At 32.6% G+C, this 72,089-nt stretch overlaps 7 protein-coding genes across 7 annotated transcripts; 4 read left to right on the forward strand and 3 right to left on the reverse strand.

The window, feature by feature from the left end:
• The first annotated feature begins 1,641 nt into the window (after positions 1 to 1,641).
• LOC128160043 (coatomer subunit gamma-2-like) lies at positions 1,642 to 14,909 on the forward strand. Its single transcript, XM_052823298.1, has 24 exons — positions 1,642 to 1,751; positions 2,714 to 2,763; positions 2,934 to 3,014; positions 4,520 to 4,591; positions 4,735 to 4,814; positions 4,941 to 5,016; positions 5,332 to 5,424; positions 5,653 to 5,739; positions 5,997 to 6,113; positions 8,348 to 8,388; positions 8,675 to 8,876; positions 9,350 to 9,460; positions 9,742 to 9,842; positions 10,222 to 10,294; positions 10,412 to 10,490; positions 10,604 to 10,768; positions 10,983 to 11,058; positions 11,475 to 11,578; positions 12,008 to 12,133; positions 12,364 to 12,438; positions 12,795 to 12,937; positions 13,210 to 13,378; positions 13,858 to 14,094; positions 14,484 to 14,909. The coding sequence occupies exons 1-24, from the start codon at positions 1,712 to 1,714 to the stop codon at positions 14,714 to 14,716; spliced, it is 2,631 nt and encodes an 876-aa protein (XP_052679258.1). The 5' UTR covers positions 1,642 to 1,711; the 3' UTR covers positions 14,717 to 14,909.
• Positions 14,910 to 15,237: 328 nt separating this feature from the next.
• Positions 15,238 to 18,950, reverse strand: LOC128160044 (uncharacterized). The gene is made up of 3 exons (XM_052823299.1): positions 18,452 to 18,950; positions 16,174 to 16,404; positions 15,238 to 15,648 (listed from the first exon to the last, which is right to left on the reverse strand). Exons 1-3 carry the CDS (start codon positions 18,678 to 18,680, stop codon positions 15,398 to 15,400), a joined length of 711 nt encoding a protein of 236 aa, XP_052679259.1. The 5' UTR covers positions 18,681 to 18,950; the 3' UTR covers positions 15,238 to 15,397.
• An 8,778-nt stretch (positions 18,951 to 27,728) lies between these two features.
• On the forward strand, positions 27,729 to 29,229 carry LOC128160700 (uncharacterized). Its single transcript, XM_052824056.1, has 3 exons — positions 27,729 to 28,312; positions 28,429 to 28,653; positions 28,958 to 29,229. The coding sequence occupies exons 1-3, from the start codon at positions 28,057 to 28,059 to the stop codon at positions 29,227 to 29,229; spliced, it is 753 nt and encodes a 250-aa protein (XP_052680016.1). The 5' UTR covers positions 27,729 to 28,056.
• Positions 29,230 to 34,363: 5,134 nt separating this feature from the next.
• On the reverse strand, positions 34,364 to 35,541 carry LOC128161357 (uncharacterized). Its single transcript, XM_052824632.1, has 3 exons — positions 35,244 to 35,541; positions 34,875 to 35,099; positions 34,364 to 34,701 (listed from the first exon to the last, which is right to left on the reverse strand). The coding sequence occupies exons 1-3, from the start codon at positions 35,464 to 35,466 to the stop codon at positions 34,457 to 34,459; spliced, it is 693 nt and encodes a 230-aa protein (XP_052680592.1). The 5' UTR covers positions 35,467 to 35,541; the 3' UTR covers positions 34,364 to 34,456.
• Positions 35,542 to 37,959: 2,418 nt separating this feature from the next.
• LOC128160510 (uncharacterized) lies at positions 37,960 to 39,511 on the forward strand. Its single transcript, XM_052823841.1, has 3 exons — positions 37,960 to 38,343; positions 38,495 to 38,722; positions 39,070 to 39,511. Exons 1-3 carry the CDS (start codon positions 38,115 to 38,117, stop codon positions 39,312 to 39,314), a joined length of 702 nt encoding a protein of 233 aa, XP_052679801.1. The 5' UTR covers positions 37,960 to 38,114; the 3' UTR covers positions 39,315 to 39,511.
• Positions 39,512 to 43,856: 4,345 nt separating this feature from the next.
• On the reverse strand, positions 43,857 to 45,264 carry LOC128161314 (uncharacterized). Its single transcript, XM_052824566.1, has 3 exons — positions 44,907 to 45,264; positions 44,526 to 44,756; positions 43,857 to 44,230 (listed from the first exon to the last, which is right to left on the reverse strand). The coding sequence occupies exons 1-3, from the start codon at positions 45,133 to 45,135 to the stop codon at positions 43,986 to 43,988; spliced, it is 705 nt and encodes a 234-aa protein (XP_052680526.1). The 5' UTR covers positions 45,136 to 45,264; the 3' UTR covers positions 43,857 to 43,985.
• A 13,889-nt stretch (positions 45,265 to 59,153) lies between these two features.
• Positions 59,154 to 63,346, forward strand: LOC128161610 (uncharacterized). Its single transcript, XM_052824923.1, has 3 exons — positions 59,154 to 59,447; positions 59,853 to 60,089; positions 62,571 to 63,346. Exons 1-3 carry the CDS (start codon positions 59,225 to 59,227, stop codon positions 62,813 to 62,815), a joined length of 705 nt encoding a protein of 234 aa, XP_052680883.1. The 5' UTR covers positions 59,154 to 59,224; the 3' UTR covers positions 62,816 to 63,346.
• The last annotated feature ends 8,743 nt before the right edge of the window (positions 63,347 to 72,089 follow it).

A 72,089-nucleotide genomic window follows, 5' to 3' on the forward strand; every position in this document is an offset into this window, starting at 1 on the left:
CCAAAAGTTAAATAAATAAGCATAGTAAATAAAGACACCCAATCTTCATTTTCTAATTTGCACTGTATTACTTAAAATAATTTTTTTGTCTACATGTTCATATTTCATTTTCTATATATATTCACGAAAATAGATACGTCACTGCACTCTCGTTTCTTGAATTTGAATTTAGTAATAAATCAAATTTAAGTCACGATTTTACATACTTATATATTTGATAATATAAAATTCAGTGAACGACAGCACTATAAAGCATTTATCATTTGAAAAAAGTTGATTTTCTTATAAGTAGAGAAATTAAGATATAAAGAAACAAAGATATGAATATGAAAACAGAATTTACCCCAGACTGTAAGCGCGTTCTCCTCTTGTTCTCTCAAAAGTGTGTACACGTTATGTTGTTTTACATAAAATGAAAATTTCCCCCAGTTTTACGTTAGGCCAGACAAAGGTATTTTCTGCTCCATTTTTTTTGGGGGGGGGGGGGGCAGATATGAAAATTTTCCTTTCATTTAAAACCATTGTCAGGATGGTATATATTATCATTTATCAATACTTTTGATTCTTACACTTATATACTTTCTTGTATGTTTATTGAGAAGTTATTACAGATCTGTAAGTTCATAAAAATTTACCTACTAAGTACATATATGTATAGAGTTGTATCCATTGATAAAAAGTAGATCAAATCAACGTTTATCTATGTTTGCCTGGCCTATGGAGGATGATTCAAAGTTATAGGTACATCTGTAGTTCAGGAATTTGTATAATTACCTCAACAGCCCTGCCCTGTCCCGCGTAAACGGGGCCATGATTAGCTGTATCAGCACTTAAGTAGACAAGGTGAATTCACTGATCAATGGTAATTTTACCTAATAAAATATAAGGTCAAATTAATATGTGATACTAGTACTTTAAATTTAATATTTATATTGATTTTGATGAAATTGTGTGGGTGTCATCTCGTATGTATTTTCCTTTTTATCTTTGCTTTCACTTTTTCATTAATTTGTTTTACAGATTAAAGGTATATGAGTTGACTTACAAATAAATGTATACCTGCTTTGCTACAAACAGCGTGTATACACATAGTCACATATATCTTGAAACATCAGCATTTCATACAAAATTTTTACAAGCAACTGAGTAAGTTGCATATTCTTCCCTTCTGCTTTTAATACATCTTATATTCTATAAAATTAATAATCATATATATTTCACATACATGTATATAAAATCTTGCCAGATAAGTATGCCATTGCCAAGGTGGCATTTCCCAACCCGTCTGAAGGGCATGTATCGAAAAATTCAATTAAAAATTCAATGCCTCATGATAGACCTTATTATACTTTTGATATTCATGAATCTCACCTGTCAAGTATCATATTTACCCTTATACATCAAAGTAAATACGAGACAATTATTTTCCCAAAGGGAAAGAATTTTCCTATAGGATATTTTGAATTTCCTACCGGAATAAAAGAACTTTTTATAGAGATTTAGATTCCGATAGCATTTGAACAGAATCCCTAACGAGTGTGGATGAGGTAAACATGCGAGTATAAGTTGCGCACTTTGTACGCAATTTTCGTTTTGCTGTTATTGCGGTGGTGCAATTTTGCTAAAAATCTTCGCGCATGCGCTGTACTTAATTTCCTGTTAATGTCGCCGGTTCCACATCATCAGTAAATTACCTGACATATTTACAGAAATGCATATTATGAGACGAGACAAGAAGGAGGAAGAAGAGGGTAACGATTTTTCTGTTTTACTTGATTGTGTGCTGTGATATGAATGCAACCAAAATGACTCCAACTAAAAATTATCGATAGAAAATTGAAGACGAAACAGTGTATTGTTTTCATAAAGTTTATGATATGATAAACATGCAAGTAATGTAAAGGCTTTCTTATGATATGGAAGTTGATGATATATACATTTTTACACTTTAAGGGTATTTTTCCAGTGGTGTTTCCATTGTTTTCTTTCTGTACTTGAAAATTTGGACAACACATCTCCATTATAACAGTTGTAAATTGTTGTACATGTAATATTGTACCAAGACCATCTGTTTCTCTGAGATTGTGTATTAAAGGATCAGTACTTCCACGCTCCTTCTAGTTCTAGCACTTGCTACAGTAGTTGGTTGACCCTCTATCCCATTTGTTGAATGCTTTTTTTAACAAAATGATCGTGAGTTTGAGCCTACACTGGCGTTCGACTATAGTTCTCGCCAAGGACTATTTCTCACCATTGCATTGTTAAATCATTTTTTGTAAAAATTAAATTTGTTGATATATGCAATGGCAAGAAATGGTACTTGACAAGAACTGGCCACAGGCCAGTTGCTGCTGTGTTAATTTCCTATGATCAAAGACTTTTTGGCCTAAACAAGAACCATTGATAAAAGTTTATTTATAGTATGAAGCTGGCTTTAACCAGCATTAGTATTCTGTCTTTTGCAGAAAAAAAAACCCTTTTTTTATTTCAGAAATTTTCAATAAGTAACTCTTTTTATATTGGGAATTTTTAGGCATAATTTTGGGAAAAACATGCACATTTTAGCATCAGGGATAGGACCGAATTTCGGCCCCTGAGAGACCCTAAAAAAATCCCGCATGTATTATCTTGGATCAACCATATGCTTAGATATTATGATAACATTTTCAATGAATGGTTTTTTTTAATTTTACTTTATTTATGCTTATAACAGGTGGGGGAAATCCTTTCCACAATTTGGAGAAGACCTCAGTTCTTCAAGAGGTAAGTTTGATCATCCCACATCCAAGTATAGGAAACAAATGAAAATTCTACACTATATATTTAGCTATATTTACTTCTATTTAATAGTCATGGAAAGATCAAAATGTTTTAATTCCAATAACAATTCACTGTATTTAAATTATAAACTAACACACGTAATTTTTTTTAAGGCTAGAACATTTAATGAGACACCGATCAATGCGAGGAAATGCAGTCATATTCTGACCAAGGTTCTCTACCTTATAAACCAGGTGAGGATTACTATTCATTTGATCCATTAAGCAGTATTTGCAAAGCAAATATTATTTAATTACCGTATTTTTCGGGGCATATGTCGATGTGGGGCATAGGCCAAATTGCTAATTTTTAGACAAAATTCAAGAAAAATCCTTAGACTAGCCGAATTGGGGGATAAGCCAATTTTCAATCGATGATTACTATAGTGAAAGTATGACCGCTGATTCAGGAAGTCATCGTATTAAGTATATACTTTCAGAATATCGATGTAGAAAGTCAAAAGAGTAATTAAAGTTATTAAATTTGCTTAACATATATATTTTAAGCAATTTTAAAAATCAATCTGTGTTTTGTGCCTGTTTGGTCTCTTCCGTTTTCGTCGGTGTATCGTAATGTATCGTAATTTTACATAGTGTAAATTTAATTGCAACACCAACCTCCGTGGTTTTGTCTGGTAGATCTAAGTATAATATTTTACCAAACCATTTATATTTTATTAATACCTTATTGCTAAATCTCATTTAATCAAGTTATACTTTGAAAGCTACATGTAAATAAGGGGTATGGCGTCCATTAGCTCAACACGTGGTTTCATACTCAAATAGAGTTATCCCCCGTAATCGCTATGAATGAGAAAACGAAATACCAAACATAAAATATTTAATTTGTGTTCTTTCCATTAATCAATTAATAGTGACTGCTGTTATGCAGAGAAGTTGTAATGTTAAAAACACAGTTAATGCAATGAAGTGTAACGGTGTACACTAGGCTATGTGCCCCCAGGCTGTGTTTTAGTCACGGGTTTCACACCTTTGTATATACACTCGACACCAGAATACCGTTATTTCATCCAACAGAAAATTAATTGTAAAAACACAAAGCATTTGATTTATTCTCCACCCAAGACCAGTGATTCCTACGAACGCAGACATGAAGAATTCACAAAAATTCTGTCATATTACATTCTACCCGGTTTCGTTTTCTTTTTTACTATGCAATAATAGTTTCCAGGGTTCATACACGAACGTGGGAAAAAATTCTTTTGATTGGGGTTGTAAAGAAATACCTCGTACAGTACTGTACATTTTATTACTCATGATGTCATTACAAAAAATTATCAACGGGACAACTATCGAACAATAGTTCAAACGGATGAAAAAAAACCCAACCCTCATAATAAACTGCTACAACCGTACAACGGATAAAAACAGTGGATTTTATTTTTAACTGGTAAATTTTTTTAACTTTGAGTCTAAGAATAGGCAATCCCAGGGGATAGGCTGGGGCTCGCTCATCGGAGAAAAAAAATACCGGCCTATGCCCCGAAAAATACGGTAATATATAATTATTTAATTAATATATTTACATATCCAATTTGTATGTCTTTCTTTACAACAGCATCATATTATTTTTCGAAAAATTGGTTTTGTAAAGATACATATTAATTCTGAGCTTTAGAGACATTTTGTAGTCTACATCCATTTAAGCATCAAGTCTATTTTTTATTGTAATCTTGTAGGGAGAGCAGATTGGATCTACAGAGGCAACAGAAACTTTCTTTGCCATGACAAAGTTGTTCCAAGCCAAAGATGTGAGCAATGCATTTACAATTTGCTTGTAATTGTTGTAAATTGTTGTTGTTTTACCATACTTTGAATATGGCTTTTGATTAATCAGTAAAAGTGATGAAATATTAAGGCACTTCAAGTTTAATTTAATTACCTTTTTTTTCAGCCTATTTTGCGAAGATTGATGTACTTGGGTATAAAAGAGATGTCCAAGATTGCCCAGGATGTGATCATTGTGACCAGCAGGTAAGTTACAAAATTGGTGTAGAAAAAAAACCCCTGCATTTATTTTGAGTACAGAGGTAAATTTTCCAAATGGATGAAGGGTGCTTAAAATATTGCTATTTGATTGTCTTATATTTTCAATTATAGTTTGATGAAAGATATGACAGGAAAGGATGACCAGTTTAGGGGACCAGCTATCCGGGCTCTCTGTTCAATCACAGATGTAAGTACACAAGTACCAGCAGTAGGATTTCTATGTATTGTGAATTCATTAATACTCATGGGCATCATTGTGTAAATTTGTGGCCAGTGGTCTTGTCTATAGAATAATGTTGTCACATATTTTAGTTTGATGAACATTTTGTGGAACGACTCTGCAATAAATTCTGTAATAATTGGCATGCCATGAATGTTTCTGAAACCACTGTATTGTTTTTGCAATGTATTTCTGTAGAACTTGCATATGTTAGTAATTTGATTCAAAGCTGACTTGTAAAATCTTTTGGTTATATATTTTATTCATTTTTTTTTTTTGCAGAATACCATGTTACAGAGCATTGAGCGTTACATGAAGCAGGCCATTGTGGACAAGAACCACGCTGTATCCAGTGCTGCACTGGTCTCATCTCTGGTAATGCTACAAGAAATGCATTGATTCATTTTGCTAACAATAAATGACCTGCTGTTCTTAAGTATACGATATGAATAAGGAAATACTTTTAAAATGAAGTAAATCTTTCCATTCTCTAAATGCTGTAACATTTGTTCTTTGCATAGATATCTCTAACTGTTAGAACCTAGAATTTAATTGTTAGAAAGTTGCAAATTTAAAGTAACTTATGTTCAATTGTTTTTGTAGCATTTGAGTAAAGGGAGTTCTGAAGTGGTCAAGCGGTGGGTGAACGAGGCCCAGGAGGCAGTGTCCAGCGACAATGTGATGGTCCAGGTAACTTGTCTTCTCTCATGAAAATTGTCATGACCATACATGTACTCTTTAATTGTGCAAGTAATGATCATTGCTAATTTGTCTTTTTAAATCTAATTATGCAAGATTGTAAAGAAGGCAGATTGCTTCTCTGATAAATTATTTTTATGCTACAATTTGCATTAGTATCTAACATGTCTATTGTACATACAAATCGGTAATGTGAAGGACACAAATCCTAGATTTAATTTGTAATAGTGAAGCTGTGTTTATTTCAGTACCATGCCCTGGGTCTGCTCTATCACATCAGGAAGTACGACCGTCTGGCCGTCACCAAACTGGTCAGCAAGTTCAGTAAACACTCCCTCAAGTCACCATTTGCTTACTGCTTGCTGGTATGTATCCTCTAGAACTGATTGTTAAAACAGACAAACTTTTCATTCACAATGAAATATTCTATTTTAAGAATTCCATTTTCTGACTAAAAATATCTTTAATTAATTAAGGTCTTCCGTTTCCAACGGAAGACCTTATAGTGATTGTAATGTTTCTTATTATTATTATTATTATTTTTTTTTGTCCGTTTTTTGTCCACAAGATTTCTCAGAGATGGCTGGATGGATTTTCTTGAAATTTTCAGGACTGACAGAAAATTATAATATCTCCAGGCGTTTTTTTCATTTTTTCAAAATTCACTTCCTGTCGTCCGTTTCCTGTCCCGCGACAAAAAGCTATGGACAATGAGATCTCAGAAACGATAAAGACTTGAACATCCAAACTTTGAGGGATGATAGACCTATAGTTGTAGATGTGTTTAAACTATTTTGTTTTGTTCGTCGTAACTTCCGGTCGTCACCGGAAGCTCTTCAAAAATTATGCTTTTACGCATTTAAGATATTTCTCGGAGAATTTAAATATAAGTATAAATGCTTACATATGTCATCTATCCGATGATTAATAAACATAAAAATTCTACTTCCGGTGAGATATCTCAAATATCTCATGAAGCCTTTTTTAAAGTAAATGTTTGAACCCCGAGATCTCAGAAACTGTAAGTGATTAAAACACGAAACTTACAGGGATGATAGACATTTGATAGAAGATGTGTTTAACCGTTTTTATTTGGTCGACCGTCACTTCCGGTCCACACAGGAAGAGTTCAAACAAATCAATTTTTTTAAAAGTTTAACTCGATTTTTCAGAGATGCATGGATGGATTTTCTTGAAATTTATAGGACTGATAGAGAACGAAAATATCTCTAGGCGTTTTTTTCATTTTTTCAAAATTCCCTTCCTGTCGTCCGTTTCCTGTCCCGCGATAAAAAGCTATGGACAATGAGATCTCAGAAACGATAAAAACTTGAACATCCAAACTTTGTGGGATGATAGACCTATAGTTGTAGATGTGTTTAAACTATTTTGTTTTGTTCGTCGTAACTTCCGGTCGTCACCGGAAGCTCTTCAAAAATTATGCTTTTACGCATTTAATATATTTCTCGGAGAATTGAAATATAAGTATAAATGCTTACATATGTCATCTATCCGATGATTAATAAACATAAAAATTCTACTTCCGCTGAGATATCTCAAATATCTCATGAAACCTTATTTAAAGTAAATGTTTGAACCCCGAGATCTCAGAAGCTGTAAGTGATCAAGACACGAAACTTACAGGGATGATAGACATTTGATAGAAAATGTGTTTAACCGTTTTTATTTGGTCGACCGTCACTTCCAGTCCACACAGGAAGAGTTCAAACAAATCAATTTTTTTAAAAGTTTAACTCGATTTTTCAGAGATGCATGGATGGATTTTCTTGAAATTTATAGGACTGATAGAGAACGAAAATATCTCTAGGCGTTTTTTTCATTTTTTCAAAATTCCCTTCCTGTCGTCCGTTTCCTGTCCCGCGATAAAAAGCTATGGACAATGAGATCTCAGAAACGATAAAGACTTGAACATCCAAACTTTGAGGGATGATAGACCTATAGCTGTAGATGTGTTTAAACTATTTTGTTTTGTTCTTCGTAACTTCCGGTCGTCACCGGAAGCACTTAAAAAATTATGTTTTTACGCATTTTATTTGTTTAACACTGAAATGATATAAAGGTATAAACGCTTTCATATGTCATCTATCCGATGATTAATAAACAAAAAAAATTACTTCTGGTGAGATATCTCAAATATCTCAGGTAGTCTTTTTAAAACAAATATTATGACAGCGAAGTATCATAAACTGTAAGTGACCAAGACACAAAACTTACACGGATGATAGACATTTGATAGAAGATGTGTTTAACCGTTTTTATTTTGTCAACCGTCACTTCCGGTCCACACCGGAAGAGTTCAAACAATTCATGTTGTTTAAGAGATTTACTGCTTCTGTTTGACAAAGTAAGACAAATTGATAGTCAATTAAGTCCTGTTGTCTAATGGTTATGAAATACTGAGAGAAGCAATGTCTTACAGTTAAATTGATACATGTATATCAAAACGGAAGACCTTTTTGTTGCTTTTGCAACAAGAGTCTAGTTCTATTATATGTTTGGTTTAACAGTTTTAACAGTTTCATTGATAAATTTCCAAGCTGTATTGTAATACATCCTTGTTATTGACATGTTTCTACAGATTCGTATTGCCAGCAAGTTAATGGAAGAAGAAGGAGCTGGGTAAGATGTTTATTTGTGTACATAAATATGAAGATGTGTATCATATAATATACCTGTATTTCAAGAAATTTTATTTTTTTCATAAAAAGGGAAACCAATTCAATATGTTTGTAATGTTATAATGAATATTAAAATATGTGTAGAAGTCTTGAATAAGAACATATACTGACCAAGAAAATATGATTTTGATAGAAGTAATGATTTAGATAATTATATGTTTTTAAAATCATGTAGAAAATATTGATAAATGAAAAGAAGTTAATTTTTATTCCAACGTATTTCACAGAACGGACAGCCCAATGTTTGACTTCATTGAGAACTGCCTTCGACACAAGAGTGAGATTGTGATTTATGAGGCGGCTCACGCCATCGTCAATCTGAAGAACACATCCGCCAAGGAGCTGGCCTCTGCAATCCCTGTGCTTCAGCTGTTCTGTAGCTCCCCAAAACCTACTCTCAGGTTTGCTGCCATCAGGACCCTGAACAAGGTAAGAGATATAGGATTTCTTCAAAGCTCTTAGAAGAACGGATGAGAATTGTACATCTGAAAAGTTGAGCATTAAAGAGAGAACACAGTTTTGGCTGAAAAATTTTGAAATTTTATTTGTCCATATTAATGTTTAACTGTTTGAACTAAAGTTCATGTATTTTAAATGCTTGTTCAAAATGTATCTGAATGTCAGTTGTCAAGATTTAAGAGAGATACATATCTTACAATTCTTTGATATGTAACCAATGGTTGTGCCATGTATCTGATTTTTGCTTTAAACTCAATATTTCATATTCAAATTTTGGTGTGAAGTGTTGGAATAACTATTAAGTGAAAGATAGTAAGCATTAAATGGGAAGAACAAAAATTTAAAATTTGCAGCTCAAATTGTTACCATGCCCATCTATATCAAAGGCAAGCACAAAGAAATTGAGTTTGAAATATATAATTAATAAGGACTGTATTTGGTAGGTTGCTATGAAGCACCCAGCGGCAGTGACGGCCTGTAACATGGAGCTGGAGAATCTGATCACAGACTCCAACAGGAGTATCGCTACCCTGGCCATCACCACTCTACTCAAGGTACACTGCTCCTCCTTCATCACTCGGGTGATGTTGGTTGAAGAAAAAAAGTGTGATAAACAAGCGCTGAAAGACATATCAAAATTCTATTTGCTTGAAAACATAAAATGCTGGAATTTACTCTCAGAATTTTTAAAAAAATTTTGCTATTTTTTTTTTGTTTTAACAATTGAACCCTTCTGATCTTGTGTAAATATTAAACAGTTTTTCTTAGATTTCCAAGGCCTGTGTTAAAACAATGCATTATACTTATAATTTTATCTAAATGATTTTGTTTTCAGACTGGAAATGAGAGCAGTGTTGACAGATTGATGAAGCAGATCTCCAGTTTTATGAATGAGATTTCTGACGAGTTCAAGATAGTGGTTGTACAGGCCATACAGTAAGTTACACAGAGTTCAAGATAGTGGTTGTACAGGCCATACAGTAAGTTACACTAACCAACTTGGAGCCCAATCTGAAGATAAAATAGGCAAAATTAACTTATAAAATATAACCCAGACACAAGTACATCAGATCAAATGTTGTGCATCAAATAATTTCAAAGCATGATGAAAAGGATGAACCTGGTAACTAGGTTTTACATTAGACACATGATATTATTAATTTGTTAATAAAACCAATTTTCAACTTAATTTTTAGAGTACATTTGTTGTTATAGCCAAAGCTCTCTTTGAATATTTCTTTAGATATTATTTGAATGAAAAAAAAAACATGTTTAAGGATATTCAATGAAGTTAGCCTGTATCTTAATTTTTCAGGTCACTCTGTCTGAAGTTCCCAAGAAAGCACAATGTGTTGATGAACTTTTTGTCTTCTATGCTGAGAGATGAGGTACATAACTGTGAACATTTTGTAATATTGATAATATAAAATGTTTTTTCATGGCCCAACATATCATCATTGGTAGATGGTAGGAAATGGTAAATACTATGCATCTTACTGTTTTAGGGAGGATTTGAGTACAAAAGAGCCATCTGTGATAGCATCATCATAATCATAGAGGAGAATGCAGATGCCAAAGAAGCAGGTACACAGAAATCTTTATTAAACACTGGAATCTTCAAATGCAATTACCTAAACCATGGTTTAGATGAGGAAAATTATAGTCTTTATAATGCCTGTATGTTAAACCTTTTTCAGGATTGGCCCACCTTTGCGAGTTCATTGAGGATTGTGAACACACTGTCCTGGCCACAAGAATTTTACATCTGCTAGGAAGGGAGGGACCCAGAACCCCCACCCCATCTAAATACATCCGCTTCATCTACAACCGAGTCATCCTGGAGCACGCCCCTGTCCGAGCAGGTAAACCGGTATAAATCAGTTGGTTAAAATTTGTACATTAATTTTACATGGGTCATGTTGAATATATCAAAATTAAGCAATATTGATAGACTAGCTATTTATTCAGCAGAAAATATGGCTTAAAGAAAATCCTGATTTTTTTTATATTGATTTTTGAAGAAAGTATTTATTTGTTTATAGAAATAAAATAGAATTGGTTTTGGTTCTTCTCTAGCTGCTGTGTCTGCTCTGGCCAAGTTTGGAGCCCACTGTGAAGAACTGCTGCCCAGCTGTATTGTTCTTTTGGAAAGGTAAATAATAATTACTCGCATATATAACACTTAATCTTCAAAACACATCAATATACTGCAGTTATAAATTAGTTTTTCTGGCACCACTTATTCATTCATTGATCAATTTTGTCGTCATATTGAAAAGGGGAATAACTGTATTCTTCATTTAAAGATGGAACAGAAAATTGAGTTATTTTTCTTTGCACCTAAAATTTTATTGATTTCGAATTTAGGGGTATATGAATATTGTATGATACAGTATTTGTTCCAAGAAATCCCAAGTTTATCATGCAGTCAAAATCGTTTCTTTTTTTTAAATTTTCAAAAAATATTGTGTATGAAACATCTTATCACCGGTTTATTTAATTGATTGTGAACTTGCACAGTAGCTATTTAATAGAGTGATAGTTCATTGTGAAAGCTCTGTGTTGTAGATGTTTATTAGACACAGATGATGAAGTCAGAGACAGAGCCACATTCTATGTTCATGTTCTCCAACAAAAACAGAAGGCTATCAACTCTGCCTACATCCTCAATGGTAAGTGATTTGTACTGTTTGTACATACCTGCGTATGGATTTTGTGATTCTCATTTCAAATTGTTGTTGTCTGCCTTTTGAGTAGAATGAGTTATCCTCAAAATTAATATTCACAAAAATGTAGATTCATTAAACTTCCTTACACTCCTATATTTGGTGTTGCTTAAACTATATTGGTGTTCTTTAGAATCACAATCCAAACAATGTCATCAAACCTTGTTGGTCAAATTAAAAAGATATTGCGTTTTAATTAACACTCAGTGGAATAATGCATGTAGTTACTTATCCTATTGGGAATTAGCTCTCTTGTCAGTGATGCAATGTACCTTAAGTTGATTGTTTAAAGTTGATTGTCCTTATTAAAGGACTTTACCGTCACACTGTTATTTGTTAGGTAAGTTATATAATGTTGGACTGGTACTGTTGTAGGTCTACAGGTGTCTGTGGTGGGACTAGAGAGAGCGCTACACCACTACACACTGGAGCCCACAGAACAACCATTTGACATGAAGTCTGTGCCACTGGAGACTCAACCAATGACTGAGCAAAAAGCAGGTAAGGCTGCACACCTTTACACAGCAGATTAACTTATTTTTAAATTAGTTTTATGGATGATGCAATCTTGACTTGTTATATTTTCATTGCTACATTTGGTGGATTTAATTTCTGTTAGAGATCGGCATTATTAAACAATATTATCAATATTTATATTCACCGAATAATTATACAGGTACCTGTACATTGCATGCATATGTATTACAAGGAATCTCATTTTTACTTTGTAGTGCGAGAGCCTGGTGACACAGCTGCTCCTAAGTCCACAGATAAAGTGGCAGCCTCTAGACAGGATGTTTATGCTGGTGAGTGTTTTATTCGGCTTGAAACGCTAATACTGTATACAGGGTTATTTTCGCCCATGTTATTTTCGCCCTTCTACAGTTGCAAACAGTTTCGCCCCATCTTGAATTCGCCCAGACACAATATGTTTAAAGAGCAATAATTTGAAACATTGAAATTTGTCCAGTCTTAAATTCGCCCTCTGACAACAAGGGCGAATAGGGTGAAAATAAAACGGGGGCGAATATTTCCCAGTATACAGTAGTTCATTAAATTTGCTTATTTTTTCAAATAGTAAGAAGTATTATTATAAGTTACACCCCATTTTTTTTATTGAAACATAAGAATCATTTGTAATGGATATCTTATTTTTTTATAGAACAACTGCGGGCCATTCCTGAGTTTGCCAATCTGGGTAACCTGTTCAAGTCGTCTAGCTTACCTGTTGAACTGACCGAGTCAGAGACAGAGTATGTGGTGCAGTGCGTCAAACACACATTCGGACGATATATGGTGTTCCAGGTATTGTGAAGTTCAAAATCAGAAGATTTATTATGCATTATGATAACGTGTTTCTGTTAATGTACTGTTAGTTATGATATTTGAATTGCAAAATATGCTGTGTTTAACCAGATGCCTAAAAACAAAATGTAGCTATTAGAGCCTAATCTTCCACAACTTTTATTTGTTAACTAATATTAATAATCTTCTGTGATGAAAATGATTTTGGGATACATATTTAGACTTGCTGTGATCATTAAATAGAATTTCATTGCAAACCTTCTGGATTGTAGTTTGATTGTACGAACACCCTGAACGACCAAGTCCTGGAGCGGGTGACGGTACAGATGGACCCTGCAGAGGGATTCGACGTCCTCAAAACCATTCCCTGTCCCTCCCTGCCGTACAACAAACCGGGGACTACCTACACCCTGGTCAGGCTGCCAGAGGACGCACAGCTAGGTAAGGAAGACTGTGCTTCGTACAGAAAAAAAAAACCAAGTGAAATAATGGGTATTTTACTATCTATGAAATATAGCTGTATTTTATGCAAATGTAAATAGCAAACGATTATTGTTCTATGCAGTTTGTCTGGCTACTGAAAATATAACATGTTTTGTCAATTTATATTGTAGCGCAATGCCGAAGTACAGATTATTTCAGAAAAAAAAATTATCTAAAAAAAAATTCTGAGCTTTTAGTAACCAATTATTGCATAAATTTATGATCTACAGTTGTACTTTGGTATCTTGAACACCCTTATCCTAAATATCATGGTTATGTCTAAGTGAGATGAAAGTCAAAATCACTGTTTCTTAATGAATTACATAAAAAAAATCTTGAATCCTTGGGCACATTAAATTGAATTCAAGTTCCTAATAATGAGGTTTCACAGTGTATTACTTCTTTCGTATGGTAATAGAATCATTTTTCTTTTACAGTGACTGGGACATTTAGTTGTACCCTGAAGTTTATAGTAAAGGACTGTGACCCCAACACTGGCGAGCCGGACGACGAGGGTTACGAGGACGAGTACGTCCTTGAGGATGTAGAGGTCACTGTTGCCGACCACGTACAGCGAGTCATGAAACCCAACTTCAGCGCCTCCTGGGAGGAGGTGGGGCCAGAGAATGAGCTGGAGGATACCTACGCTCTCTCCACAATGAAGACACTCGAGGGTAAGCAATGGGGATTATATGTATTACAGATTGAAGATTTTGATGGCAGATTGGAATCACATAAAGGATTATTGTTTACCATTGTTTTTACTTTGACTGTAAACTCATGACTGAAAATCAATTTTGTATGAGAAAACCTATCACATGATGATTATAACATACCAATATTTCCAAATAAATAAGAAAATGCACATTGATTATAGTATTATACCTATCTGTTTGTCAGAAGATTTAAAATAGTCATCATGTATCAATAATGTTCTGAAAATTTTGATTAATTTTAGATAAATCTGGAATTCCAAGTTTAAATAATTACCGGTATACTCATACATGCTATATCCTAAGTTTCAATCATACTCATACAAGATTTCTTGTTTAAATTGCTACAGATGCAGTTAAACAAATCATCCAGTTCATGGGAATGCAGCCATGCGAAAGATCAGACAAGATTGCCGAGGGCAAGAGTTCCCACACCCTGTACCTGGCTGGGGTCTACAGGGGGGGTCATGACGCCCTGGTGAGGGCCAAGTTAGCCCTGTCCAATAACGGGGTCACCATGCAGCTGACTGTCAGATCTTCTGACCCTGACGCCTCTGAAGTCTTAGCCACCGCCATTGGTTAACTTGTGACCATATTATTTATTCTAATCATTTTGGACATTCAGATGTGTTTTCATGCAATTATGTGTTAAGTTGATATATTTTTAACGGAACATTTAAATTTAAAATTTAAAGATGGACTTATCTCTGAAGTTGGTGTTTTGTGTTGGGAGTAAATGTAATTGATATGTCATAATAAATATGTAAGCTTGACAAGTTCTTGTTATGCTTTTTAATATTTTCTCTGTACGTTGGCAATGCAGTTTCTTTTTGATAAAGTCACGAACATATGCACATGTACGTAATTGTATAATGGATCATATATATATGCATCAGAATTGAAGCTCTCTGAAAAAAATGGACAACAGATATGGCACTATTATTCATTCAAAATCAATAGCAACACAAGTCCAAACTTAAAGAAGTTTATCTACAAAGCAACAAATCTAATGAAACACAAGAAAGAATTTAGGTTACCGTAGTTATTTAACATGGGTTGTTGGCATTTCTTTTAGTAAAAGCATAAAATCAAGGTACATACATCTTGAAGTTGCAAACATTTTAATATTGGTGAAAAAAAGGATTTCATGTAATGGTCACATTATATAAACAGGGGAAATAGTAAAATCAACAATGCAATGATACATACACTGTGACACTAGACATAAATTAATAAATACACAAGGACTAGGATATCGCCCCTCTCAGTCACTGCTGTCGTAGGGATACTTCTCTACACACAAGTTTTTATATGGGTCAAACATCTGATGGGAGGTGGGCGTGTCCGGACACTGTCCGCTATATCGCACGCGACCGTCCCGACAGACCAGGAAAAACGGGGTGCCCTCCTTCCCGGGCCAGGGGTTCAAACCCTCGGGAAGTCCATGGCAACTTGGATGCCGCAGAAAACATGGCGGACAATGGGCGTGTTGACAGAGGTACTTGTCATATTCACCTGAAAAATTAAAATAAAACGGTTACCGTGTGGATATTTTAAAAGGTACATTATTTTTTTACAAAGATTTTCTTTTCAATTTTGAAATTTGTATGGATGGTTCATCATTGCTCTTAAAATTACTTAACATTAAATGTAGACTTTCGAAATTTCTTTTTAATTTTCTAAGCAAATGTTAGATACATATAGATATTAATAATATGCCAGTTTGTATTGGAAAAAAAGATAAGCACATTTATCTGTTAGTATCTGTATATACTCGGTATATTTGTCACTTTTTTCTGCGATTTTTTCAAATGCAAAAAAATCGTCAAATCACCTATCGTTGATGTTACCACAGCAATGAATAAAATTGTTCACAACATAAATAATCATGAAGTTATGATTTTCCATTATCAAGAACATTTTAAAAGAATATGTTCTTTGAGATGGTTTGCAAGGAATACCAGTATCTTAATCTTAACCCCCCCCCCCCCCCACCACTCCATAACCACCTCACCCCACACTCTTCAGTGGATAACTTACAGTGAGTCTTTGGTTCGAATCGCTGCCCACAGCTGACAACGCTGTAATGCTTGCATCGACCGGACTCCGGACTGAATAAGTACGGAAAATCACATTCCTCTATGCGAGCCATACTGCCTTGTGGGGCTTTGGGGTTGCAGACGAAATACTTGGCGCAGTTGTGTGGATGCTGAACAGTGATATTGGGATAACGCAGGCAAAGATTCCGGCGCCATTTTTCTTCTGCAGGACCTTAAAGAGAGAGAACAATTTTGATATTACCTTTCTGATTTATTAAAAGAAGATAGACTATAAGTAAAACTAAATATACCTGTAAGGCCATTAATATTTGAAAAACTAATTCACATAATTTAATTTTAACATGTGACAAGTTAAAGCATTGTCTCGAAAAATCTTTTCATGAATGTTTGTTTGTTTGAAAATGCGTAGTATTTTAAATGACGTAATTATTCTTCCTAGAAGACGCAAGTTTATAATTAAAAATAGAAAGTAGTTATGAAATTTGTATGTCCAATTTTATTATGTATATTAGGTTAAAGTCATGACATTGTATCATTGCAAATTAATATGACGTTAGATGTAATTAACACTCTCCAGCAATAAAAAAAAAAGCACGTTACATGTATTACTCATTTTAATACACTCTCAACATCATGAAACCGAATTTTTTTTAGGTATAACCTACATAAAAAAAAAACCCGTACCATGGTGTGAGATACATGGATGAGAACAGTGCCTGTGTGCCACTGTACGACTTTAAACGGGTTAATTGAGAAATTTAAAACTTCAGTGGTTTTTTTCTCTTTTTAAATTCAACCATGACATATTTGATGAATTATTTCGATTCAACAAACTAAGAAATCTCTGCCATGTGACTTAAAACACGTTTTTGCAGCACTGTATATCATAAAGAAAAAGCCTCAATGGTTTGTTCAGAGTTTAAATTGATTTGAATTAATTTCTTATAGTCTATATGTCACATTGTACATCTAGTAGTCATTACAGTTTACCCCCCCCCCTCCCTTGCAGTTAGTTGTATGATATTTATTTCTTTAAAAAAAACTTTTAAAAGGAACATTACGTAGGAATAGAATATGGCATTGCTCCCATTTTAATCCCAACCCCACCCCGCTCCACAGCTTAAAGTTCGGGGGGGGGGGGAGGTGACCCCTGTTTGAGGAACAATGGAAACCCAGGCACCGGGGTCATTGATGAATCAGCGTAAACAGAAGTCTCCATAAGCATCAATTGTGATCGTATGATAATAAGTTAATTGGTAATTTTGATTTTTGCATGAAAAACGTCAAATCGTGAGCATAATGTGTAACATAGCGACAGTTTATACTGCATTAGCATTTAAAAGGTCACATAAAGTCAAACTAAGTCAATCATGCAAAAGGGTGTGTTTAATTTAGTACATGATTTTCTTATTTTTCAAAAAAATTATTAAACATTGATACAGAATTGACAAAAAATTGTATATACATTGTATTTACATTAAAACTAATATTCGTAGACATTTTATAGTGGCATATAGTCAACGCTTTTGATATATCTTTTTAATATATTTTTACTCATGTTTAAATAATGTCTGATTTTGCTACATCTATTTTAATGTGTTACAACGATTCGTACTTTTTTAAGACACAGCTGTGATAATGTAGATTAGTTGATATAACTATTGCAACTTATTGCAGCAACTAATTTTTTATTGATATGAAAATAAGGAAATTTGGATTGAAATTGAAACACCCACGGATTAGGATTTTGAAGATTTTGGGAAATTCCTAATTCTTTTTAATTTCTTTTTCTTGTCAAGATTTTTTGGATGAGTCTGCCCCCCTTTCAAAAACGATGCTCAGTGTCTGCAATAATGTAATATTTGTTCAGTCAGAGCCTCGCCTTTATGCATAAATCTCAGTGCCGACCTGAGGGTCTCTCAGTGTTTCATCAGAACCCTTAGTGCAAACCTAATTAAGGGTCATTCAGGGTTTCATGATGAATTTTTGATAGCATCATGGTTTGTTTTTTTTTCATTACAGTAGTGCTCTATTCAGTTTACCCTCACATTAAAACATTATGATTAAGAGAAATTGTTTCTGAAACACAAAAGTGAAAATTTTCAATTTCACAATGAAAATTTTCTTCACGAAGAAGTGCATCTTTGCAATCCAGGGTCTGCTCGGGTTTTCAACCCTGGACTTAGCAAGATCGCCAAAATGCAGCACATATTGCTTGGGGGAAAATCACTAAAACCAAATCTAGTATATCTACTCACAGGTATCGAACACTGATCCCTCTGGGACACACTTCATGGACCTCTCACTGACCACAAAATGGTCGGGGCACGTGATGATGAACTCGCGCATGTCCACACACAGATGGTACTTTGTACAGTCATCCGGGTCCTTGATTCGGATGGGATTGGGCACAGATTTGGGACATAGTTTGCGGAGCTCAGTCGGAACGAAGAACAATGTCAAACATATTAGAATTTTCCCTGTCATTGCCAACAGCTGGATTTGTTTGTCTATTCTTCTTGTAAAATAAATGAATGAACCAGCAATGGAAACTGCAAATAAGGAGTTGTTCACATTTGAAAAAAAAAATCCGCGTTAATTCCAAAATCTTTGAACTCAGATGGTGTTGTGAAAACAATGTATTTTAAAAAACACAACGTTGTTGCATTTAAAACAACAATCCTCCTTAGAAGTGTAAATTTACTCTCTAAACATATGTAATCAAATGAACACCTCAGATATACTGAAATGTTTATATAGCCCCAGTTTTATAATTGAATTTCAACAAGGGTTGCACCGTAAAATATCCTGCGCTGTCAAAAACTCTGCCATTAACATTCATTATTACATTAGACCCGTGTTTTACAAGTTAAAGTGACAAAGAACTAATTAAAATACTGACGTACTAAATATTTACATCGCTAGGCATATCTTTCCTCTTAAAGGAAATTCATACATGTCTTCTGAGATTAAGACATTTTTCTGCAGTCAGTTGAATGCATGCAAATTTTGCATTCCAAATTCTTTTCGCATGAAAGGTTCAATATATATGATTCAGCAAATAATTTAATCGTTTATGATCAAAAATAATTTTTAATTCGATGAGTATTTAGGGGATTACCTTTATAGCTAATGTATAAATAGTCTTCCCAATTTGAAACGTGATTTAGCTCAAAGCTAGGCGTTCTGTATGAACAACGAAGCCAAAGACATAGAATCGACCAATTAGACACATTTACCTTAATAGTTTACCTGTTCATTTTACCACGTAGTCAATGATCACGTAAATCGCTATTTATCAAAGTACTATAAATGAACATTAATTCAAAACTATTCATTCACAGCAAATTTTAAATCTTTAAAAAATTATGCTATGTATGATGTCATGACAGCATCGAGACCTCGATTTTACTGTCATATCATAAATTTTATGTAATAAATTTTGTATTTACGCCCACCCAGTCAATTCAAAACTTATCATATGACATAAAATCCCCATCACGTTGATTATTGAAATACGGTTTCCCTGCCATAAATGCAATCTACAATAAGTAGGTTTTTTGTTTAGAATAGAATATGGTAAATGGAACAACGTATATAGGGATTCGAAAACCAGGATGTAGAATCCTTGATCAGCAAGTCTAAGATTATCACTATTATTATTATTAAAAATGAATACAACAAGGAAATGTTTAAAACAAGATTAATTTAATCAAATGCATAAAAAAAAAATTTGTTCCGCGTATAGAAGAATTCCGAAAATGTAAAGTAGTGACGAGTTTTGCGCTGATGTATACTCACGTCATAATCAAATAAACTAGAGGGGGATTTTGGAATTTTCACTGTAACGGGCCTTTACGATTATAAGTTTATTTGTTCTTTTCATGCAAATGTGAATCATAAAGCACAACATCTTCAATATCTTTGCATTCCATTTCAATACAGAACACAGTACTAGTTTTACATTGTAACACACAAATCAAGTCTTAACATATTAATACAAAGATGGCGCAAATATACTGACCTAATGCTTAACAGTAGAATTAGTTTCATATCTTATTGGCAAATGACTATATATGGTTTGAGCCTAAAATGGCCCCCTTAAATGAGCATTGTCATTTTACTGTAATTCTTTGTTTTATTTGAACAAATATACATTTGAAGTTTTTTCATAATTTTCATTTTGATTTTAGTGCCCACAATTTAAAAATATGACATCATAAAGTTTACCTTTCCCCGCCATTTTCTCATTTTTAGCATAAGCGGCTTGTTTTTAAGCAGTTTTTCTTTATGGAAACATTGAGCGACTGCCTGAACAAACAAAATATTCTCACCAAAGATTTATCTCTCCAATACTTATAAGTGACAAAAAGTTTGTTCTTGTACGTAGAATCGCTCTATATTTCCCATTCGAAAAAAAATAAGAAAAATGTCAATTTTTGACTGATTTTGATTGAACTATAAAAATAGCTTAACTTCTGACGTCATATACTGCCAGTAAGTGCATATAGATCAAATAAATAGGTGAAAAACATATTTTATGTCAACTCATTTATAAAATAACACATTAATCTAGTGTATCTGAATCATTTCAAAAATAGCGAATTATGGGGGCCAAATTTGACTTACATATAGTTCTTTACTTTTCATTTATCATGCGAGGATCTAGAAGGGGGGGGGGGGTTGCAAAGTAAAATTATCAAAAATATATCCCTCGGACCCCCTCCCTCCCCCTTCCCCTGCATGTTTATTGCAGTGAAATGTATTCGAAGAAATGTAAATCTATCTGCACAAAAAGTACCCCAATAAATAACTTCGTGTTGCATATTAAACTTTACATTTTAACATATCTGAAAGTTGGTGGTTTCATCGCAATGCTATTGAGTACTGAACTTTGAAATTCACTAAATATCAATCTAGATTAAGTACTTTTAAGATTATTTAACAAAGATTTCTTTGATTAAAGGTATTACTATTTATAGTAAGTACAAAGGTCAAGGTTACAATAACAGCCCTTCTTCTGGCCTTTTTAATGAATAGTTTCAATATGCAATGTAAGTAATTTTAATTAATAATTTCAACGTATAATGGACCTGTATCTAGTGTATTATGAGAGTGTCACCAAAGGGCTCTGCATATAAATTAACAATTGTAAATTGTCAATGAGTACACACTGTAGATATGTGATTGATTCTATGGTTTAATTAGTGAAGTTAGACAGTTTGAAACTAATATAGATATACTAGCTAGAAATTAAAATCAAATTGTACTTATATATTTGTTACGGTTTGTTTCATTTTAATGGAATAAATTTAAGAGTACATGTATGCATTCATATTTTTATTTATTAAAATGAAGAAGTTATTGAAAATGTTAAAGAATTAACATATTTCGGTACTAGTATATCTTCTGGAACTAGTCCATGATGTAAAACATTCAGTAACATTTATGTCAAGAGGCTAAAAAGGCAATGTTTGATATGACCAAAAAAATAACAGAATTTAATTTACATCATAGTCAATTTGATGTGTTCGACAAGGTTGTTCAACCAGTTGTATCGTATGGTTGTGAGATATGTGGTATTAAAAAAAGAAGAAATAATACGTTAAAAACCATTTTAAGAAGCACATTCCTACGCAAAACGGACGTTGTCAAATGTTTATCAGTGTTTTAACGTAAACAGGTTTCATAAATATCTGCATGGTATGACCGACATATTTTATTGCAAAATGGTTAATTAAAGGCTCCAAGCGTATTGCTAACAATTGATTCTGTTGTTAAAGTATTTTTTTGTATCAAGCAAAATTTGAGTGTCATACGTTGAGTTCTTTGCCATGTAAACAAAGCTTTAAAAATTTGTTTTAAATTTTGAATGCTAAAGTTAAAATCCTGTTTTAGACCTAAATTAAATTGTGTTAAACGTTAATACTGTTTATTTATTCTTAGAATGAACAAGAAGATAGACAAATGAGCTTGAAAAATATTTTTTACTGATATATTGAACCAATGTAAACAAAATCAGGACAGGAACCTTGTTTACAGGTCAGAGAATTGCGAGTCCTGTATCCTACTACAGAACTCCTGTACTCTACGACAGAATCTCCAATTTCATATGATTATTATAGATGCATTCCTAAAGCATTGTAGATAATAAAAACAGAAAAATAAAATTTGACCAAAATCGTGACAATGCCCCTTTAAAAATCTACAAAGAATTAGGAGTTGTCTTCCTTGCAACAGATATTTATTAATTCCAATATTTTTCGAACAATATTCTTTAAGTACTACACTTAGTCTAGTGTACTCATACTGTGTGAGTCGCTCATTGTACCAATATATAAAAAGGGTGGGACAACTGATCCTGCCAATTATAGAGGAATTAGTTTAATTAGTTGTATGACAAAACTTTTTACTTCAATTTTGAATAAGAGATTTATGTCATGGGCCGAGAGAAATGATGTTATTACAGACGCACAGTTCGGGTTTAGACCATTTCATAGTACTGTTGATGCCATTTTTGCATTACAAACAATTGTGAACAAATATCTCTCGAAAAAATGTAGATTGTATTGCGGCTTCGTAGATTTCAAGCGTGCCTTTGACACAGTGGATAGGGTTAAAATGTGGAATAAAATTTCAATGTATGGAATCAGAGGTAAACCTCTGAAGATTTTACGTTCACTTTATAATAATATTAAGTCTTGTGTTTTATTAGATGGTAAGTTATCAGATTTTTTTGTGAATAATCTTGGTGTTTTACAAGGGGAAATAATTTCCCCTCTCCTTTTTTCCCTTTATGTCAATGATTGCGAAATGGAATTTTTAAGCAATGGAAATACTCCAATTGAATTACAAGAGCTATCCTTATTTTTACTGATGTACGCAGACGACATGGTTATTTTTGCTCAGTCTGCTGCTGACTTACAGTCAATGTTGAATACTTTAGAAAATTATACAGAGAAATGGTCGTTAACGGTTAATGTAAACAAAACAAAAATAATGGTTTTTAGAAATGGGGGAATTTTGCGAACAGAAGATGTGTGGTTTTATAAGTGTGAACAAATTGAAGTAGTGAACAGTTTTTGTTATCTAGGACTTTTGTTGAATTACAATGGCAAATTTCATGTTACGCAGAAACAATTGTCATTACAATGTATGAAGGCGCTTTTTGCACTGAAAAGGAAATGTTGTAATATGAGTCTTAATTTTACTACACTTTTGTCCCTTTTTGACACTTATGTTGGAAGCATTGCTTACTACGGTTGTGAAGTCTGGGGCTTTCATTCTGCCCCAGATATAGAAAAAATTCATCTTAATTATTGTAAAAACATACTTAATGTTAAAAGGGGCACATCTAATGCAGTTATTTATTGTGAATTGGGCAGAATGCCTCTGCAATGTATCAGAAAAATACGTATTTTAAGATACTGGATGAAACTTTTATCATCAAGAAATTGCATTTTGAATTCATGTTATGTTAATATGTATAATGAAACTTTAGGTAAAAACAAATGTAAAAACTGGGCTGCAGAGATCAAGAATATGTTAACAAGTATTGGGCTAATGAACTTATGGGAAAACCAATTTTTTGAAAAGCCAGAAATTATTTTAACGATCGCCAAGCAACGTATTTTTGATAATTTTAAACAGTCTTTACTAGCTGACATAAATGCCTCTTCCAAATGTACAATCTATAGATATTTAGTTGATCATTGTACCTTGCAGTCATATCTAACAAAAAGAATTCCTTTACAATATAAGAAACTTATATGTAAATTATGATTATCATCCCATTGTCTTACCATCGAAACTGGCAGATATAACAATGTTCCATTACAAAGACGTTTATGTCCTCTATGTACTTTAGATATAGAAGATGAATATCATTTTATATTGAAATGTCCCTATTACTGTAACTTAAGAGAAAAATTCCTTAAGAAGTTTTATTATATTAAACCCTCTGTCTTTAAATTAATTCTATTATTGTCAACACAAAATGTAAAGGATTTGTGCAATTTAGGTAAATATATTAAGAATGCTTTTGTAATCAGAAAACTTCATGTATAAACTTGCCTTTTTCAAGTGACCAGTATATGTATTATAACATGTGTATATTAATTGTATATGTCTATGAGCTGTACAGCTGTTGACTAATAAACAATACAATACAAATACAATACAGTTTATAGAATCTTATGGACGCTTATTTTTAATCACAATTGATAATGTATTTTTAAAACCAATGAAAGGAAAAAAAGTAATCATTGAAATTAACATGGTCAATTGATAATTTATAAGACACTGTAATGAAAGTGAACTTTTAGTAACTATTATATTCCTACATGTACGTCCACAACACTTTATCACAGAGTTATTTTTAATTAATTAATGTTGGCAAAGTGGGAAGACATGTGCCGTTTTTCCAAGGTGTTCAGAGACATAAACAATTGTCAAACAACTACCTTAACTTTAGAAATTTATAATTACTTAATATACGAGGGATGTCCAAAATGTTTGCAGACACATTATCTGTAATTTTATTCAAAATAACAGCGACATCATCAGGAAAGCATAATAATATTCTAATAAAGAGTATAATAATGTATATCTATAAAAATCAGAGCAATGTACATTTTTGTATTGTAGTTATCATTATATATATACATTGCCTCTACAGGCCGCACGGCCCAGTCTGACGTTGACTTATAACGTCATTTTCTGTAACGTATTTGTTTCTGTTTCTATATTTTGAAACAAAAGTTTAATTCACTACATCACTACACTAATTCATTTAAAAAAACGCAATTAATTTAATGAAACAAAATGACTTACGTAGTACTTATCACTTGTAAATCAAAATTAGAAGTACCTTACACTTATCGAAAAATGTTAATTTTTTTCGATCAATGTTGAAATACCGGGTTTTTTTTTTTTTTTTTTAAATATAATTAACATGTACTTGGCCGAAGATCCCCACCATATGACAAGTAAAGACTGACAACTTAAGCATCTAAGTACCGGTAATGCTTATGAAGGGATGTTAGCTCCATCCAGCTACTTGCATACTGCATCAGTCATTATCTTTAAACTGAACTGATAACTGAACTACAATTCCTGTACCTGTACATCAAAACATTTATTCGGTGCATGTCTAGAATACATGTGTATGCGGCATATTGAGTGGGAAATTAACCATACCGTACTCACTTCTACAGACCGAGGAAGCTTCGTCAGTGAATAATACTACTATTGAATCGAGCCATACAGTATACGTGAAATTAAATACGTGAAAGGTAATGTTACAGGAATCAATTGTAAAGTCTATATGTTTGATATTATTGAGGTCGCAGTTGAAACTTGCGTATGAGCAGCAGAGGGGAAAAAAACCTCTTTTTTGATAAACCATGTATAAATGATAGGCAACATCCAGGTTAAAGGTTTAATTACATGGTATTGTAATTAATCAGGTACACTTGTATTGTCTAGAAAGAAAATATTCTAGTTTTCATGTTTAATTCTATTGAAAAAATTACCAACACGAAGTCGATTTGAAATTTTTGAAATAGTGTGAAAAGTACTAGTAGATGTAGAACTGTAACCCTATGAAAAATTTGGTTTGCAAGTTTGACTATGATGATTAAGGGCCCAACACATTTCAAAGCCATCAGATACAGCAAAGACGGGATACAAATACTTTAAAAATCCTTATGATTAATTGTTCAGAAGGAGAAAAAAAATGATCACTATATATTATGTGACTGAGTACAGCTAGTCTTTAACCATAATTCATTTCTTGAAAATCAAATTTTGTAATGTACAAAATTTGATTGTCAAGAATATAATCTTTTGTAAAGGACTGCATTCAGTTCTCATGACTATGTACGAGGGTTGATCCAAAAGTAATGTCACAGATACGATAAAATCGTAAAAATCCGCGTAAAAAGACAAAAACTTGGGCTTGGAGATATCTATTTCAATTCAGATCTGAAAATTTTAATGCATTATGATAAATATTTCTGAAGATAATATATTTTACAGAGCGTGAAGCAAGAATAGTCGCCGCACGCTAGCGACGTCCTTTCTTGGATCTTTGGCGTTCTGGTAGAATTTCGTAATTTAGTACTTAATAAAAATTGGCCACGGTGTTCTATTTTCTATTTATTTTGATAAAGTAACTAAATACTCTTTTTGTAATTGATGGGGTAGTATATTGGATATTATTTAATGTGCGGTCAGTTTGTCGATGTCTCTCCAAGAAGTCACGAACGTAGTTTCGTGATATAGCTCATGACGTAAGAACCTAGTTTCAACTTTCCTCAAGAGCGTATATCTTCTGTCTATTTAATTTATTTATAAACATGACATATGCTTTATTAAATATTGGAGCCATGTTAAGGGCATCTTGTTCACTCGCTCTCAATTTTAGGTTAATATTAATATCAATTTCAGTACATTTTCTGGTGTTTCTATCCATCGAAGCAAAAAATGCCTCGTATGACTATTGGCATGTCCAGTCTTTTTTCCCTTGGTCTAGAGATAAAAGGCATTGCATAGATATCCAAAATGGACGGCAATGTTCCCTAATTTAAAAAAACAGTTAGAAAAAAGTCTATGATATATCTGTTTCAAAATATTGTGTTGTTTGGGTCTTTTTCAAATTTCGAAATTATGTTTTTATACATAAATACAAACCTTAAAAAAGACGTAAATTCATGACGTGGCGATGTTACGTATATATCATGCTATAAACATCAGTATTTTGTCAAGAGTTCAACGAAATTTAATCAAAATATAACTTAAAATTAGAAATTTTGATGCATCATTTTATACAATACAGCGCCAGAGTTAAACGCGGTGCATAGTGGGACATTACTTTTGGATCAACCCTTGTATATATACGTATTAGCGGGAGCATGTAGCATTTACTCCGATAATGTTTTTAATTGAGACAAAATTAAGTCAATAATTATATTCAAAATCCATTCGTAAACTGTTTATAATCTACAAACTCTGTCTGTTTCTTTAAATAAAGAGGTGTCATTGACAAACACCAAGCCAAATCTAGCTAAGCCAAGATTAGATGCCTATACAGCCGAACATTTCTGTAGTTACTTAACAGTTTATTAAATTTTATCCTTGAAACGCTAACCTTACATGTATTTTTCACATCTAAGTAATGAATGGATGCCACTGAAATTAGCATTAGATTTATATATCCCCTCTATTTCCGGAACAGTACCATCAGTGTACAAAAGAAAGGTGTCGGCCGTACGTGACTGATCATATATCATGCCACCTACAACTTATATAATGGAAACAAACCAAAGACGGAATTACTCATACGTAAACAGTTAGTCTGTTATAACAGAGGACAAAAAGTTGACTTTTTGCATGCATGATAGAAGCCATTTGCCAAAATAAACAAAAGACAAAAACAAATCATTTTAAAGGAAGTAGAAACGATTCGTAATACATATATGAAAGCAAACAATACATTCGCTATTTTTTTTTTATCATACCTTGCGCTACAAAATTAATCACACATCAGTGAGAAGATTATGCAAAATTAATTTTTACAAGAATGCAGGATCTTTATAATATCTGCCAAGAATGCAAGACCCTCTTTTTTTTTGGCAACATGACTAATTCTGTGTACAATTAAGACTCATGGTTTATTTTTTGTTTTTGACCACAAATGGAAACACAAGTGCGGTACGATTTAGCCTGACGAATGAGTATGATCATGTAGGTGTGATTCTACAATGCATGAGTTGTGTAGGCACGCTTCAAGTGGAATGGATACTTATAAGAAAACTCCAAACTTCAGTGTAGATCACTATTGTGTCTTACTGGCTAGCTTCACATGAGTTCAACAAAAATGACGGAAAACATGTTTGCAGTACTCTATGTTTTCATCCTTTGTATTCAGGTTGCATTTTCTCTCACAAATTGCGGCAAGACGTCCATGTTTCTAAAGATCTACATGTCTCACCCTGAAGACTGCTCTTTGTATTATGTTTGTTTCCATGGACGTCGGTTCCTGAAGAAATGTGACGATGACGAGGTATTTGACAGAAATTCGAAATCCTGTGTACCTAAAGGATCAAAGACCGATTCCTGTAAGTTGTCTTGATGTTGCAAAGTTACATGTACATGTAGCTTATGTGGTTTTGTTTTGTTGCATTAGATCTATTTAAGTTAAGGTTATCAAGAAATTTTCCTTTGACTTTTACAGGTTCTTCAATGCTAGGTAAGCATTCTATGATATGTTCATCACCTGGAGATTTACTTCCGCATGCCCAGAGTTGTGCCAAGTACTTCGATTGTTCCAGCAAGTCCAATGGAGGCATTCCTAGAACTCGGGAATGTCCTTATCCACATTTATTTGACCGCGCCACAAAGTCCTGTCGATATTTTACGGAGGTTGATTGCAAAGACAGACCGGAACCTAAACATCCATGTAAGTAAATGTAAAATGTACCTGCTTATCGTATCATTTGTTTCGAGAAAAGAATTTTGTGCATTATCTGTGCAGTTCATACTCTCCTGTCAATGCTTACGGACAGACTTGTCGAATAGAGATCGTGTCCCTTAACAAACCATAATTGATAAATAGATCTGGTTTTACTTGGGCAAAGAATTTGAGAATTTTTTTTTTTTTAGATTCAAACGATTAATACCAATTTAGAGTTTCTATCCTCAAAAACCAAAAATACTTTCTGAAACACAGATGTTTTAAACTCGAAATGTTCCTTTTTTTGTAGGTGACTACGATGTGAAGCCGTGCCTTGGTAGCCACTGTCCCCCGTGTAGGTCCCAGTACCCCAGCTGTGTCGGCCGCCCGGACGGTCTGAGTCCCTGGAAAGGGAGGGAACTCACCCAGCACTACGTCATCTGTTCCTTAGAGAGGGCAATCTTCCGCGGAGTGTGCACAAATTCTCGAATATTCCATCCTACAAAACTGAAATGTGTTAATTTAGACCAAGTTAAACCAACGTTAGACCAAAAAATCAAAAAGGGTTTAATATTGAGATAAAGTTTATTTGTGTACGTTATTTATAAACCAGTCTTACAGAACCATATTTTAAAGTATGGTTTTCATATTTTATCTTTTTTTACAGCAAATCCTACACTTGTGTCTGATGAGTTATTTGTTGAGTATTGAATGATCGGAAAGTTCCGTACATCTTAACATTGCAGTATTCATCTTGTTATATGTTATATTTATGTGCACCATTTTTATATTTATATAATTTATATTTGTGTAGATACTTTATTTATTTATTTTATATGTTTATACTCGACTTATTCCTATTGAACATGAACTTTAATGTAGTTTCTATCTGCAATAAAACTTTTCAGTGGTAAAAATAGACTTCGATTCTTATTTTTGTATAACGTTTTCCGAGTACAAGTATTTTTCAGGTCAGTTACACCGCAAAGTATCTTGAACAAAATATTTATATATATCATAAAAATCATATTCTATTTTGAGGGAAACATTTTCCCGTAACATCAAGTGTGTTGCTAATGCTAAATACAAATTAAAGAATGCGTCTAAACTAAACAGATTTCAGTACTTATCATGAAAGTATATATTAATAAACCATGTTACACTACCGAAAGCAACAAGGTTATAAAATTTCATTCTGTTTAATTAACCAAGCATGGAGATGCCGAGTTATCTTTCTTTGAGTGACCAAGTCACCAATGCAAAATTTGCGGAAAAGAGTGTTAAGATTGTAAAATTTAAAATTTATAACATAATGTTATATGCGCAGATCAAAGAGGGTGAGAGTCGGCGGGGGGGGGGGGGGGGGGGGGTCAATTTTCCCCCGTAAAATTCATAAATTCAAACCTAGTAAATTCACATAGTAAATTTACCAAAAATAGGCCGCTATCATACCAGATGTTAACGGAAATGCAAACAGCGTACTGGAAACTACGCTAAAACTCACGACGACGTCCTTGTTTCCAATTTTGTAAATATAATAAGACCATTACCCGTCGATCAACCGAAGTTAAGGTCCTGTACGTCCGTTTTCTCCATCAAGAGCAAACCACATCAAACTGAAAATGGGATCTATCAAATCACGCTTATGGAAAGATGGTGAGTTGCAAAGACAGGAAGAACAACACATCTTATCTAATGATTACATTACGTAATCTTGGAATCACCTTATGTCCACACACTAAAGAACCATTACCAGAAGAAACAAGATAATCTTAAGTTTCTTGAAGAGGTTCGCTTCTCTAGTTTTGGGTACCTATTTCATCATGATGTCACCTCATTTTGCATCATATATTAATTCTTTTTGTATATTTATATTTTACAATGCCAAATAAACCATTATGCTCTTGAATAAAATTGTTAAAAGAGAATTATATATTTACCGAGTTAAGTAAGGGGCTATATTTTGAGGCGGAAGGTTTTCAAGAGGAAAATGAACAATTTTCATAACTCAATAGTTTTAGAGTACTGTTATTTTAGCCTCCAAATTTTCAGCGCAGACTAAACTTCAATATAGTTTGTGTATTATGATATATTCTTGTTTTTCTGAACCCCCCCCCCCATTTTTGAACAATATTTTGATATTTCTATCGATATATTTTGGCATCTTTAGCTTATATTTCATAGAAGTCAGAAAAAATTAACTCCAGGTTTTGCCTAAAATTAGCTTATTCATGTTATATCTTCATTTTTTGAGATGTGACCCGCTACTTTTTTTTTTTACCTCTACCCGTATATGAGACATTAAATGCATGTCTATTTGTATGCAAAGTTTTGGAAAGATGACATTACTATTACTTTTTTTATTTGTGTTATAATTTTGTTTACTCTAAAATTTTGTAATAATCTTTACATTTGCTGTTGGTCAAAACTAATCGTCAAATTTTTCCATACATTTCTGTTCCTACTCGTTCATGACGTCATTTTAAGCAGGGGTAGCATGCCAACCTTGTCTCCTGTAGATTAGGGGAAAATTTCGAAGGACGCGGAGTAAACGGACATTTTTCTATATACATTATATCGTTATCAAGGGTGAACTTATTGTTGATATAGTTGGAGTCCCTAGGGCCAGAGACGGATTTAAAACGTGAAAACTTTAAAGACATACTTTACTTCCCTGTCTTCACACGATTTGCAGACATGTTGTAAATTCTAATTGATAAATCAAAGTGTCTCTGGAGTTATCAGACCACCGTCTGAGAGTGATTCTCCGTACGTCCATACGTTGGCAACCGTGCAGTGGTATGCACGGGACAGTCGGCGAATAAATGCATCTATATTTACACAGCATACTTTAAAGATTGTGCAATATTCAAACAAATCAAGCAGGTACATTTATCAATGTCTTACATTACAAAGTTTCCAGAATATTGTCAACTTGAACAAAAGTTATAAATCTCCAGTGGTTAAGGTTAATGCATTATACTTGATGTTAGTAAGATTACAAGATTTGTGCTTGTATTAAAATGGGTTCTTATTTTCTATCCGCCCTAAATGTTGCACTTTTCATTGCATCACTCACATTTGCCCGAAATATTCAAAACTTAAGGTATTACATTTTCCATTTGCAAAATAGGTTGCAATTGTATGGACATGGAGAAGATTGTCAATACTATACAGCTTGTTTTTCTGTGCGGGTATAACATTTTAGCCTGTTTATGGAGATTTCTGAAAATTCACCATAATTAAAACAAACAAATTTAGTTAACTTTATGTGGATTTTGTTGGAAAGATTTAGACATATAGTATCTTGAATTAATTTTTATGTCATTTCAATCGTTTGAATACCTGCATCAACTAACCAGTCTTGTGATTAAACATTTTAAACCTTGAAATAAAATTTCATGAAAGTCTTGGAATAATGGCATTTTTTTTTCTTTTGATACTTCAAAAAGACTTCCAACCCAAGCAGTACGTTCAAATCATAACATAACTGTAACAGTTTACAATCGGAAAAAAATTTAACCAATGCTTTAATTACCAGGTTTTCGTTTCCTCAACAGTTTCAACATTTATCATTTTCCACCACACAAACCTGTTTGTGGATATAAGAGAGTTATAGGAGGGAAGATTGAACCTAAATTGATCACGAAGTCTGCCCCCGCACAAGCTGTTGATATGTACAAGAAATCCTCATTAATTATGTTGGATCTTTTCTCTGTTTATCATGCATAGAGGAGACACGGAAATTTCTCTGGTTGTAAATTGATTTATTGTGCATAAAAAGATTGAGTTAATGAATGGGTGACACGTATTTTGTTCTAGATAAACAATTGAAAAAGGACGAGAGAAAATCTACCAACTTTTTACCTAAAATACGATACATGTAGTTCTTTTTGATATACAATGTCATATCAAACGTTCATTACGTATATAGTTACTGTTCAATAACATTTCGTTTATTTGTTTACGTGAGAAACAATTATTATCTTCTATCATATTTCCATTTTAGCTAGAAATTGTTGGCAAAAAGTAAAAAATAAGAAGCTTCTCACATTCTATGAAATAAAGCTATTTCATACATTTATTTTGCCATTATATTAGTATAGTAGGAAATAAAATCATGATGGTAGGAATTTGACGAAACTTTTTCTACAGTATCAATGGGCGTAGTCAATGCTTCAAATGAGTTAAAGACGAAATGAAAGTCAGGTACATGCCTGAAAAGGAAAGCAAAACCATGCTACATGTGTCCTGCAAACCAACAAAAAAAAAACCAACAAAACACCAAAACAACACGAAAGAATGATAAAGCTCATTGTGTGAAATACATGTTCAGTCTCTAAAACATTACCTAGTTTACATTACGGGTGTGTTAATAATTAACGAAGAAAAAAGATTTTGGCCATTTTTGACGATGAAGTGGTAACTTTGGAAACGTTAAGAAAACTGTATGGCTGTCATTTCATTCACATCTTAATCATGTCGAGGATGTATTCCGCTGATGATAACAACAGGCTTAGATCAAGAAACGGCAGGCGTGTCTTGTCATTCAGCACGTCTGTATATACAGTACTACAGCGGGCCTGTTGCTGAGTACCGCCTCATAGGTCTGGTATTTGGGTCTAATCGAGGCTCAAATTCAGTCTTAATTGATACAGAGAGAGAGAGAGAGAGAGAGAGAGAGAGAGAGAGAGAGAGAGAGAGAGAGAGAGAGAGAGAGAGAGATTTATGAATGATGGGGTATTTTACCACGCATTACAGTTTGCCAACTTAGTACATGTACTTTTAAAGAATCGAAATTGTTTTGACTTATGTTCTATATGTACATGGTTGCTATTTTGATCTACAGGGTGACCATACATTATAAATTCATATTCCTTTCCTCATATCTGTTTGCATAGGGTCATTTGAAAATGATCTTACACAGGTGGCACACTCTAATCAGAAGGAGTACGTATTTGACGTTTTTCAATTGCATTAAAACTGAATTTAAAAACAATTATTCGCAGGAAAAGCCCGTTATAAAGTTTGAACTAATCAACACATCTTAACTAGCTAACTTGAAGTGAAAAATAGACCCAGGTGATATAGTGGGGTCATAATGTCAGATGATCAAGTTTTAAAAATCCAATCGGCAAGGAAGTCACGTGTACGTATTTGAATTTACGAATAGAAGGTTAAGATGTTAAATAAAACCAGGGCGGTTTTGTTTGATAATTTTACAATTTATTCTACACAAGATTTATGCAAAAGCAATTTTAATTCATGAATGAGTTTTTTTTTTCTCAGAAAAAGTTGAAGCTAAAACGATACGCACTATCATTCAAAGAATGTAAATCAGATTTAGGATAACTCTCGGTAAAATAACACTTATTCTGAACTTTGTTAGATTCAATTAGTTATATCTCAGTTTTTATTTGTTTCAAAAAGGTAGATACTATTTGATATTAACTGCAACAATACCTAATTTAGATTTTTCCACCTTGATTTTGTCACTTACAAGTGCAAGTTTAATAAAAAGATTGTATTTTTGATACTTTTATTCAGTGTCTGGGTTCCGGATTATTTCCAAACAGTGGTATTATAATTCTTTGAAAAAAATTAAGAAAATGATAAACTGAACTGTAAAAGATTTTAATTCAAAATATGTTGCAAAAGCAACTAAATAAATAAATAAAGAAAGAAAGAAAAATAGATATATAAGTAAGGTAGATAAACAAAAAGTCATGTAAAAGTACATGTACAATACATGGACACGCAAACAATTAACATAATATCAACTATAACACGAAAATTGCACACGAGAAAATTAGTCTGCAAGATCTATCTCCATACAGACATTATGCACCGGATGGAATATGGTCGGTTTGTCGTCAGAGAGTGCTGGGCATTGACCTTGGAACACCACACGTCCGCTCTGACACACGGCGAAGTAAGGTGACCACTCTCGCCCGCCCCACGGAATCAGTCCGTCGGTGGACCCTCTACAGCTGGGGAATCTCACGTGACACGGGACACAGTGGGCTGACCGACACTGGTTCTCTTCATATTCACCTGAAACGTAAATTTTTATACACATTGTGCCACCTTTATGGATAAATAAATTACCAAGTTTTGAACGTAATACAAAAACTTTACTAAGTCTGGTCTTGGACTAATGGCATTGGCGTTTTCATTTTTTTGTTTTTTCCCCTTTTTTATTTTGAAAATATAACTTAATGACTTACATGCATCTTTGGGTTCATATCGGGTTCCACAACGCACCATGCTGAAATGTTCACATTTTTGCGATTTATCGTCAAACAGTAAAGGAAAGGGACACTCCTTGACGTTTGGCTCTCCTGTTGTTGTCTTATCCTTACAATCAATATACTTAGCACAATTGTCAGAATACTCAACCATTCTCGAATCCTTCGAACAGTTACCTTTCTCAGTTTGGATTATATTTACACCTAAACAGAATGTAAAATAGAGTTTAATATGTTTTTTAATATACGCAAAGAGTTTGGTGTATATGCATTTTTTACGTTTGCATAACAACAATATCAATTTCAATAAAAAGTATGCTTTAGCACAAAACAAAAGTCTTTACATACATGTATCTTGTGATGACCCTTTAGGAACACATGACCGGATAAATGTGTTTACGACATCATCACCCGGGCATTTAAACTGAAACTCCTTCCCGTTTCTGCGGATGTAGAACCTTGAGCAATCCTCTTGGTTTACCCGAAAATCAGAGTCCGTTCGGTGTATGACTGAAAACTCCACAGACAAAGTCATTGAAAAGCATATAGCAGACAATATAATGAACTTCATGGTGCTTACAATTGCTTTTTCTTGGTCTGATTTTCAATTTCAATTCATTTAACACTGACGGTCATGGCACTTGATATTGTATATATACAGCCATTCAGCCCACGATTTTCTAACTTTCGCATAGTTGGCGAACATATGAACCAATTTTTGAACCGTGAGTTGGACGGAAGGGAGGCTTTTGGAACATGACGAAATGCTTGAGTAACTTTCGAAAATTCCATTCATTGATACGAATGATTTTTGTGTGTCCGTGATACTACTCCGGGTAACCCTTTGCTTGACAACGAAGATATTAAGGTGTAATTTTGTTATCAAAAGGAATTAGCTACACCTAAGTAACATTAACAGAAGTAAATTCTATTCAATTTGCGTCAACGAGTTTTTTTTAATGAATCTTTTTTATTTGTTCGTTCTAACGCAACCCGGTTGCAACGACCAAATCAACCGAAAAACAAATAGAACTTCAAAACGTTTCATCTTTAAGTTAGTATAAAGCGTAATACCAGTTATTTTATATTTATGATTCATTCAGCTACACGTATGCACGGCTCTAACTTTTGTATTCACATATTTTTAGCAGATTACACGCTCCTCTAATTTCATAAGTGAGAGAAAAACGAAATTAAAAAAATCAAGAAATTTTGTCTTCATGATATTCAAATTACAGAAAAAGAGCGTATGTTTTGAGGACACCAGTAACAATACTGATACTATATACATGTAAGATACTTAAATAATCAAACCAGAATTTCAAAGTTTTCGATCAGAATTAAGTATGTTTCCATTTAATTATGTAAAACAAAAACGAAAAACGCCCGTCCAAATTTAGACAATGACATTGGAAATAAGATAAAACATTGTTCTTAATACTCTTTTGTTTCAAACATTAATTAAAGGAATACAATATCAATTAATTAAGTGTAAAAATAAATCTCAATCCCATCCATTGCTTAAGATTGAAAATTATAAATACCAATGTGGTTGTTGTGCTACTTTTTTGAGCAATTTCTGACACCTTATCTATTCTTATTTCTCATTATGATTCATATTACTATCTTTTCATAGCTTTATTAGTCTCCTATTAAATGTTTAATAGCAACACGATGATTAACGAACGATATTTAATGTCAAAATAATATTGTATATTTTACAGGTCAGATTTACAAGGCATGTTAATTAGTTTATTAAAAAGACCAGGTTCTTTATTACTGTTTCATTTACTGATCTTCAAACATCATCAAAATTTCCTTTACTTATAGCATTTTAGTCACAAATTATATCACTCAAAATCAGATAAAAACGACTTCAGCTATCATAACCCTTTTGCTTCTGATATTGAAATAGTACATCAAAGTATATTGATAACCATAACAGCCCTAGTATTTCATTCAATAACAATTACACTCAGCAGACATCAAGTGAACCAGATCATATCGAGTTTCTGATTGTATTCAATCAAAATCATCCATGTCAGTATCATCAGGCTTTTTTTTAGATTGTGTAGGTATTTCATAAAGTGTAAATGCATTTATTTTAAAGGTTGATATCTTAACTAATTTCACAATCGATAAACTATTTGGTTTGAATTCACTTAAACTTAAAAGGATTTATTAAAAGCATCTCTACATGACCATTTGCATTGCTTTAAAGTTGAAATCTCAGCTATATATAAGATACAGTCATTTGAAATGTGAGAAGAAAGTTTCTCTTATCAATCTTAAACCATATCATTTAACAAGTCATTCAGGGGTCACATACAAATCCATAAAATAACTCTCGTTATAATTATGTTAAGTCACAGGCAATTCAGTTGGCAGAAAAACCACACAAATGAATCACATTTAAGGCAGCATTATTTTTTTGACAAATGAACTGATGTAATATTATAATTATCTGAATTTTTGCACTACATTACAAACGTAACATTTCTGATTGTATCATATTTTTTTTTCAGTATTAGCGACACATTATTCTTTTCAATATTCTAAATCAAATGGACATCTGTAAAATGTTAGGTAATATATCTATCACATTTCTCGACGTAAATTTCGATTATGTCATTCAATATGGATGTATATTGGATTTTGATTACAAATAGAAAACTTAATTGTAATATGAGAAACAATATATAAGAAAATGCACAGAAAAATATTATATTGATATCTTTATCGGGCTATAAACTCTTTGAACATTAGTAATCATTGTTTTTCCTTAGATAATAGGAATTTGCACGCAAAGGGATTAATAAACATACACATATCAATAAGTATGAAAGCCATAAATGTACAGAGGAAAACTTTAATGAAACTTTGCAAATAAAACCGGACTGATAATAGCCCAACGCCTTAGATGCTTCAGTTGTTAAGCAGTGGGCAACACGAAATAGTGATGACGATCCAAAAGTTCACACGAAATAATGAATGAAATTTCTAAAGTTACTCAAGCATTATGTCATGTTCCAAATAGTATTCTTACATCCTACACATAGACTAAGTATGGTTTCTAATGTTTGCTAACCACACGCCTTCCAATAGCTTGTGGGATGATCTGTCTTATAAAAAGAGTTTAGGGTTCGGTGGTGGACAGATCAGAATTTGAATGAGCTTGACTTCAATTGTTTTCACTCGTCAGCTGTTAAGTTAAGAACCATGGAGTTTACTCTAGCATATGTATTTTGTTTCGTTTTAAGCTATGCTGTACATGTTAAAACAGCATCTTTCATACATCTAGATTCCGATTTCCGAGTCGATCCTGAAGATTGTTCAAAGTTTCATATTTTTAGAAATGGGGAGGAGTTCGTGTTCAAATGTCCTGATGACAACGTGGTGAACACAGTTACACGGGCATGTGTTCCCAAGGGATCATCTAAAGATACATGTAAGTTTCTGTGACTTATTTTCCCAATTTGACCTCTTGAATAATAGAAGTTCAAATATCATGTTGTAGCGTTTCATAAATGATTTTTTCGTGCGCGAGTGTGTCCGTTTCCCACAAAAAATTAAATGTTAATATTTTAATCTTATTTTAGGTGGATATGTCAAACAACCCGCAAAAACAACTTGTACGAAAACGTCAGGATTTTTAGAGTTTCCTGACAACTGTGCCAAGTATTACGATTGTGAAGATCCTTCTTCTACAACAGGAGAACCAAAAGTCAAGGAATGTCCCTTTCCTTTTCTGTTTGACAAAAAATCTCAGAAGTGCGAACATTTCAGTATGGTTCAATGTGAAACCCGGTTTGAACCAAAAGATGCATGTAAGTACCTCCTTGCTTTTATTAAGTTATGCACTGAATGAAAAAGTACATGTTTATAAAAAAAAGATATAATATTAATACAGCAAGATAAAATGCGTTGCATATGGTGTATAAAAATATTTTGATGTCACACAAAAGAACAAATTACAAAAAAGAAGAATTTTGTACATGATATAAAATTTCTGTTCATACATAACTCTATGGAAAAATGTGGTTGTACTCTTGATACTTGTAATCAATCGCTTCATCTAATAATGAATGCAACTGATATATATCTAATTGTATCGAACTTATCTTTGCAAGCAAAAATAACGAATCAATATTATGTTAAGTATTTTATGTTTCAGGTGAATATGAAGAGAACCAGTGTCGGTCAGCCCACTGTGTCCCGTGTCACGTGAGATTCCCGAGCTGTAGAGGGTCCACCGACGGACTGATTCCGTGGGGCGGGCGAGAGTGGTCACCTTACTTCGCCGTGTGTCAGAGCGGACGTGTGGTGTTCCAAGGTCAATGTCCAGCCCTCTCTGAAGACAAACCGACCATATTTCACCCGGTGCATAATGTCTGTATGGAGATGAAACGCCAAGATTGATGAATGAACTCATTTAGAATTTTATTTTTTTCTTTATATTTATTACTTATTTGAATTTTATACTGTGTTTTCATTATTTATTTTGTTTTATTGATTGCTATTGCAATATCTTTTTTATGAATAAATTGTTTTAATGAATTTACTAAAAACTGTTATCTTCTTAAAATTTATCGTAATGAGAAATCAAAAAAGTTGTTAATTAAAGTTACATGCATAAAATATACTCGCTGATAATGTGGTATTAATGACTTTCGAGAAAAGGAGTTTAATTGTTTAGTTGTATTGTAATCATAATATCAAAAATTAAAACAAAAGAAATATACTTTTAATATAATGGAAAGAAAAGGAAAAACGCCCAACCAAATTTCGAAAAGACATTGAGATCAGAGTAAAAAAAGAAATATTTGTGACAAACCTGATTCTATTAAAGCATTAAATATTGATTAACTGTTGAAATAAATCCCACTAAATTGCTTTGGATTATAACCTTTTAATTCTGAATGTGGTTGTTTTGTTTCCATTTTGAGCAATTTCTGACACCTCATCTACTTTGATCCTTTATGGGCTATAATAGCCTCTAATTGACATGTTGATTGACAATGATGTTAATAGGTAAGGTTAATAACACGTATTAACAAGTATCAACATGTAATTATTTAAGGAGGCAGAGTTTCTAGTAAATGGTTATTTATCTCATCTTGAAACTGTGTATTAAAATTACTTGACATAGCAAAAATCGCTTACATTGTGTAACATTAACGTTTAATCTCCATTTCAAATGTTAAATATTCATTATTCTTTGTTCAGAAATAGAACTACAAGTATGCTATTAAATAGAACAGCTAATACATGACTATCAATATATTTTTTCTTTCAGTAAGCTTTATTAAGAGGGATGTGCGGCCATATTGTACATTTGAGGATAAAAATGTAAATATTTCTTGAACTGGCTTGTTTCTGCTCGAAACTGGCCAAAAATGTTGCCAAAAGGTATAAAAGCAATAAATAAGAAGTCTTACATGTCATTTTGTTTGAAAAATATGCATACAAGAGCAGGACAATTCCTTTTTAATCACATAGATCAGCTGTTGAACTGCGGAGCAACAGCCTTATTTTGAAGATTAAAAAATATGAAAAAACCTGAAGTGGGATTTATTGGCGTCCTTCTCTACAACCATGTAGGACTTCTTATTTATTGCTTTTATATCTTTTGGCAACATTTTCGGGCAGAAACAAGCCAGTTCAAGAAATGTTTACATTCTTGTCCTCAAGTGTACAAGATGGCCGCACGTCCCCCTTAATGGCAGAAGTGGACAATCTTAGAGCACGCCTTACAATGACTTTGCAATGTAAGATCGATCCTGAACTTATATTGCAAAACAAATCAAGTCAATGGATGTCTAGTTTACAAACTTTGCAAATGTTACAGAGTAAGAGGAATTACATGGTATATCACGATAGATGACACAATTATGTGTCAATAATCAATTTTATGTACAAGCAATAAGTCGGTACATTGATGATTTTTTTCTAGATTAGGTGCATTAAGATTTGCATTGAATTTATATGCAGAAGCATTATAATTCTGTAAAATTATATACACCAAGTTACATTACATTATTTTACTATGTACTTTAACAAGTCTTATCTAAACAGAGATATTGACTTCTAATAGGAGATGTTTGCAATAAATCGTTTCGGAGCATCCATTTGCATATAAAAATCCAATTGAACTCAATATGAGTTAAGTCATGTTATGGAAAAAAAGTAGATTAACCATTGCAATAATTAAAGACAGATAGCTCCCTAACAAAAGGGTTTTCCAACTTTTTATACGGCCCCTTTTGGGTCCTTTATTACGCATGCGCTAATCTATCGCCCTTTTTTCAGCTTTATCCTGAAAAATTCAATCCCTACCCCTCCCACCATATTATAGGAGGTTATATATTTCATTTTTCCGTGTTTCTTTTTTTGGTGCATATTTATCTTCGTGATTCCTGGAAATAGAAATATTGGCTTTACAACGACATATGTGGTGCTCACCAGTAATCAAATTAATTAATTTTGTTTCAGCCTGCCTCGGACTCTGTTTACTTCCAGGTCCGTTGTCAATAATCGGGTTAACTTGACACTTTCTTTCTTTGATTGAAACATTGATTGACAATGAGCCTTGGAACACTTTAAGTACTTTGAGTAATTAAAAAATTCTATTGTTCATGGATTGGCATACATGTAATTGAATACATTGAGTATTCCAGTACATTAATTGTCATATTGAGACTTTCACCGAAGCAAAACATTGATTATACTTTATTGATTTATCTACTTGATAATTGATTGAAACATTGTTTGAATTGTTGACTGATTCATTGATCTTAACTGATGGATTATTTGGTGCACTGATGATCTAACATCATAACTATCCAAAAGTCGATGTTGATAATTTATATGATATAATAATGTATATATCGTTTTTTCCTTGACAATTAATTAGTTTAATGATGTACTGATTGATTAAATTGACGCCATGACAGAGACTACCAATAGAGTGTTGTTGATCTATTCTATTGAAATTAAAAGAAAAACAACAGTCAAAAATAAATGGGAAAAATTCTTATAGAAACACATCGATCTAAAAATAGTTATTTCCTGATATATATATATATATAATTTTGCTTCTATAGCTACATTGCTGAAACATTTATTTACCAATGGGGATGGTGCATTGAATTAAGGCCATTATTTAATATTGATCTATGATTGTCCTTGTCCATGGAAGTAAATTTGTTATGACTACCAAATAACATATTTGGCCGCTTAAACGTCTCAGAAGACTTTTTTTTTTTTTTATAGTTTTATCACATTCGAATTAAATTATTGAAAAAACCAACCAGTATACCTCAAACATACATAAATAGCATTTAAGGATAACGATATACAGTGGAAAAAGAATTAATATTGTGACCTTTTTCCCCTAAACAATTACTTAACAAAAAAAAATAATGTATGAATTTCACTTATTTATTCTGTGCAAGTACGTTTTATTCATAACCTATTTTAATTTCTCGTTAAGATAAATTTAGACCAAAGAACCATAAAAGAAAAAGATAAGATAAAAAAAATAATATGCCAGCTCCCTTAAAACTATCTGATGATTGAGTTCAAATGCTTATATTTTTTTAATTTCATTTTGTGATTTATTGCTGCAAAACAGCTCTTCATTTTATATTTTCAACCAGATGTTTGGTCTTTCAATTAGCACAACAGTACAATTACATGTACATTGATTGTGCAATACATGCATGGACTTAATTAAAACCGCGATTGTTTTGTATCAACTTTTGAATGGCGGCGTAAGTTAGCTGCTTTATTCTCATACTTAATCAAGCCACACAAAATGATAAATATAGACAATGTTTTGAACAAAATTACTTACAAGACCCGTTTGTATATTTTATTATGTTTAAAAATGCGTTTAGTCAGGATTTTTAGTCATGAAAAAGATGGTTAGAAAAAAACACACCTTGGCATTTTCTAGATATTGTAAAAAATAAGTCAATTATCAACTGTGTTTTGATTATATTATATGATAATTATAAATTAAGAGGTAGTCTTATATGTAAACTTCAAGTTCAAGTTTTTCTAATATTCAGTTGTCATCTTGCAACTTACTTATCTCTGTTAATAAACTGCATAGTAATATACAATGTTTAATTACGCCATTTAAATTGCAAAATTTATAGCTTAATTTGAATTTTTACTTCGAAAAAAAAATATTCTTATGACTTATAATTCTAAAGATATTCTTAATCAAAATTTTAATATTATTTCGAACTTATCTATATAAAAATCCTTTAAGTAGCGAAAATTGTCCTATGTTGACAAGAAGAACTGAAAATTTTACTATGTTTAACAAAGTTTTAACATATTTTAGTTTTGTAAGAGCTTTACAGATTTTCAGAAATGTCCAAAATTAGATTTTGTCTGATTCCTTAACACCCATGTGTAAATGTTTTGCTATTAATAATTCACCCTTATTTCCAGTTGTAAATTTTATATGCAGTCATTTTTTTTTCTAAAGTATTGATGTGATTTTTTATGAGATTTTGTTTTATCAAAATCTTCATAGTATTTAAAACAACTTGTCAGCAGACCTTACATCTTTGAAATCTGCTATCAAAATTTTATTTTGGTTATGAAGCAGATGTGAATTAAATCTAAATAATTTAATTCTAATGAATGCGCTAGTATTTTTTTTTCATTTACATATTGCCTTTCATTGATAAAATCTTTTGAAGAATTCTCAACATGTGAATAAACTTAACATTTTCTATATCAGCCGAAATCATAAAGAATTTTGTCTTTTTTACAATTTTGAATACCTTTAAACAAAAACTACTTTATTAATAAACCTTCAATGGTTTTTACGGATATTCCGGTACGATTAAACAAAAACTACGTCGAGTTTGCTCAGGAAACTAAACTACGAATGTTAATCTCATTCAAGCTGTTAAGTGATAACATTTCAAAAGGAGTTTCATTAATACAATTTAATCGTAAAAATATTGCAAAAGCAATCAATAATGCAAAAAAATAAATAAAAACACAGTATAGAATTCAAAAAAGTAATAAATATAAAGAAAAAAATAAAATTCTAAATGAGTCCATTCATCAATCTTTGTGTTTCATCTCCATACAGACATTATGCACCGGGTGAAATATGGTCGGTTTGTCGTTAGATAGGGCTGGGCATTGACCTTGGAACACCACACGTCCGCTCTGACACACGGCGAAGTAAGGTGACCACTCTCGCCCGCCCCACGGAACCAGTCCGTCGGTGGACCCTCTACAGCTGGGGAATCTCACGTGACACGGGACACAGTGGGCTGACCGACACTGGTTCTCTTCATATTCACCTGAAACGTAAAATACTTAACATAATATTGATTTGTTATTTTTGCTTGTTATGATAGGTTCGATACCATTAGATATACACATATATACATGTAGAATTCTATATCCTTTACAAGTATCAAATTCAAAAATATTAATCCAATTTTCGGTAGTATTATCGATGAACGGTAATTTTATACCTTTTACATAGTCTCTTTTAAATTAATTCGTTCTGTTTAGTAACGTCAACATACATTTATACACCATATACAAGTATTTCATCTTGAAACAGTCTGATGTCTTATGATAATTACTTACATGCATCTTTTGGTTCGAATCGGGTTCCGCATTGGACCACACTGAAATGTTCGCAATTCTGAGATTTCTTGTCAAACAGAAAAGGAAAATGACATTCCTTGACTTTTGGTTCTCCTGTTGTAGAAGAAGAAGGATCTTCACACTCATAGTACTTCGCACAGTTGTCAGGAAATTCTACAAATCCTGACGTTTTCGTACAAATTGCTTTTGCAGGCTGTACTATATATCCACCTAAAATAAGATAAAGATATGCACATTTATATTTTGTGGAAATTAGACACTCGCACACTTATTATAATTAATTACTATTGAAACGCTACTTTATGATATAAAGCACTATAAGAGATCAAACTGAAAAAAATAAAAGTCACAGAAACTTACATGTATCTTTAGATGATCCCTTGGGGACACATGCCCGCGTAACTGTGTTCACCACGAAGTCATCAGGACATTTGAACACAAACTCTTCCCCATTTCTAAAAATATGAAACTTTGAACAATCTTCAGGATCCACTCGGAAATCGGAGTCTAGATGTACGAAAGATGCTGTTTTAACATGTACAGCATAGCTTATAACGAAACAAAATATATATGCTAGAGTAAACTCCATGGTTCTCAACTTCACGGCTGACGAGTGAAAATAATTGAAGTCAAGTCAAGTTTATTCAAATTCTGTTCTGTCCACCACAGAACCCTAAACTCTTTTTATAAGACAGATCATCCCACAAGTAATTGGAAGCCGTGTGGACAGCAAACATTAGAAACCATTCTTAATCTATGAGTAGGTTGTTAGAATACTATTTAGAACATGACATAATGCTTGAGTAACTTTTGAAATTTCATTCATTATTTCGTGTGAACGTTTGGATCGTCATCACTATTTCTGGTTGCCCACTGCTTAACAACTGAAGCATCTAAGGCGTTGTGCTATTATCATCATTGTTTTTGCGACCGTTAATTAAAGATTTTCTCTTTACTTTTATGGCATTCACAGTTGTTACTAGTTATTGCATATAACATCAAAACAGGTGTTTTAATGTACTTTATTCACAGTCATATTCATATTAAACAAAGAAAAAGAATTATTATGCTTTCGAAAGTTTTCATTGTTTAAAATAATTATTGAAAATATCGATATCGTTATTTCTTTTGTTGGTTGTTTGGGGGTTCTATTTGAAATAAGTACAAAATTTGTAGATTATTTTCAACTTACGCCATATCTTTATTACATGTACATGAGTTGAGTTTAACTCGGACAAATGTTTTAATTGTTGTACATAAACGTTCTTACATTTCTTATTGGGGTAGATAAGGCAAGATGAATTACATGTATTGACGTATAATTGAAAAATTTAAAACAAAATGGAAACTTGACGTTAACTATATTTTCTAATGCATTAAAAGAAAAACATGCTAATTTAATTATCATTTTGAATATAATGATGTAATAGATGAATTGCGATTTTTTTTTTATCAATATGTGGTTTCCAGCCACCTGAATGTGAATAGACTTCCAGAAATATAATAGTTTATTTAAAAAGATTTGTACCTAAGCTCGAAATGACATCTCAATCAGATAATTAAAGAATAATGAACAGTAAGTATTTAGTTTGTGAAAAAGTCATGGGTAAATGATCAAATGAAATTTTAGACGATGCTTTATCAGTCAAGTTTTGCTCTTAAAATGCACAAAGTTCATAAAATATTCATAGTAGAGATTTCGAAATTCACGCATCCGACAATTCTTCAAATACTAATCAAAATGGATTTATTTATCTTATGTTTTGCTCTAAAAATAATAAAAAGATTTGTACCTAAGCTCGTAATAACATCTCAATCAGATAATTAAAGAATATTGAACAGTAAGTTTAAGTATTTAGTTTGTGAAAAAGTCATGGGTAAATGATCAAATGAAATTTTAGACGATGCTTTATCAGTCAAGTTTTGCTCTTATAATGCACAAAGGTCATAAAATTTCGAAAATCACGCATCCGACAATTCTTCAAATACTAATCAAAATGGATTTATTTATCTTATGTTTTGCTCTAATTATAAAAAAAAAAATAGTAATAAAAGCAAGGATTAATAATTTAGCTTCTGTGAAAAACAAAATCTGCTCATACAGTCTTTGATCAAAATGTTTTGAATGGCGACACTTTGATGTAATTTTGTTTTCTGTTTTGCCTTTTGTCTTTTTACTAATGCAGAACAGCAACTCGGAGTGTCGGCCTTACATTTTTCACTTTTGTGTTTACCGTGCTCTGCGCAAAATCAAAATTGTTATTTCTCATATGTTAAAAGAGAAAAGAAAAGAAAAATAATTTTTGTTTTTCAGTGTTAAAGTTTTTTTAAAGACTTTCCCAGGATTTTATAATCATTGCTGTGATCAAACACCATTAACTTAAAATGTTTATTTGCGTGACATATCAGTGAAACTATTAATTATTAGTATTTCTTGGCTCCAAAATTAAATAAAAGCTGTGTTTTCACATTATCATTTCATTTATTCTAAAACTGAAGTTTTTGTGGTTGTTTTGATCTACCCCGATGCATTTAGGATATGGTAGAATAACTGTATAAAATTGAGGTGTTCTTATAGAAAACAATACATAAATAGATAATGTCCCCGGAAGATGTAAAGTAGGGCGAGTTACCCCCACTCCAATTCCATACTCAATGGAAATACCCTATATCTACTCTCATGAAAAGACTGACATTTGAAAGTCATAAGTAACATACCAGTATTTTCTTTGCTAAAACAATATATTTGAGATGCATTGGGATGCGGTGAGTGGCTGGATCCAGGTCTCCCAAGGTCTTATCTGTAATGTATACATTGAGGCGGTAAAGCCACTACCTGATATTTTAAAATGGTTTGATGATGAAGTGGTCTCATGGTCATCCTGATCATCCACTATTTATTTAGTCAATGAAATTGTAAACAGTTTAAATGTATATGTATGCTTACTTTCGCAAGGAAAAAAATCTCGTGCTAATTCTTAAAAAAGTCTGGAAATGTGACTGAATAAGAAATTTATGGCATTAATCACGATTTGATATATCTTTTAGTCGTCTTTTTTTTGGATCCATATTTCTTCAAATTCTCACAAACACGAATATAACTAGAGCAGAGCTCGTGGCAAAGCCACGAGTAGGTCTTCCGTTGTTGCTGCGGGTTGAAAATATATGTGATATGGTGTCAAACGATTATAATGACTAAACTTTCAGTTCTGCTTTTGTAATAAAAACGTGTTGTGATTGAAAGCCTCTATATAAAACGTGTTTTGAAAAAGAAAGGAAGAAAATGTTTAAGAAAAACTATTTGTCGAACACAGTTTGTGTAATCGTTTCAAAAATTCTTCAAAAAATGAGATGTCTAATGGCGAGTTAAATTTTCAAAGGGTAGCAAGCATTGTTATAAACAGTATGTACTCATGATTCATGTCAGGAATTGTATTTTTTTTAAAAACCGAACCCGCCTACAAAACACGTAACCTTTTCTATGGGATAACTTCTTTATTTAAATCTTTCTAAATTTCTGAAGACTATGTGCAAGTTTAGAATTATTACGTGCTGACAAAATTTAGTATTAAGTCAAAATTGATGGCTTTTCTGAACTTTTCTACAGGGAAATGTGTGTCGTCTGATATTATTTAATGATACGAGTAGACTTGGACATTCAAAATATCATATAATCAGCTAAAAAAAAAAAGATAAGCGGGAGAATTTATGCAAAAGCGAGCATCTAAATTTTACACCAGATGGTGCTGTTTCATAGAGACACCGCTATGTAACGTGAATTAAATAACCTTATTTACAGAAATGAATATTACTTTTCTCGACAATGTAATCATATGAAAAATCCTTATTTTTATGTCAGTGGGTTGACTAATTAGATTGAAAAAAAACTTCAATTGCGCTTCCGTAAATTGGAATTCTGGGAAGGAATTAGACAGTCCGTGTTAGAGAAATTCGAAGAAGTTATGAAACTGGTTGGTTTTTAGATCAAACTGCGCATTGATGTATTAAAGGACTTTCATGGGTATCGTCTGCCCACGGTCCGTAATCCGTATGTGCAGTCATACATTGTATGTACATCAGATATTCATTGTTCAGCTAAAATTAGTATTCCACTGGCTGTAGCTAACCTTGTAAGTAAATTAAGTTGCATTACAACCTCATGATACACAACTTCAATTTAAAGTTTTTTTTATCAATTTTCATACAATTAGCAATAAATAAAATCCCCAATAACGCACATCTACCTTACTTAGGTGTAACTTTGAGAAGCGCATATATTTTTGGGAGGCAGATATGTCGCTATATTATAGTCTGCAAGTCAAGTGAATTATCATGGTCTTTCAAAGAAATAGGAAATCTGTCGACACTTGCAGTACTTTGATGAATTCTATGGCGATCGACTGCATTGCATAATGTAGTCGTATTTCCCAAGAACAAAATTTCCTTTGACTTCAAACTTTTAATTATAATACATTATGAATTATTCTGTTCATAACTATAGAAGTTTAGCGTGTTTAACAGGTTAATTTATTAGCCACATTCTCAGGTTACGATTTCACATCTTCAATGTGAAGATGATTGACTTCGAACAATAGTCTTATTGTTTATAAAAGCACCCTTCCAACTGTTACTCAATTACATATGTTCTGAGAAGCGACACAAGATTTTCGGTCGCACGTTGCGATTGAATTAACACAGACTGACCGAATAAACAAACGAGTGGGAAAACGATACACGTTGAGGATAAAATGTTACACATAAGGAGAAGTCACCAAAAATGATTTTCGACAGATCTGGATATCTTTTCGCCAACTTAAAAAAAATCCAGCGCGAGCACTTGTCAGCGGGGCGGGAGGGGGGGGGGGGGCAGCAAACGAACAACCATGTAGAAAAAACTACAGAGTGATTAATATGTGGCCGATAGAATCTAATCTTAATTTGTTTAAAACTCATGTGAATATTCTTTAAAATAATCATCAAATGCCTCAATTCAGGACAATTCAGGACATTCTTTTATCGTGCTAGCACCTACCGCAAACATGTAACATGGGACTTTGATTATAATTTGATTTGATTTGATTTTTAAACTACCTTGTACGCTATCGTATAATTAAATCAATGCTTAATCAACTGTACAAGTAAAATAAATTTATCTTTTCCCCTTAAACCTATAATAGTTGAAAACATAATAAATTATAGTTCTGTCCGTGCAAAATATGAAACATGAACGCGTGATAAGGTACATGTAGAATAACACGAGCCGACCGCGGATCATTGTCCACTCGCTCTGGATCTCCTCGGCCAAGTGCGAGGGATGATCATCATTTAATATTTGTGTGTGTGTGTGGGGGGGGGGGGGGGTTAAAATTTTTTGTATATACAAACCAACCATTAATTTATGTCTGACGATGTTTCCGATTTGGAATAATATCGTTCATTGATATTCACTTACACTCAAATTTTTAATAAAATGAATACAAGATGGACAAACTTTTATAACATAAATAAAACAGTTCTTGTATTTACGGCTATATAAACTCAAACACGTTCATATTCATCAAGTGTGCGTCGCGGTGTGCGAATCTTATGTATTAGATAACCGCTTATCGCTAGCTAGTGCAGCCGTGGCTGATCACCTCGGCCGTGGACGAAGGATAGATTACGTAAAGGTACAACGCGCAGACACGCACAGCTCAGAGCCCAGGAAGATTTGAGAAGTTTGCAGTATAATGACCATATTCTATCAAATAGAATTTCTTTATTTTAAACTTGAAACCCACAATTGATATATGTCACATATTGCTTTAGATTGAGAATGACATTGTTTTTATTAATTAACTGAACGATTTCTTAATTGACACCTAATCGTTTAGTCCATAAACTTTTATGTGTAATCAAAACTAAAACAATTCTTGAGTTTGCGGCTAAATAAACTCATATATGAGAGACGCACTCTCGTGTATTAGATAACCGCTGACCGCTAGGTAGCCCAGCCGCGACCATGGTGACCGATTTTCTCGGCCGCGGGCGAGGGAGAGTTTCGTTAACTTGGCCAAATTGCGGCGAGTACTGGTCAACACGTATTACTTTTTACCCTCATATTATGCAATACCCGAACACAAAAACAGTTTTATCAGATCAATTAAGTCACAAACAACATTTTTTTGCAGCGACGCCGATATCGAAAAATTTACCGTTTTAGAGTTATGAAGCATAGACTTTTAAGGAATCTAGACCCCTCATTTTAGGGGCTAGCCCCTTTTTTATGGTATCAAATGAAAGCTCTTAATATTCTGCACAACTTTTGTTCTTTATGTGTTTTGAAAAAATTTACAACTAAAAAGTAATTGAGCAAAGATATAAGCAAAATTTAACATTTTTTGAAACATAAATTTCGATGTAATTTTTTAAGAAGTAAACGTGGGTTAATCAAACATGTAAAACTAGGAGGACAACGTTCAAGATGTCTACTTTAAAGATTTGTAAATTAAAACTACTTGCTACGGATCAACTCGGAGCCTTTGCAGGTACACGAGACCCACTAAAAAAATATTCAAAGGGGAATAACTCAAAACCGGAAGAAGCGATTGCAAAATATTTTGTGATATAGTAAGCTATTGTCATTTCCAATAAACCCTGAAAATTTGAATAAAATCTAATGACAAACAAGCGAGATATTACAGTTTAAAGAAACGTCTAGAAGAAAAAGAAGAAGAAAAATAATAATGAAGAATTTCCAACAGAATCAGTACAAGGTCTTCCGTTGGAAACGGAAGACCTTAATTACACAGAAAATACTTCCACACAATTCCTGGACAAGTCTGTTGTCCGTTTTCAGCTTAATTCCACATTAATTTGACAAATTTCGCGGAACCAATATTTACATGATTATCTTCGGTAGTCTTTTTGTTTACTATATGGCAAAGCTTAACCTGTGGTTAATGTGAAAGTATCACGTCTCACCGTCAGCAACTTTCCTTAAGTCATTACTCAACCTCAAGTCTTGGTGTTGACCTTAAAATTATGTTCATTTTCCTTGATAGATTTGAGCTTAGGACTCAGCTGAATGATTTGAAAATATTAGTGTCGGGCGAGGCCTGAATACCTGGGGTTTATCAAAATCCACCTAATTGTTAAATAGGTTGAGATTTGTTCAGACAAAAAAATCTTGAATTGTTGAAATGCATCGAATAATTTCTTGAACAACAGCACCCTTGATTTTATAATGATTGATCAAATATCTGTAACAATATTAAGATGATTACGTCCACTACAATATTCCTTACCATGGGTAGAGGGTTCAGTCTTACTGCGAAGTTCAATATGCATCAAATACATGTTAAAATATGCAAATACTTTGGATTTCTTCATTCGTCCAATTTTTGCGATTTCACAACATTAGATAAGAATTACACTTCTCATTTCACACATGTAACTGTATATATTTTGACTGATACAAAGATGCATAAAATTCTTACGAACCGCATTTCATAACATAAAACAATCTTGAAATTGTTGTATTCTAATCTCTTTACCATCTGTTTTTGTGATGTTATGCAAAAATGTTAGGGTTAAACCAAACCGAACACTTAATAGATGGTAAACTGTCTTGAAATTCGTTGAGATTGCAGCTTAAAAAGAAGTTCTTTTTACTGTGAATGTTATGATAGGGGTTGTTTTCATCCTCCCCTTGATCAAAATAGTCTTCAAAAGTTTACCATAACTAATTTAAAAATAGTTATGCATTTAGATAAGCCATTTACAAAATTCTTTATTTAATGTTTGGTTGAATCGTTATTTTACCTAGGTGTGTGTATATATTTTTCGATTCTTTGCAGAAATCCACGATCGACCTATTTAGACCAATAATTCATGCATGATGTTGCAGATTGAGTAGATTTAAAAGTTTTTGTTGTGCATAAAATGATTGATATGCGAATATTTGAGAGAAAAAATATAATACGAAGTATTACTTTTCTAAATTTATTTAACCTTTATCTAAAAGTAGCATGTTTCTATTACATACAAGTCCATTTTACTGTTATTTTTAGTTTTATAGACTAACAATAATGCAATTTTTATGACACATTTTGCGAATGTTCTGCTATTGTTAACATTATTTGCCAAAAAATGATGATCTGATTATGCTAAATGTAACTTGCTTCATTTTTTTTTTTAGATGTGATAAAATATTGCATGATCAGTCATATTTGAAATGGTTTATGTGCAAAAATATATTTAAATATACTTGAATAGAATCAAATTATTTAAAACTGTAAACTTCACTTAAAATATAAAATCTAAAGTACATTTTAAAAAAGCAGTAAAATAGGAAAACAGTTTCTTCCATTGATTCTCTTTAAATACAAGAGAGTTAGTACTAATGAAAAAAAAGCCATTCGATAACCGTTGAATTTTAATACATGTACATAAGTAGAACATTTCAATGATTTATTTAGGTTTACATTAATGCATTAGATATACTTTCAATTTAATATATTAACTGTACTCTTCATTTGCGGATCAATTGGGGGCGGGGGGCGGGGTGGGGGGGGGAGGGTCGGGACGGAATAGAGTTGTAGCTATAATGATCATCTAAAGTAATGATGAATTGTAATTCTAATGTTTAATTTTCTTGAAGGTCTGTTTAAGGGGAATTTTGTAAAATAATCGTCCATCCAAAATTTTTACCAAATTATTCCTTGTATGAATCTAATAATTAATGGAGTTGAGTTTTCAAATTCTTTACTTCCTGCATACAGAACCCCACTAATGAAACGTCCACAAAAAGGCCTTATTTAACTGTCTATTATATAATTCATGACTTCACCGCGAAACCCACAATATGACTAAGACGTGATCATAATTATACACCGTTAACATTACCCTCTATTGCTTACGTTCCCCAAAGTTAAATGCTAATTATTACACTAAAGATTTAAGAATTTTAGAAAACGGAAAAACAGGATTTACCACTTTTTACTATATAAGATCTTGTTTTTATTGATTTGAATTTTTCAAAAAATTATATTTTCTCTAAAGTAGCAATTACCAAAAAAGTCATATACCAGCATATATTTTTCTTTATTCTGTAGGATATCTAACTAAATTTTAATTATCTTCTTGGTCTTAATTAGCTTGTTGATTAATGAAAATAAAACATCCATATATGTCAATTTATTTTCTAAATGCGTGCAGTACTTTGTCAAAACCCGTCACAATACAATGCACAAACCCATCATTATAATGTTGTAAATGCTAATAAACCATCAAGGATATGAAAACGGATTAGAAAAAGTTCAGATCATCACGGCTCGTTCGTAATCAAAATATGTTTTTAATGCTTAAAGTATATAAAGTTTTACCAATTTATTAGACATAACGCTATGAAAAAAACCCAATCAATTTGAAAGTGATACATGAATAAATTGGCAACAGCCAATATCACGTTTTTGTACAGGACATCGATCGATCGATCGATCGATCGAGAGAGAGAGAGAGAGAGATAGTATTTTTTTTATATTAACAATGCAATCCAATTATGTTTATCATTAGATCTTTTTTTATTTTACTATTTTGTTAAAATGTTATGAATTATATTTATAGAGAACCCATTTATATCATTAGACTGTTGAAGCTTAGGAAGGATTCTTCTGAAACCTTATCTAGTATAATTACTCAATATTCTAAACGAAATTCTAAATTTCATTAGATTTTTTCTGTCGTTATAAAACCAGTTTCATATTTTTCGTGATACTGTAAACGCTACTTAATTGATTTTGATTATAATAATTTTTCAACTTAATACGTTTAAAAAAAAATATAATATAAATTTATAATTTTAATCGTGTTCAGGGGAAAATGCCATGACAAAACCCTACAGTTCTATTTATAATGATATTGAGCCGGAGGAAATTAAAAGTAAATGACCAGTAGACTGACATATTTTACAGCACACAAAAAGCCATAACTATGAACGCTTTGAAAGACATTTTATCAAGGACACATGAATTTATATTCTATCTTAATACGCAGTGTTGGCACATTTGGACATTTGCAAACCATACTATATAGTCTATGCTAATCGTTTGTCTTAGATTAATAAAAGTAACGCTTTTAATTTTAATCTTCGCTTTTAAAGTTTATTACATATGATTTTTTAAATAAAAAATCTCTTTTCATAGAAGGACACATTTCTATACCATCTATTAGAATCAGTACATATGGACACCAAATCTATTGCAATATCTCGTACGTATACAGTCATACACAATGGTAATCATATATCTATCATTCGGTAGCCCACTCAGTACTAATATATTTCTTTCGTTGTCACGAATCTTTAAAATATTCAAAATAAGAGATTATATTGGAAACAAGATTACATATCATAAATCAATTTTGCACCCACATTTATAAATTTCTTTAATCTCCCTTTGGTGATAAAGAGTTTTAATGATATACTATACTTCTGGACAATATCAATTTGATATATTCACTACTTACTCATTGCTACCTTTATTGAAAAACTTCGCGTTATTTACAATCTTATTGACTATGTTAAATAGGAATGCCTACACTTTCTGATATATGGTCTTGAACAATATCAAATTGATAGATTTCCTACTTCTTCATTGCTACCTTCTATCGAAAAACTCCGCGTGATTTCCAATTTACCAAATAACCCGAGTAGGATTTGACAGTTTGTACTTTTAGCTAGCGTCCGTAAAAAAAGAATTACCCCCCCCCCCCTTCCGAATGACTGATAACTCATAGTTGAATTTAAGATGTACATAGCATAGGAAGAAATCTCAAATACATGTAATCATACAAGACGAACAAAACATGATAGCAATAGAATGCAGCAAAGGTCAGCTTTATGAAAATGAAAACCTTTATAACAAAGACAATTACTATAACCAATTCATTCTATAATTATTACACACAGTGTTAGTCATTTTATGAAATATTTTATTGATAATTAACAATGCCAAGTAAACATGTCAATATATAACTTTAAATGAAAATGACATTTTAATTCAATTTTAGTTATTAGCAGTTTCTGAAGCATTTTTAGTCATTTCATTAACAGAGAATACTCCTTCTACATGTACAAAATTACTAGTAATTGTACAAAAATCGCCAAGCAAAATTTTCCCATCATATTGAATCTTCATTACCGCTTAACTTTCTTCTAAGTAAATGTAACATTTGATGAACAAAATACGAAGGCATTAAACATACGTAAATATTTTGCTAAAAGGTTCACGGAATACCAACAGCCCATTAAAGGATGAAACTTCAGATGAAAGTGAAACCCCATCAAGTGATTAGTTAGCACTCTCTGTAAGACCCGAATTTAGGTCTCTTGTCTATCAACAGGTTAGTTTTTGGATTAGCATCTGTTAAAGATAAACTTGTATCTGTTGGCTATACTCCCGACGAGGGTTATATAAACATGCACATGGGGATGAAGGATCCCTCAAGCAATACCAATACTACCTGGGACCAGCCCAGAAACGGGGCCCAAGAAACTATGTATTGCGCGTTAAATGAACTGGTGGAAAATCTAAACAAATCTTATCGTTTCATTGTGAATTAGTGTTTTCTCTGAGAGGTTAGATATGGCGGAGTGTAAAACTCATTGATAACGACCCATAGAAGGCGCCTTGAAAATTATCCCAAACTCGGCATGTTTGTTTTGCAGAGCGTTTGATTCTTGACCAAAACAAATGCATATTAAGTTTGCCAAAATACGAGAAAATTCGCGTATGCAGACGAAGAAAGAAAAATAAAGGATTTCAAACGTCTGAAACGTGACAGCCCTGATGTAAAAAGTGTTAAAGGTTCCTGGAAAACATGCAGATTTGTTGATTATTAGACAAAACAAACGAAAATCAAGTTGCACTTTTGTAGTTGATTAGATTTAATGACCAAAGAGGTCAGTGGCATATTACACCATCTGACTAAATAAAGGGATTTTGTGTGCTTGTGAGTAAATCAGGTACAATTTTGATCGTCAAATTAAGCGAGAACAGGTGAAATAATAAAGTTAGAACAATACTAGACGAAGAAATTTACAAATAAACTTATTCAATTAATATTGCAAAATACAAATTAGTATAATTAAAAAAACAACTCGCTGTACAAATATCACGTGAAAAACTCGTTTTATATTGTTGACATTTTAATATGATACTTCTCTTTCTGTTTTATCAATTTATCGCAATTGGATTACATTCATCCATACAAAAAGCATGTGCATATTTTTAAATCATGTCTGCGTTCTATATTATACATCGTTATAACAAGTATACAGGATATTTCAGAAGTACGGTAATTGTGTGATTGTTTGAGTGCTTTGTGTTAAAGAATAAAAAACATGTAGTAAGTGCGTTCGACACGGACATGTTGACCGCCTTAAAGCCCAAATGGTAACTTTTCCTGAGCATTCGTGTGACAATCACGTGACTGACATGTTCGTCTGGTCTGTCGAATGTAAAATTTTTACCAAAAATTCTTCAGCAATATATAGCGTGAAAATTCACGGGAATGAACAAAGAGTAACTTACACGTGTACACGTGCAGCTTTCACTAGAAATCTATGAAATCTGTTCATATTAATCAAATCACGTGGAACACAGTTGGATGTTAGAGTGCACGTGTTCTAAGCATATACGTATTGTTTTCAGTTTTATTGTGAAAAACTTGATGTTGCATCATGCAAATGTTCTTGAATTTTTTTTCTAAATAAAATTATTTCATTCATTTTAATAAGGATCTGTTCATTGTAATTACGTCCTCAATATGTTACTTTATCTAGACTAAAGATCAAAGCATTATATTCCTTGCTACATATATACATGTTTGTTCATACTTTCAAATTGACTTTTTGTGTTAATTTTTTTTTCATTCATGCACCAGTTAAAGCTAGAAAAAAATGCTGTAAATCTGGTGAAATTCTATAAATATTTTCTTGACCAAAATACCCATAAAATGTGGGAGGAGGATGAACACATTGGTCACGATTCCAGATACACGCAGACACATCTGAAGTTTTCGAATCTTTCAAGGCCTTAGGAAGTTTACACGTCTAGGCATTCCGCGATAATGGGCTTCAAATGATGATCTCTTTAATGACAGCACTGCTGATTTACAACCCGCCAATTTGCTGATAAGTTCACCTTTAATGGGGGAGATTATTTCAATATCTGATGCAGTTTGGGTGGATGTCGGGTGACTCTAGCTTTTAGAATTTCACAAAGGTGACAAACCTTTAATGATGACGCCCTCACGAAGAGTCGCCTGTAACAAAATGGCGCTGATTTAAGTCATTTTATGATAGACTTGATGGAAACTAAAAGACAAACTTTGATCGATTAGACGGCATTCATAATACGTATACTGATATTTCTTTTGTTTTGTTTTTGGTTTTGATTATTACTTATACAAGGGTTGATCTAAAAGTAATGCCAAACACAAATTTGCACTTTTATTTGGCGCCGTCATATATAAGAGAAAATAATTCAAAAAAAACGTGCACACTCATTGTATTTTTTTCGTTATTTGCGCTTTATGGAATGTTTTAATTGGTTTGTCTTTAATTCTGGACAATTTTACAGATTAATGATTAAAACTGTTTCTCGTCAGCTTCGTGGAGACAAACACAAATCACAAATATAGACCCATTCTCGTGTCAATTTTAAGGTAAATGCACTCATTACTATATCCAGATAATAAGTATTGCTTTTATTTGTTTCTTAGATACAGTAATTACAGCAAACACTACCAAAAACAATCATATAATCTAAAATATTTGTTAAATGCATACACGGACTACAAAATTTGTAATGAATGGAACCAGTATTATAATATTGGTGATAGTTTAAATATATCATGAATGTTATTTATTTAATAATTCAAATATTCTTGCCCTTAAAGAAACATAAATGCTTTAAAAATTCACTACTTTCAAGTACGCCATATTTTTAAATATACAATGTTCACTTTGTAATGAATGAGATGCAAGCGTGAAGTTAAATAATAATGTAGTGTTTCAACCGTACATTCCATATTGATGTTTAACAATTTGTTTGAAATGAAATTTACGTCATAAACTTGTGCACTAATGTTCATTCTATTCATTGAAAGGTAAATATTCTTTCTTTTTTTTCTTTTTCTTTTTTTGAAAATACGTATTACACCGCAATCCACTTTCACAAGCTGAACAGTTACGTTGTGTTTTCGGGGAAACAGCCGCTCGCATTTCGTCTTTACGGAAGGGTTGTCGTTCACAAAAAACACATTTACAAGACTTCGACCCCGGGTGGACCAGAATTTTGAGGATGGCAACGGCGAAATTTTCCGGAGAATTTTCGTATGTTAACAATTAAAACCGCAATTAACACGTTTTTGTTCCCGTTGCTTATCAACATCTTTATCCCAACAATGTACAGGTGTATTCGTTACAATCGCTTGGCCCGGATGAGCGTATTTTACCTATCCTCAAGGCTGTCCAGCGAAACCAAATAAAGGCGTTTTCCGCGCACACATGCGCGTTTGGTACGTTGGGCGAACAAACTGTATAAATACTGCGGATTTGAAAGTGAATTTCAGTTCCTCAATTCAGATTGATACAGTTGAGTCTTGTTTTGGCAATATAAAGAGACAGTTTTACAATGCTGGTTTTCGCGGGCGTTTTGGTTTTGTGTATTGCCTCGGTGAAATCCGTAGGTATTTGTGAGGGATTATTTGGAGTTCAGTGGAAGATGGACCCTGTAGACTGTTCAAAGTTCTACTGGTGCATGAATGGTAGAGAGTATGAATTCAAATGCCCTGCAGACTCCGTGGTCAACCAAGAAAGTCGATCATGCGTGCCCAAAGGTTCTTCATACGACACTTGTAAGAGTTTATCTCAAGATTTTCTGTCATGTTTTGGCTAAACAGTATGAACAAAATAATTTAAAATACGTAACTTAAAAGATGTGTTCATTTACTTTCTGAATTGAAATATAAAGGTTCAACAATAATATTTTAAATGCTTTTTTGCTGTGCATCGCTGTTTTAGTGTAATTTACAATGCATAAATATTGACAACATTTGCTTCATAGAAAAGTTTAAAATTTAAAAGGCAGTCTAGAAACCTTAAAACGGCAATTCTAAGGGAAATATTTCGTAAGAATTAGTTATATATATTTAAATAGGATTTCAAAATGAATAGTTTACTGTATTTTTGAATGTTCTAGCATATCAAGATTGTGTTAATTGTTATATTTTTTTTTTTATAAATGTAAAATCTTTTTACAGGTACTTTCCAGAGGCCCCAACAGCTTGTTCCTTCAATATGCGACATGAAGGCCCAGACCCGCATCGCTCACCCAGAGAGCTGCGCTAAATTCTACGACTGTTCCAACAAGAAAACCAGTGGGGGAGATCCCGAGGTGGAAGAATGTAAATACCCGTTCTTATTTGATGAGGAGACCATGCGGTGCGAGCACTTCAGCACCACAAAGTGTGGAAGGCGGTTCGAACCAAAGAATCAATGTAAGCACTGTAGAATCAATACACAATGTTGGCGTACTGCTCTTTTGAAAGCATGCAAAGATATGAAAATTACATAAACCGCAAATCTATTAAAAGCAATGAGCTGTATTTGTAAGAGTTGACAAAACCACAAACTGTCAATTTTGCTCATCAGGTAAATAAATTTGAAGAGCCATTTATAGACTTAATTGATACGGCTATTTATTTTGAGTAAGATTTTATTTTTATTAGCATTGCTTTAGGGTTTTTTTTTCTCGATAATTCAGACGTACATCATATGAATGAGAACCACAAATTAAGTAATTACAAAAACCATAATTATAGAGAGTCTAAATAAGTCAGCAGATTGTGAAGAATAATAAACATAAAACTAGAGCAAAGCTCGTTGCAAAGCAACGAGTGGGTCTTCCGTTAATGTCGGAAGTAAAGCTGGAAGTTCCTGTAAGAAGCAGAGCTCTTAAACCAATAACAAGAGTAACTAAAATAAAAAAAAAAATGAAAAAAATCGAATTATTCCTGGTACGACTGAACAAAACCCGAATGATTTTAAGTACGATTTAACAAAAACCTTGTTGATTTCAATAATGACTTAACAAAAAAAAATCCGAATGTGTTTAAGTACGACTTAACAATTATTTTTGGTACGAGTTAATTTTACTATAAACATTACGCTATTTATTAAACCAAGGATGCGGAAACAAAATTTCCGGAAAAATCAATTTTAAAACCCGATATCTCTGTAATGCATCGTCTGATTTTAAAACGGGTGTCATTTTTTAATTAAGCTTAATAAAAGCTGCTTTGTTGCTTTATAATAAATATCAAATTATTGGTCAGAAAAGAGTTATCATAAAAAGACTTAGTAGCCATTGTACCCCGTAATTTGTGGGGCCAGCCCTTTTTCTTGATATCAAATAAAAGGTATCGCTAATATAAACATATTTTGTTCAACAAGTGTTCATGAATGGTAAACCGTTCTCGAGATATCTGTACAAATGTGTTTTAGGGGCCGACCCTTTAACCCTTTACCGGGGCCACTAGCAACAAAACTTTTGGTTTAATATTGTTCAGAACAATATTTCGACAACTTTTGTCCTACATTGCTTTTTAAAATATTTCTCCTTTTTCGGATATTAATTATCATAGTTTTGAGTTCTGGCCCTTTGAAACCCCTAATTACGTAATATATGACTTAGGTATGGTACTGTATAGATGAACAGCTGTACAATGAACATTTTTGCTTCTATAATTAATAATAAAATATTGTTCAGTAAAGAATTATTGTAAAAAGACATTAGAGCCCTTTTGGCTCCTTATTTGAGGGATCAGCCCCTTTTCCTTGATATAAAATTTAAGGTCTTGCAAATTTAAAGATATTTTGTTCAACAAGTGTTCATGAAATGTTAACCGTTCTTGAGATATCTGTACGAAAGTGTTTTAGGGGCCGACCCTTTAACTCCTAAATGGGGTCATAAACAAAAACATTTAAGGTAGCATATTGACAAGAACACCATTTCAAGCAACTTTTGTTCTACATTGCTTTTAAAAATATTTCTCCTTTTTCAGATAATAATGATCAAAGTTTTGAACTTCTGGCCCCTTGAAACCCCTAATTACGTAACATATGACTTAAGTATGATATTGAATAGATAAACAGCTGTACAATGAACATTTTTGCTTATATAATTAATAACAAATTATTGTTCAGTAAAGAGTTATTGTAAGAAGACTTTAGAGCCCCCTTGGCCCCTAATTTGAGGGATCAGCCCCTTTTTTTTGATATCAAAGGAAAGCTCGTGAAAATTGAAACAACTTTTGCATTACATGTTTTAACAAATTTTGTGCACATCGAAAGATATTACAGAAAATGTGCAGAAATTTCGTGGACAAATTTGGTGCTAATTTTCAGGTTCAGGCGAGCTTTCAGGCCTTGAGCAATTTTCATAATTGGAAGCAGGGGGGTACATCTACAGACATTCATCTACAACCCCTGAAAATTTCAAGTTCTATCTTGATGAGTTTCGGAGGAGATGCGTGGACAAAATGACCCTTAAAAATTTACAAAATCGTCTATATCTGAAACCGGAAGTGACGTCATCAGGGAAAAATTTAATAACATGTAGCGACGATGATGTTCTATCACTCCGAAAAATTTCGTGCAAATCGGTTGGGTAGTTTTTGAGAAATAACGCTCCAAAAAAGTCAGAAAAAGAAAAAAAAGAATAATAAGAATAAAGAAAAAGAAACCGTAGAATAACAAGAGGGTCTTCCGTTGGAAACGGAAGACCCTAATTAAAATTGAAAAATGTTATTTATCACACGTAAGAACAAAATAAATCAGATAATAAAGTCTTGTTTTAAACCATGCTGATTTTAGAAGAAATAAATAATGAATAAATTGCTGATTACGGTCAATAATTTGAAGATCACTCTTTTGGGTAATTCATGTTGCGTATTCAATATTTGTTATCATCGTTGCAGGTGATTACGATTCCAACAAATGCAGATCTGCTCATTGCATTCCGTGCCACATCCGGTATCCTAGCTGTGATGGCTTCGGAGACGGTATGAACCCCTGGAAAGGTCGCGAAGGTTCTCCCAACTACGTCATATGCCAAGAAGGGCGGGTTGTGTACCAAGGAGAGTGCCCGCGATACGCCGATACCCAGCATATCTTCCACCCGGTCAAAAAGCTCTGTGTAGATTTTAAAGAAATGGACATGTAAAGCAATAGATCGTCCCTTTTCTTCCTAAATCCTCGTTCATTCGATTTCCTCCATCACTTTTAACACATTTGATTACATAGAATGCAATGTCTTTTTCTGTGATTTTCATTTTCTGTTTTTGTTAAATGTATTTCAAGGTCCCGAGACCCAACGGTTGCGTAACATAGTGTTTGATGCTACAATTTAGCAAAGAAAAAACCTTACAAGAGTAGGCTGTTTGAAAAAAAAAAACTGAATCAAGTTCACACGGTAATTTGTCTAGAAATATCTACAGTTAATTGTGTACATACATTCCCTTCGTATTTTGTCTTTCACCCATGTCAGTTCAAAGTCATACTTTAAGTTTGTATGATATTACAATGTTACTATCAAGAAATCCTATTAATTTCACGTTATCATAAACATGTATATTTGAATGTTTTTTCATTACCTTTGCTTATGTAAACAATGTTCTGTTATTTATTGAAGTTTGTAACGATAGCGGGCAGAGCCCAGCTTTTTTATTATCAAATAAATGAAATCATAAATCTATCTTATCTTTCAGTTCTTCAAGTGTGTGTGTGTGTATTTTCCTAAAAAATAAAACCCAAATACCTTCCACAATATGAGTATCCAAATAAATTCAATTATTATTTTCATGAATTTAGAAAAAGAAAACTTTATCTGTGCAGCTTAAGGTTATTTGTAAAGACAGGGGGTGGGGGGGTTGTATTCATTAAAACATAAAATTTATGCCAAGTTTGGGGATTGAAATGGGATATTCAGCTAGCGACAATGCATCATTTATTTTTTTTCAACTAGATGATACCCCATGCAAGCACAGGAATTAACATGATTAACACTTTACACATTATTATAATATAATGCTTAACTAAACTTTGACCCGTGCAAATACGGGTTGACATTGCATATGATAACGGACTTTACGAAACAGATACATCGACATACCGTATTGTTGACATTAAATATATATAACCAAGCTTTAAGCCTACAATAATGCTACTACACTCTACTTAGTTGGAATAATCTGTGTCTCGGGACAGGCCTCCGCTACAGTTAAAATGCATCCCATATACCCATAATGTTGCAAAACATTGCAAAATTGCTCCGAAACGATTTTGGAAAAAATTTATGCAGTTGCATTGAAAATAGCAGTCAAATTATTCATAACAACACCATTTTGAAGCTGTAAATACCTATCATCTAAAAATTTGATATGAATGAAGAATTGAACACTTTTACTTGCTTCGAATTTACACACCATGTTGATATTCGGAACTCTCGGGACTTTTCATATTTAATACACAGAGTTACTTATCTCCCGTATTTCCCTTCATGAACAGAATATATGACAAATTTTCAATGAAAATTTACACAAATTTGTAATAACGTTTCTGAGTTTATCCATGCAAATGTGATATTGTGGAAACATAAACTAAAAGGCCTTCCGTGATTTAGCGTGATGTAATGCGCATGCGCAAGATAGTAAAATCCAAAAATTCCAGATGAATTCCGGATTTTTTAAAGGAATTTTCGTTGATTATTAATTAGCGAAGCTTGATTAAGAAAAAATAAAAACAAATTGGTAATCTTCAAGTACCAATGATGTTTAAAATATATAAACCAAAAGACAGTACTCATCCGATTTCTCGGTATTAAAGCCCAAAAATTCGAGTTTATTATTTTAATATAGTAGTATAGATATGTTGAACCATATTTTTATTTCATTTTTGTATACACTTTGTCAAAAATTTTCCTTATCTTAATCCTTTAAAATTGAAATAAAAAACAAACTGCATTGTTGGATATTTAGAGGAGCGGGGTGGGATGAAAAATCTAAACTGAAATGGACAATATACACATGTACATGTACGTGGCCCTAATCCGGTTTGTTGCAGCTGACTTGAAAAAAAGGTATTTAGTGTATCTATAAAGGTCAATTTTCAATATAATTTCTATTACTGTCGCAAATAAGAATTGCAGATAAAAGGAAAAACAATATGTAGGGGGAAGGGGGCATCACATTAAAATTTCCCGTTTTATGCAGACATTATTTATCCATACAGTAAAGCAATCGCAACTTCCCGAGAAGTTTCGATTGACAGTATATAGACCAAGAATACAATTATCTGTTCATTAATGTTTAAGGTTAATGTATGAAATTCAATTACGCAATGTTATGTGTTATTATCCATTTGCATGCATATTTTAATCCAAAGTTGTCAGATTCAAAGAAGCTGATCAAAGCCGATGGTTAAACTAGCCCTACACTTTCCACTTTGATGTTTATTGGTCAACCCGTATCTAGGCACCCCGTTCTAGAAAGTTCTTTCCATTAATGCTTAAATCGTATTAACAGTTCCATTTTAGTTATAAACTTTTTGTATTAATCGAAGTCCGATCCAAGGTATCTGCCCGCCATGCATGATGAACTTGTGCTACACTTTCGTTAATTAGTCAATCCGCGTTCTTGGTTAACCCGTTCTGGAAAGTTCTACCCCTTTCTCCTACCACAGGTCGGGCTTTGCAAGCGAATAAATATCAAAATAAAATAGCTCATTAAAGAAATGAGTTCACTTATTTTATTTATTCAAAATTTGTCAAATCTTTAGTTTTTTATATTCTCTAAATAGGCTCACAGTAAATATATTCACTCTATACGTAATCATTCAATAATATGTTTTACGGTGCGACCGTTGGGGCGAGCACAGCATGTGATCAAACAATGAATTATAATAAATTAATAAAATAAAATTAACAACGTGAAATTTGAATGCCAAAAAATTAAACATACCTATTTTTCAGTAAATTTTCATTATTCATAGTTGATAAGATTTGTTATAATTCATTTATTTATATGTAGAACAATAGTTTAATCTCAGATACAATGTTGTTAAATAATAAAGATTTTAATATATAAATATTCATTGCACTGCATCTCCTCTTTTAAAGTGATTGTGATTATGATTGATTGATTGATTTCCCCCTTTTTTTGCAGTAGACATTTTTTCTTAAACTTACATATAAAACTTGACTCATCATAGAGCTCCCCCCATGCTAAAATTTTTTTCATTTTTGTCAATTTATACATAGAAAATCATGGATTTGCCCCTCCACTTAAAAAAAAATAATTAATGTTTAATTTTATTTTTAATTTACGCTTAAAAATATTTGCTTATCATGTTAAAAGAACATGGTGCTGTCCCCCCCCCCCCCGCGCCTTTTTTTAAAGGGGGTGGGTGGGTGGATGGCAGCCTCATTCAAAAAATCTTTGCAAGCAAAAAGAAAAATAAATCATGAAAATTCTAATCCTTCAGCTCTTTAGCAGTTCAATGGTTTCTTTATTTTCACTTCCATTTATTACATGCAAGGGGGGGGGGGGGACAACACTTTGTTCTTTTAACATGATAAGCAAATATTTTTAAGCGTAAATTAAAAATAAAATTAAACATTAATTTTTTTTTTAAGTGGAGGGGCAAATCCATGGTAAGTCGATTTTCTATGTATCTAAAATTTTAGCATGGGGGGAGCTCTATGACGAGTCAGGTTTTATATGTAAGTTTAAGAAAAAATGTCTACTGCAAAAAAAAAGGGGGAAATCAATCCATCAATCATAATCACAATCACTTTAAAAGAGGAGATGCAGTGCAATGAATATTTATATATGAAAATCTTTATTATTTAACAACATTGTATCTGAGATTAAACTATTGTTCTACATATAAATAAATAAATTATAACAAATCTTATAAACTATGAATGATGAAAATTTACTGAAAAATAGGTATGTTTTATTTTTTGGCATTCAAATTTCACGTTGTTGATTTTATTTTATTAAATTTATTATAATTCATTGTTTGATCACATGGTGTGCTCGCCCCAACGGTCGCACCGTAAAACATATTAGTGAATAAAATATTTGTGAGCATTCATCCAAATTAGTGCAATTTACAACTGTTTCCTGTATCTGAAGAAATGTCCTTATTCGTCAGCTGTTCGACGTTCTTTATCTTAGCCTTTGCAAGTTTTTAAGAGGATTTTGGTCATTTCAGCAGATTTACAATAACTTCAATTAGAGTAATTTCCCCTTATCAGTGCTTATTGTGACGTCAAAGCTGACGTTGGTTAAGTGTCGTCTTACTCTTTAAAACTCCCCTGAGAAATAAAAGTATGCGAAGTATACTGTTTTATTTACTTAAAAAGCATGATGTTCTTAAAATTACACATCTTATAAGCTTTTCAAAGGTTTTTCTTTGATTCTCGGGAGAACGTGATGTTGGAACGTGAGGTTGGAAACCATTGGTACTTTGAATTGTGGGTCAAAATTTACTGACTCCGAAAAAATATATCGGATCAATGTGTAAACGTTTGTGACGTCACACGATTATTTTTGATTGAAAGTGTACTGAGGTGAACTTTAGAGGTAACATTGACTGTATGTCGCTTACATCGTTATTGTTTTTACTGTCTAAATTTGTCTTGCTGATTCTCGTGAGAGTGTGAAGTGATAAAAATTGCCATGATTACAGGGAACTACTGGGACGATTAAAACGATGCATTACTGGTCCGATTTACCGACGCCATAAAAATCCGTTGAATGAATGTGCAACTAGTCCGAATTTTCTATTCACACACGCCTTGCCGGTAGAGCTCGCTTCGCAGCGCCGGCGAGCTTCGCTCGCTATTATTTCATTTTAACGAGGCCGGGTCTAATTTGTTCTGCCCTAGATTTTTGGATGAAACTTTTTACATGAATTTCTACTGATATAATTATTATTTTAAGATTGAAATATAAGACATTTACCACACCGTTTGTTTAGAGGGTCATCTCAAAGTGTGTTAATCTTTAACATAGGACCCTATGGGATTTTGCTTGAAATGTATCAATTTTGCATATTTTTTACATTTTTTCAAAACTTCTGCCCTAGGGATTTCTTTTTCTGTTCTTCATATTAAAGTTATTGCTAAAAGGCATCTAATGGTCAAACAAAAAAACCTTTTACCTCCTGGTTTGTTCCAGGGGTCTTATCAAAGTTGATTTTTGTATGCCCAATTTCTTAGATTCGTCAGATAATGGCTATTTTTTATTTGACAAAAGCGGAAAAGGTGATCTAAATAGTATTATTAAAACATTCAGACATATTAAGTAATAAGAAAATATATAACATCACATATTAAGGGTCACTGATATAAAATACATGGTTACTGTCTTGAAATATATGAATTAAGCTATATTTACGCGGGTTAAGAAAACGTGACAGAAGGCTAGGCTTGCTGAACCCTCTTCATGTTTTCGACCCGAGCCCAAATATAGCTTATACTTCGAGACATTTATGTTCATTCCACAATATAACATTATTTTTATGCATCAAACGAGATATTTTCAACAATATCTGCAGTTGAAACTATCACGCCATGGCGTCAACCAAGCAAAAAGATGACGTCACAATACAAATGAAACGCTGCGCGAAAGCGTGCGTACTCGTTCTGTACTCGGCCTCGTTAAGTATATATTTTGATCGAGACTATTCCTGACTTGGATCCACCAAAGCGTGTCCACCACCTTACTCTCATTTTTGCTATTTCGGGCTTGTTTAATGAAAATGAATGTTGGGTTTTGATTAATTTCACAAGAATAAATTATCAGTTAAAATTCAATTATACCTTACGGACATCATTTCACATGTGTTGAAATACCAAAGGTGTAAACAAGTACTCTGGTACAGGCATTTCATAGTTTATTTGCAAAATGGCTTAATTTATAAGTGTAGACGATTGCAGTTGTTAAGCTGCACATCGCTAAACTTTCTCTAAAAGGGAGCGATTACAGCATCGCCAACTTTGTTTCTTTGCTGTGTATTTATAATTGTGTATATTGTGGACAAGATAGTATAAATAAAACCCTGTTCAGAACCATGTAGTTCTTATGTACAAAGTATTCGTTTTCTAGGTATCGATGAGTTGTTTCTCGATCGAGATATTCAATAAAATCAAATACGTCCATCAAGCCGTCTTAAAATCATGTGTGCATTGATACATTTCGCAACATCCCCCCCCCCCCAAAAAAAAAAAAAACAAAAAAAAACAAACAAAAAAACCCCCAAAAAAATCAAACCAAAGGAAACAAAACAAAAACACATTTCCTATCACAAAGTGATACTTCGAGGGGCTCTTATTTTTATTGGTTTACGGTTTTCGAAAAAGTTTTCATTTCGGGTTATCAGATACATTTGAGCTCGTTGTTCGTTACAAATTCACATTTATACATTTAAATACTAATGCATGAAGCAGATTGTTCACCCTCGTATACTGTTTTTTCTTTCGAGGTAATATACTGTATATTTGTTATTTTCGCGAACATCCAATATTCGTTTTTGTTTTTCTTCATCAATTTTAAATCGCATAAAATGCTATACACATAATCAATAAAAGTATTATTCCTATTAGGCACTTTTTAAGTCGCGAACAATGACACAAATAAACCAGAATCAAACATTACGAATTCTCCCCTTCTGTTGCAGCATAATATCCCCGTTTTATTTCGCTCCCATTGCCGATATATGTCCAAGACACGATGTAGTATCGATATCGATGATATCGACAATATTGTATCGATATGGATTCACTTATTTCAATATAATAGAACTTAAATGCATATGTACACAACTACAGCTGTCCAATTTTAACATCATATTAAACGTCGATATCGTCGATATGGACGATATCTTATCGATATCGATTTTCTTTTTCCTCAACTGAATTTGTCCGTATTATGTCGATATCGACGATATTATACCTATATCGAGTTGCATATGTACACAACTACAGTTCTCCATATTTAGCGTCGATATCGTCGATATCGACGATATCGTATTGATATCAATTTGCATTTTCACAGAACTCAATCTGTCCATATTTAACGTCGATATCGACGACACAATATCACAATCTATTTTCCTCTGTGTACAACTTAAGTTGTCCATATTATATGTCGATATTTTCGATATCGACGATATCGAATCGATATCGATTTGCATATAAGCACAACTGCAACTCACCATATTTTTACGTCGATGTTGTTGATATCGACGATGTCGTAACGATACCGATTGTCATATGTACACAACAAAAGCTGTATCGATATCAATTTGCTTTTCTGCAGAATGTAATCAAGTACTTTGGAAACTGTACCATGTTTTTTTTTTATATTTACTATCTAGACGATCACAATTATATCCTTTTACAAACCTTAAAACCCATCATTTAGAAATTCTTCTTATTGTTATTGATTAAATTTTATTACAAATGATCTCAAAAGAATTAATAAGAGTCAATTTTGAGGTTGAAATTGTCATTTTAAATAATATTGTTACATTTGTTTAAATGAAATCATAAAGATTACTATTAATTAGGATATCATCATTTTATGTAGAATATCGCCTATAAATAGTTAGCCTTAAATCTTATTAGTGTTGATATCGGTATCGTCATTTTGTGGTCGATATCGTCAATATCGACAATAAGATTGATTTTTCAACTTCATCAGTGTGTGTCGATATCGTTGTCGATATCGACATCATAATTGGTTTAACATTTAAAAATTCGATATCGATGTCGATATCGTCATTTTGTTGTCGATATCGTCAATATCAACAATAATGTTGGTCTTGGACATGTATGCCTTTGCCCTCGCTGTAAGCGGGCGAATTTAAGACAAATCAGTACTCATTCCAATGTCTCAAATATTCTTCTTTTTATTCACAACTGTGTCTTTGTGAATTCAAGACAGGGCAAAATTGTTTGCAAGTGTAGAAGGGCGAAAATTTCATCGGGCGAAATTAATGCTGTATTCAGTAATCATAATATACGTTAGTCAATGGTATGAGTGAAATATCCAGTACACAAATTTTATAGAACAAAGAATGTATAAATGTAAAAAACCATTTTTTAACATGTAACAGCGATTGGTCTTGTGCCCAAATATTTATACATATAAGATATGCATCACATTAAAGCCTTTAAAGCCTTTCCAAAATTTTGCGGAGATTCAGATAGTCTAACGGTCGCAAATACATGTACCGGTATTTCTCGCTGCGAAGTTCGTGGCGTATTGGTTCAATATCAACACAGTTTTGATGGCGAAGAAATATCGCTACAAATCAATATTTTTGATCCATTTTATCCAATTAATCAACCCCAAAACACGACAACAAAGTCCTTTTACCTTACAAGATAGTTGCTGAAAGCTGGAGAGATATCTACATGCATATACAGAAACGCTTTGAAAACATGTAATTGTACATGAAGCAAAGCTTAGATTAGGGATAGAGTTTACATAATACCATGCAGGCGTCGGAACAACTCCGTCGGAGGCCGCGTCTCTCTCGTAACGTACGTTTACATTACAAGAACCATCTATGTAATTCCAAAAACCAGTGGTCGGAACAATGAGAGTCCACAAGGTCGTATACGTAAAAACAATTGGTATCTTCATGTTAAAGTCAAAGCAAAATTAGATTTTTACGTGTATAAATCTTTTCTAGAATCCTACAGGTATGTAATGTTTTCAGGCTAATGACTTCTTAATGTTTTGTAAGAAAAGTTGACCGATCAAAAGTCATTCAGCTTTTTACTGTGTCTTCGCAAATAAATAATGTTTCTTCAAAAGTATATTTAATCATGAATAATAAAAGATTATGCATTTGCTCTCGCCAAAATGAATTGTTCTGTAGTGCATCCATTAAATATTTTTATATCTTAAGGGTATTCTTTCAATCAATTAATAGTATCGATTCACCAAAAAATGGTCTATATTAGTATTCCCCAACCCTTCATCAAAGGATTATTATCTTAACATTAAGGCAGTTTGCATCAATATTTTTTTTACCAAAGGAATCGGTCTTTGAAAAAAACCCAGACAAATTAAAACAATGATTAACAATTAATATTAATGCCAGCTGGAAAATTTCTAAGTTACAGAGCAAGATCAAAGATAAATTCTCTGAAATGATTTTCATCCTATTGTCCATTAAGTAAGCGGGGTCCTTTGAGATCTTAATGTAGTCTAGTTTTCTATAATGTTATTTTAAGGTTTGCAATTACTAAGATATTGTAAAGATACGAATGCCGGTGAATTTCAAATAACTCTAAAAAAGGAGTTTAACGATATTCTGTTTATTTATTTTTGAAAAAAAAATTGACAGTAAAATCAATTCAAAGTTCAATTCAAGTCGGAATTAGGATTTTTATTCTGATTTTCTGCCTAGTGGTGGGT

This window comes from Crassostrea angulata, chromosome 8 (genome assembly GCF_025612915.1).
Source record: "Crassostrea angulata isolate pt1a10 chromosome 8, ASM2561291v2, whole genome shotgun sequence".
Classification (NCBI taxonomy): Eukaryota; Metazoa; Mollusca; class Bivalvia; order Ostreida; family Ostreidae; genus Magallana; species Magallana angulata.

Bases quoted from the DNA above. Each gene is read 5' to 3' on its own strand.
- LOC128160510 (XM_052823841.1), top strand. From the start codon at position 38,115: ATGGAGTTTACTCTAGCATATGTATTTTGTTTCGTTTTAAGCTATGCT. The intron at 38,344-38,494 runs GTAAGTTTCTGT...ATCTTATTTTAG, and splicing joins GGGATCATCTAAAGATACAT to GTGGATATGTCAAACAACCC. The intron at 38,723-39,069 runs GTAAGTACCTCC...TTTATGTTTCAG, and splicing joins GTTTGAACCAAAAGATGCAT to GTGAATATGAAGAGAACCAG.
- LOC128161610 (XM_052824923.1), top strand. From the start codon at position 59,225: ATGCTGGTTTTCGCGGGCGTTTTGGTTTTGTGTATTGCCTCGGTGAAA. The intron at 59,448-59,852 runs GTAAGAGTTTAT...ATCTTTTTACAG, and splicing joins AGGTTCTTCATACGACACTT to GTACTTTCCAGAGGCCCCAA. The intron at 60,090-62,570 runs GTAAGCACTGTA...TCATCGTTGCAG, and splicing joins GTTCGAACCAAAGAATCAAT to GTGATTACGATTCCAACAAA.
- LOC128160700 (XM_052824056.1), top strand. From the start codon at position 28,057: ATGAGTTCAACAAAAATGACGGAAAACATGTTTGCAGTACTCTATGTT. The intron at 28,313-28,428 runs GTAAGTTGTCTT...TGACTTTTACAG, and splicing joins AGGATCAAAGACCGATTCCT to GTTCTTCAATGCTAGGTAAG. The intron at 28,654-28,957 runs GTAAGTAAATGT...CTTTTTTTGTAG, and splicing joins ACCGGAACCTAAACATCCAT to GTGACTACGATGTGAAGCCG.
- LOC128160044 (XM_052823299.1), bottom strand. From the start codon at position 18,680: ATGACAGGGAAAATTCTAATATGTTTGACATTGTTCTTCGTTCCGACT. The intron at 16,405-18,451 runs GTGAGTAGATAT...TCTCTCTTTAAG, and splicing joins GGGATCAGTGTTCGATACCT to GTCCTGCAGAAGAAAAATGG. The intron at 15,649-16,173 runs GTAAGTTATCCA...TTAATTTTTCAG, and splicing joins ATTCGAACCAAAGACTCACT to GTGAATATGACAAGTACCTC.
- LOC128161357 (XM_052824632.1), bottom strand. From the start codon at position 35,466: ATGAAGTTCATTATATTGTCTGCTATATGCTTTTCAATGACTTTGTCT. The intron at 35,100-35,243 runs GTATGTAAAGAC...CATTCTGTTTAG, and splicing joins AGGGTCATCACAAGATACAT to GTGTAAATATAATCCAAACT. The intron at 34,702-34,874 runs GTAAGTCATTAA...TTTACGTTTCAG, and splicing joins ATATGAACCCAAAGATGCAT to GTGAATATGAAGAGAACCAG.
- LOC128161314 (XM_052824566.1), bottom strand. From the start codon at position 45,135: ATGGAGTTTACTCTAGCATATATATTTTGTTTCGTTATAAGCTATGCT. The intron at 44,757-44,906 runs GTAAGTTTCTGT...ATCTTATTTTAG, and splicing joins GGGATCATCTAAAGATACAT to GTGGATATATAGTACAGCCT. The intron at 44,231-44,525 runs GTAAGTAATTAT...TTTACGTTTCAG, and splicing joins ATTCGAACCAAAAGATGCAT to GTGAATATGAAGAGAACCAG.
- LOC128160043 (XM_052823298.1), top strand. From the start codon at position 1,712: ATGCATATTATGAGACGAGACAAGAAGGAGGAAGAAGAGG. The intron at 5,425-5,652 runs GTAATGCTACAA...TTGTTTTTGTAG, and splicing joins CTGCACTGGTCTCATCTCTG to CATTTGAGTAAAGGGAGTTC. The intron at 11,579-12,007 runs GTAAGTGATTTG...GTACTGTTGTAG, and splicing joins CTCTGCCTACATCCTCAATG to GTCTACAGGTGTCTGTGGTG.